This window comes from Dama dama, chromosome X (assembly GCF_033118175.1).
Source record: "Dama dama isolate Ldn47 chromosome X, ASM3311817v1, whole genome shotgun sequence".
Lineage (NCBI taxonomy): Eukaryota > Metazoa > Chordata > Mammalia > Artiodactyla > Cervidae > Dama > Dama dama.
This window is the reverse complement of record NC_083714.1, coordinates 162,185,665-162,257,753: the sequence shown is the minus strand read 5'-3', so window position 1 is coordinate 162,257,753 and position 72,089 is coordinate 162,185,665.

The following is a 72,089-nucleotide window of genomic DNA, read 5'->3' as shown; positions in this document are numbered from 1 at the left end:
TTGAGAAGTTCAGTCGCTCGGTCCTGTCTGACTCTTTGCAACCCCATGGAATGCAGCAAACCAGGCTTCCCTGTCCATCACCAATTCCCGGAGCTTGCTCAAACTCACGTCCATTGAGTCGGTGATGCCATCCAACCATCTCATCCTCTGTCGTCTCCTTCTCCTCCTGCCTTCAATCTTTCCCAGCATCAGAGTCTTTTCCAATGAGTCAGTTCTTCGCATCAGGAGGCCAAGTGTTGGAGTTTCGGCTTCAGCATCAGTCCTTCCAATGAACACCCAGGACCGATTTCCTTTAGGATGGACTGGTTGGATCTCCTTGCAGTCCAAGGGACTGTCGCGAGTCTTCTCCAACACCACAGTTCAAAAGCATCAATTCTTTGGTGCTCAGCTTTCTTTATGGTCCAGCTCTCACATCCATACATGACCACTGGAAACACCATAGCTTTGACTAGATGGACCTTTGCTGGCAAAGTCATGTCTCTGTTTTTCAATATGCTGTCTAGGTTGGTCATAACTTTTCTTCTAAGGAGCAGGTGTCTTTTTTAACTTTACGGCTGCAGTCGCCGTCTGCAGTGATTCTGGAGCCAAAGAAAATAAAGTCTATCAGTGTTTCCATTGTTTCCCCATCTATCTGTCATAAGGGGTTAAGACTCCACTTGCCAATTCAGGGTTTGATCTCTGGTCCAGGAAGATCCCATGTGTCTGGGGCGAGTAAGCCCGTATGTCACAACGGCTGAGCCTGTGGGCTCCAATTACTGCAGCTCGCTCGTCTAGAGCCCGTGCTTCGCCACACGAGGAATCCGTTCACTGCAACTAGAGAATCACCTTTGCTCGCCACGACTAGAGAAAGCCCATGTGCGGCAACAAAGACCCAGCGCCACCAGAAATAATTAATTAAAATAAAACTAAAAAAAAAATTTAAAACACATGATTTGGATTGCACACACTCCTGAATTTCTAGTACAATATACAGTCGATTTCCTGGTGGCCTGACGGTAAAGACTCTGCCTGCAATGCAAAACAGGAGGGTTTGATTCCTGGGTCAGGAAAAGGGAATGGCAACCGCCTGCAGTGTTCTTGCTGGAGAATCCCATGCACAGAGGAGTCTGGTGGGCTGCAGTCCATGGGCGTTGCAAAGAGTCAGACAGGATTGAGCAAGTAACACCCTTACTTCACTTTAATAGACCCATATCCTGGCTTACTAGGCAGAGAAGGAAACTATTTTCTATCTACTTTGCATCACATAGACTTTAATTGTGGACAAAATCCAGCAAAACCTAAGATTCAAAAGCAGCCTCCACAGACTATATTGACCCTTGTGATCAATGTTTTTATGGGAAAACAGTCTGAATGATTCATAGCATATAGTCGTAAACAGATTAAAGGAAATAATTATGACATATATAAATGCACATTATAGACTCCCAAGGAGGATAAACTAAACGTATTCTGTTTATTCAAAGAGAAAAATGGAAAGGGAAAGTTGCACATTTGTGGCCGACTCTTTGCAACCCCATGGACTACACAGTCCGTGGAATTCTCCGGGCCAGAATACCAGAGTGGGTAGGCAATCCCTTCTCCAGGGGATCTTGCCAACCCAGGGATGGAACCCAGGTCTCCCACAATGCAGGTGGATTCTTTACCAGCTCAGCCACAAGAGAAGCCATTTATTCAAAGTATAAAATACATTTACAAGACTCTGAGTTGCCTTGTGATATGGAAGGGTTGACTCTATAAATCTATGGCTGATTCATATCAATGTATGACAAAACCCGCTGAAATGTTGTGAAGTAATTAGCCTCCAACTAATAAAAAAAAAAAAAAGTGGATGGAAACTAAAGTTTAGTAAACACCAAAAAAAAAAAAAAAAAAAGAAAGAAAATAATGCCCTTCCTTTTGAGGAACTGTGATCCCACTATAACATTTTTTTCAGTGACGTTTTCGCAAAGAATTCTCTTAGGTGAAGTGATGTTTTTTGGTGTGGAGAAACCACAGTTGTCTGACATAAAACAGGTATGATTTTGACAAGCCCGGTTCATTTTAAAACACTTTTGGAAATGTTTAAAAAAAAATGCAGAGTTACTTCTATGTTTTTTTCTTTTTTTAATTTATTTATCTTAATTGGAGGCTAATGACTTTACAATATTGTGGTGTTTTTTGCCATACACTGACATGAATCAGCCACAGGTGTACATGTGTTCCTCATCCCGAACCCACCTCCCACCTCCCTCCCCATCCCATCGCTCAGAATTACTTTTAAAGTAGATGCAGAACGTATAATACGGGACTTCCCATGTGGCTCAGCAGTATTCTCTCAATGCAGCCAATGTAGGAGAACAGGGCAGGAGACTGGGGTTCAACCCTTGGGTCAAGAAGATCCCCTGGAGGAGCAAAGGACAGCCCAGTCCAGTATTCTTTCCTGGAGAATCCCAGGGACAGAGGAGCCCGGCGGGCTGCAGTCCGTGGACTCTCAAGGGTCAGACACGACTTGGCGGCAAAACCATCACCACCAACACTTTCCTTCTACCCAGTCCATCACACTGATAAAATAATCTCCCCTTCTAACACAATAATCTCTCTTTCTATAACGTCTCCACCAGAAAGAGACCTCCATAAATGCTGTCTCAACATTTTAAATTCATCTTTATATTCTCAAAACATCCCTGGCCCACCGAGGGCATCCCTGAATACCCTCCGTCCTGAATCCAGAGAGATGTTTAATCTTTCTAATGAGAGAGGTTTAAAAATAAATTTATGTCATTTGAATATATAAATATTTAGAGAATTAGATGAAATGATCAAATCCCTAATGACGTTGCATGCATTTTAATTTAATAGGAAATAATACCTTAATTTAGAAACACGACTTTATCTCCTCCTCAGTTCGTGACATAGTTTTAGGCACTTTTCCATACACTTTTGAAACTGTCTTCTTCAAAGCAACCACGACCAAGTGCAACTGTTCATAAACCTCAAATTCATCTCCAACTAATGAACACTTGAAGTCAATCAGGTTTTGCACTCCGTGCTGCCGCCGCTGAAAATTTTCTCATAAGGCACGGGTGCTGATTTTTATACCTTCATGAGTTTATTTTTCCATTCTGTTTTCATCTGCAGAATTCTTCAGTCTACAAGCAAACCTTTTACTCTATGGCTTTTTAAATGGGTCTAACACAATTAAAAGTCTCTTGGATATTCCCATGCTTTCAGCAAAAAAACATTAATGTTAAAGTAGTTATTAACATGCAATATACATGTATACTAATATATTCCTATATACTGTATAGTGTTTATATACCTGTATAATTATATTTTACTATATATTAGTAGTAGGTATATATTAATTATTAGTAATGACATAAGTTCTTGCTCTTTAGTTGTTCAATCTTGTCTGACTCTTTTGCGACTCCACGGGCTGTAGCCCACCAGGCTCCTCTGTCCATGGGATTCTCCAGGCAAGAATCCTGGAGTGGGTTGCCATTCCCTTGTCCAGGGGAATCTTCCCGACCCAGGGATTGAACCCAGGTCTCCCACATTGCAGGCAGATTCTTGATCATCTGAGCTACAAGGGAAGCCCAAGAATACTCGAGTGGGTAGCCTATCCCTTCTCCAGCGGATCTTCCCGACCCAGGAATCGAACCGGAGTCTGCTGCATGGCAGGCAGATTCTTTACCGACTGAGGTATCAGGGAAGCCACTTGTCCCATAGTAGATATGTACACAGCATCTAAACCTCTGGATTGACCCTCTCACAGGACAATGCATTATTCCTAGTGCCCGAGAGTGGTTAACAGCAGTGTCTCTGTCTCTCTCTTTTGAATAAGCCACTGAAATGTAGGAAAGGAGAGATATTATCAGATCTTCAGCTTCAGCGCATGGAGGACTCAGTGCAATGGATACGAGGCTTACTCTTGTGGAGTCTGCTGCGTCCAGACAACTGGAGATCGTCTCCTGGGGGGCTTGCTGCTCTGCGTCTGGAAAAAAAAAAAAACTGGGTCAATCATGCTGGGTTTTCTCTTCTCAAGGCCTCTGTCAGATCTAATCCTTTTTTTATGCACGTCATCACATAACCTCTCGGTGGATTAAGGGGAAGAAGATGTGAACCCTGTGTGTGTTAATATTAATACACAGTTTACCCATTTGGAAGATGCCAAAAGTGCCTTTGGATGGATGAAAGCAGAATGTGACCCAGTGTGGACTGTTCTGATTATCTACCCTCTTCACCGCACACCGAGTTGGTTTCAGACACATTTTGATAAACTGTGCCTTGCGTTTCTGTTCAAGCCATCTTACGGCACTAATGATAAAACCAGGAAAGGTCTCCCATGTGTCCTGGCTCGGTTAATCATCTGTTTATGACTGGATGGCTTGCTGACGATAAAGGTTACATCACTCGTGTCTAAAGGATTATTCACCACCATACACATATTTGTTTGTTGCTGTTTAGTAGCTCAGTCGTGTCCGATTCTTCGTGACCTCAGGGACTGCAGCACGCCAGGCTTCCCTGTCCTTCACCATCTCCTGGAGCTTGCTCAAACTCATGACCAGTGAGTCGGTGATGTTATCCAACCACCTCATCCTCTGTGGCCCCCTTCTCCTTTTGCCCTCAATCTTTCCCAACATCACAGGCTTTACCATACATACATATTTTTTGTTCTTCAGTAAATGTCTACATGCTATCAGCTCCCTCGATCAATCATCTATTCAGGCAACTTACTTTTCTCTGTGGCTGGAGTACTGCCTTTCATTCTATCCAACTTTTTTGTTTTTTAATATTTATTTATTCGGCTGATGTGGGTCTTCGCTGTCACACGTGGGATCTTAGTTCCTTGATCAGGGATCGTAACCAGGCCCCTCGAACTGGGAGCCTGGAGTCTTAGCCACTGGACTCTCCAGTTCTTTTCTTTTTAACTTTTTAACATTGTTTTTAACTTTTAATTTGCAAACATTTAAAACTCATAAGGTCACGTGTCCCAAACAGGTTTTAACTGAGGAAAAGAGTCAGGATTTTGTGTGGACAAGAGGAAGGCTTCCCTGGTGGCTGAGATGGTTGAAACAACAACAACAACAAAAAAAAAAAAACAACAATTCCTGCTGATGCAGGAGATCTGGGTTCAATCTCTGTGTCGAGAAGATCCCCTGGAAGAGGAAATGTCAACCCACTCCAGTATTCTTGCCCGGAGAATCCCCATGGACAAAGGAGCTTGGCGGGCTACGGTCCACGGGGTCGCAAAGAGTCAGACATGACTGAGCGACTAAATAGCAACAACAATAATTAGATTAGGAAATCCAATTAGGTTGCTCCTATCAGAACTGCCAGCCTGGAAGAAAATTTTTAACTCAACGGTCCAGGTTCTTCTTTGCCTGCATTGTGTCGGATATAACTTCAAACCCCGTATCTGACATCACATTAGTTGCCCATGTAGACTGGGCAAATAATGCTTGTTAATTAAAAAGGAAATGTATAAATTTGAAGTTACTGGAAAAGACCCTGATGCTGAGAGAGACTGAGGGCAGGAGGAGAAGGGGACGACAGAGGATGAGATGGTTGGATGGCATCACCGACTCGATGGACATGAGTTTGAGTGAACTCCGGGAGATGGGGATGGAAAGGGAAGCCTGGTGTGCTGCGGTCCATCGGGGTCGCAAAGAGTCGGACACGACTGAGTGACTAAACAACAGAAGCACGCTAATAACCTGTTTTAATTAATTTTCAATAGGAAGCAGCAAAAGCTTATTCCCGGGTAAATTCTATGTCTAGTCAATGTCAAAAGTATTTTCATTGCAAAGGCTTTCCCCTCCTTTGCGTGACAGACAAAAACCCATCCGTGATGAAAAGAAATGACAAACTGCCCAAAAAGAGCAATGTTTTGCCAAAGATACAATATCCGTCTTAGGACAGATGCGGGGACGCCTTATGTAACACGATCACACAGTTGCTCCTCTCTGTCCTAAATCTGCAACATTCTAAAAATACATGACAAAGTAGGCTGTCCTGTTGGACCCAGATTTTTTTGTTTCCTTTGAGACTGAATATTCTCCTTGGCTCCCTGCCACCCAGGAAAGGAGCCTGTGCTCACAGAACACGGGAAGATTCCACACAATTATGACAAAAATGCCTTTCAATAACCGATTGCTTTATTTGCCCCTTAAAATTTATATTTAAGTAGCAAAATTAATCACAGTACTTACACAAACGGCTTCCCCACTGGCTCAGCCGTACAGAACGTGCCTGCCCACGGCAGGAGATACAACAGATGCAGGGTTGATCCCTGGGTCAGGAAGATCCCTTGGAGGAGGAAATGGCAACGAATTCCAGTATTCCTGCCTGGAGAATCCCACGGACAGAGGAGCCTGGTGGTCTATAGTCCATGGGGGTCACAAAGACTCAGACATGACTGAGCATGCATACAATATATAAATATGTAATGATTTAGACTTGAAAGACCCGTTACACAACCGAGTTCTTATCTTCATGATGCTAGTGTAGACGCAAAGATAAAAGGTACAGACTGCAGAAGACGAGAAGTTAAACTGATCACAATAATTTTTTTTTTTTCCCATGTCATAATGCCATGAAAGCGCCCATGTATATAGCTCAGGGAAATCTACTCAGCGCTCTGTGATGACCTAAATGGGGAAAAAGTCCAAAAGAGAGGGGATATATGTATGCACACATAGATGATTTCTATATGCAGGAGGAGGAGGTGACAGAGGATGAGGGCGTTGGATGGCATCACCGGCTCAGTGCACACGAGCTTGGGCAAGCTCCGGGAGTCGGTGATGGGACAGGGAGGCCTGGCGTGCTGCCGTCCATGGGGACATAAAGAGTCGGACATGAGTTAGCAACTAAACAAGAGCAACATGACTGATGAACTCTGCTATGCAGCAGAAATTAACGCAACCCTGTAAAATGGTTAGAACTATAAAAATAAAAATGAATTTAAATTGATTAAAAAAATTAAAAAATAAAATGCTCCTATAAAAATGAATTAAAAAAAAAGAGGATGGGATTAATTGAGAGAGTAAGGCTGACATATATACATGACCATGTGTAAAGCAGACAGCGAGTGGGAAGCTGCTATTGTATAGCTCAGGGGGCCCAGGTCCGTGCTCTGTGATGGCCCAGAGGGCTGGATGGGGCTGGGAGGGGGCCTCAAGAGGGAGGCGGTGTATGTATATTTATAGCTGACTCACTTTGCTATCCGGCAGAAACGAACACAACATCGTAAAGCAAGTATATTCCAATAGAAATTACTTTTTTTTAAACGACCTTTTTTTTAATATCTGTAGGGACCGCATGTAGCCAATGGTACCTACTGATTTCACACAACCTCTGATGGGGACCGAGCCCGTGACAACTGCATCCACGAATTTAACAACTTAGCGATTCAACAACAACAGACACATGACAAAAAATTGCATCCACACGTTACCTACTAATAAAAAAAAAAAGAGCCTCTCTATTTTGTTGAACTGTATTTTTAAAAGCTGATGCATCCCTTGGATAATAATTCAATGTCCAGAAGACAAAACTTTTTATCTGTGTCACTTTTTTAAATAACCAGTATGAGTAGAAACTTATAACTCCTTTTCTTATAACCAATATGAGTTCAGTTCAGTTCAGTCCAGTCGTCCATTCATGTCTGACTCTTCATGACCCCGTGAACCATAAAGTCCATGGATTCTCCAGGCCAGAACACTGGAGTGGGAAGCCTATCCCTTCTCCAGGGAATCTTCCCCACTCAGGGATCGAACCAGGTTCTCCTGCATTGCAGGCGGATTCCTTACCAGCTGAGCCACCAGGGAAATCCAAGAATACTGGAGGGGGTAGCCTATTCCTTCTCCTAATCTTCCTGACCAAGTGCGATGGTCTAAGGGGCTGGGGGATATTGGAAGGAGACTGGGCCATGAGAGTGGAAAGTGAAAGTCGCTCAGTCGTGTCTGACTCTTTGTGACCCCAGGGACTATACAGTCCATGGAATTCTCCAGCCAGGATACTGGAGTGGGTAGCCTTTCCCTTCTCCAGGGCATCTTCCCGACCCAGGGATTGAACCCAGGTCTCCTGCATTGCAGGCAGAATCTTTACCAGCTGAGTCACCGGGGAAGCCCCTCCACAAAACCTATGATGAAATATCTACCCTGGTGATTGCTGCGTTTTTTATAAACGGTTTCACTCACAGAAGGACCTTTAACTTAAATTATTTGACAAACAACTTTTTTGGTTTCAACTCACTGAAACCAGAGGTTGTATGTCAATTGTCATGCCCTTGGTTTCGAGTCAGGTCTTATAGTTTTGCTGATCTCTTTTTCTCTAATTACTATGCCTTTAAGTTTCGTAATATTCCTATGAGGGATTTTTAAATTAATGAATTAATTAATGAATGAATTAATTTAAAAAGTATAGTTGATTTGTAATGCTTTATTAGTTTCTGCTGTGTAGTAAAGTGATTTGTGTATGTAGGCATAAACACACACACACATATATATATGCAAATATATGGATATACTCTTTTTCAGATTCGTTTCCATTATAGGTTATTACAAGATATTAAGTAGAGTTCCCTATGCTATATATTAAATCCTATTTTACATACAGTAGTGTGTACATGTTAATCCCAGTCTCCCAATTTATCCCTTCCCACTTTGCCAAACATACGTTCACTTCCTATCTGTCAGTTTATGTTTTGTGAATAAGTGTGATGTGTGTCCTAAAGGATGTGTAATGTTTGTTCTAAAGTATGTCCTAAAGTATGTTCTAAAGTATGTCCAGTAGAATCTAAGATATATGAAAGACCTACCTATCTCATGTGACTCAAAGACTGCTTTTTACATCATCTCTAGAAAAGCTGTGAAAACCACAACTGCAAAATCTCTCTTGGCCATTTATCCTTCCCACCATTAAAATCTGGATATCTGTTTCTGCACATCTATGCACACGGGCACTTGCTGGCAGAGAAGGGAGACATCTTTGCAAGTCCCTATTGTTCAGTCGCTAACTTGTTTCTGACTCTCTGTGACTCCATGGACTGCAGCATGCCAGGCTTCTCTGACTTTCACCATCTCCCGGAGCTTGCTCAAACTCATGTCCATCGAGTCGGTGATGCCATCCAACCATCCCATCTTCTGTCGCCCCCTTCTCCACCTGCCCTCAACCTTTCCAAGCATCAGGGTCTTTTCCACTGAGTCAGCTCTTTGCACCAAGTGGCCAAAGTATTGGAGCTTCAGCTTCATCATCAGCCCTCCCAGTGAATATTCAGGGTTGATGAATATTGACTGGGAGGGCTTTAACGATTGACTGGTTGGATCTCCTTGCTGTCCATGGGACTCTCAAGAGCCTTCTCCAACACCACAGTTCAAGAGCATCAATTCTTTGGTGCTCTACTCCTTAAACAAGCCTCACGACAACGTATCTGGAGGAAGAAGGGCCTTTGCTGATAACAGCATTGCCTACCGGGGAAATCTGGGCCAGTCGATCTTCTCAGGGGAAAAAAAAAAATCTTTCCCACATGCAACCATGGTTCATTATTCCTTGTTGTCAAAACACACCTAAAATATCTCACACGTTGTCAGCCCGCCACTGCAGAGAAGTGACACGTTTTGACAACCACCTATTTGTTGATTTTGGAATTTACATTGTGTGTGACAAGTACCCAGAAAGACAGAGAGGTCTTCCTGCTCCTTCTTTTTCCACGTGATTTAGTTTTCTGGTTCAGCTCCTGATGCCACCTACTGGCTTAGCTCTCATGAGAAGTCTTTGGTCACATACAGAAAGTCACCAAGGGACATCAGGCAAGGGGTGGGGTTTCTACCCACGTTTCTAAGTGGAAAACCACATCCCAGTTGCAGAGAAGAAATGTGTAGATGTGGAGTCCACGGACATCATGCATTTTGCTCCTAATCATTCTTTGGCGGTGGTGGTGGTTTAGTCGCTAAGTCATGTCCGACTCTTGCGACCCCTGGACTGCAGCCCGCCAGGCTCCTCTGTCCATGGGATTCTCCAGGCAAGAATACTGGAGTGGGTTGCCATTTCCTTCTCCAGGGGATCTTCCTGACCCAGGAATCGAACCCGGGTCTCCTGCATTGCAGGCAGATTATTTACCGACCGAGCTACGAGGGAAGCCCGAAGCATTCTCTAGAATTTATTTAAATAAAACAAGGATAAGTGTCGACCATCCTGGTTGCCATAGAGTTAGAAAATTTCTCTGAAGGAGAAAAGCAAAGATGGCATAATAATTCATATATGTGGGATCTAGAATCATGCTACCGATAAACCTATTTGCAGGGCGGAACAGAGTTGCAGACATAGAGAACGGATGTGTAGACACAGTGGGGGAAGGGACTGGTGGGACAAAGAAGAGAATGGCATGGACATATATACACGACCCTGTGTAAAATAGACAGCTAGTGGGAATCTGCTATACAACACAGGGAACTCAGCTCGATTCTCTGTGATGACCTAGCGGGGTGGGATGGGGGAGGGAGGCAGGCTCAAGAAGGAGGGGGCATGTGTATAGTTATGGCCAACTCACATCATTGTTATAGCAAAAACTAACACAACATCATAAAGGAATGATATGGCAATAAAAAAAAAAAAGCCCCATTACATTCTCTAATAGCTTCATCAAAAATAAAGCTGATGTCCTGATGTGAAATAAAAAGAAAATCTCTCTCTCCCAATCCTTATACAAGGTTCTCACTTTTCTTAAAATATGCAGTACCATTAAATTATATGTGTAACATTTCTTCGGGGTCGTCGAAAAACCAAATTGCTCAAGCATTGGATTTAAATGTAACCCAACAGGACATATTTGGGCTTCCCTTGTGGCTCAGCTGGTAAAGAATCTGCCTGCAACGCAGGAGACCCCAGTTCTATTCCTGGGTCGGGAAGATCCCCTGGAGAAGGGATAGGCTACCCACTCCAGTATTCTTGGGCTTCCCCGGTGGCTCAGCTGGTAAAGAGTCTGCCTGCAATGTTGGGAGACCTGGGTTCGATCCCTGGGTTGGGAAGATCCCCTGGAGACGGGAAAGGCTACCCACTCCAGTATTCTGGCCTGGAGAATTCCAGGGACTGTATAGCCACGGGGTCGCAAAGAGTCAGACACGACTGAGCAACTTTCACTTCACTTTCAACAGGATAAACTTGCAATTATAAGATAGATAAGCTCGGGGGATATAAGGTTACAGCATTGTGAGTGCAGTTAATATTGCTGTGTTATATATTTTTGTTAAGAGAATAGTAAGTCTTAAAAGTTCCTATCACAAGGGAAAAATACGGTAGCTGTAGGTGGTGATGTATGTTAACTAGACTTACTGTGGTGATCATTTCACAACATGTACAAATAGGGAATCATCATGTTGTATACTTGAAATTATATCCCTGCCAGGTGGCTCAGTGGTTAAAGAATTCCCCTGCCAATGCGGAAAGTGTGGGTTCAGTCCCTAGTTTGGGAAGATCCCCTGGAGAAGGAAATGGCAACCCACTCCAGTATTCTTGCCTGGAGAATCCCATGGACGGAGGAGCCTGGTGGGCTACGGTCCATGGGGTCACAGAGTCAGACACGAATGAGCGTGCATGGGTACACACATATACCTGAAATTAATACAAGGTTACATGTCAACTTTATGTCAATAAAAATACATAAAATTTTTAAAAACCCAACTTATATATCTCTATTCATCTAGTTCATTATTAATTTGAAATGACATTACAAGATTAATGAGGCATGGTTACTTAGCTGATCAAAAATTCATCAAAGGGTTAAGGACTTAGGTTTTAGAAATTTTAATACAGGAGGTAAATATGGCAAAATAAAATTCAAATTCAAGGGGAAATATATGACTTAGGAATATGAAATCACTGTAAACAATATAAGCAATCAACATTGTTAATTAACAATGAACACTTCTTAACCAATACTTGGTTTGAAAGTGGATGTAAGGATGTGAAAAAGAGTGGAAATGAAAAGCAGTAAATTTAATTTTTTGAATGAAATGCCTTTTGAAGGAAGATTGGAGATGTCTCCTTGATTTCCTTGCTTTATAAAAAGTTTCACTCTTTCATTTGTGATAATTAATCACCAATGTTTATTACCTCTGATCCCCACTCCACTTTCCGCCGCCTTTTTCAAGTTTTTCTCACATTTGCAAATGAATCCTTCTTGTTAGGACTTGTAATGAAGATCAGTAGTTTAGACACTTCTTATACAGTCTTTGAAAACGGAAAGACCAAAGTTCTACTAGTAACAGTTCAAAAATTTCATCATGTTCTCTCTTAAGCCAACATTCCAATCATATTTCTTGCTTTTATGTCAACATCTAAGTATTACAAAGGAACTCATAATGAAACACAACAAAGGTTCAACATATTTTATTCAGTGAAAGCAAGGCTGAAACGGTTCAATGAAAAGCTCATTAAAAGTTCATGTGAACTCTTAGTTGTGGCATGGGGGATCAAACTAGTTCCCTGACTAGGGATCAAACTTGGGCCCCCTGCATTGGGAGCCTGGAGACTTAGCCACTGGACCACCAACTATGAAAGTGAAAACACCAACTATCCATCATTAAGGAAGACCTGGTCTGAATAATAAAGACTCAAGTTTAGAATAAGGGATCTAATTGGTTCGATAGGTTTCAAAGAATCCTAGACCAATACCGTCAAAGAATCATCAGTTCTAAAAGATCCACTTATGGCAAAACAATAAAAAAACTCTCCAGAGAGTGGGCATAATGGGAACCGATCTCAGTAATCAGTGTGACACACCACCTCAACAAATTACAGAGTTAAAAAAAGAAAAAACACAGGACCATCTCAGTAGATGCAGAAAAACTTTTGACAAAATTCAGTGCCCAGTAATGACAAAAACTCTCCAGAAAGTAGGCACTGAGGTGATATACTTTAACATAATAAAGGTTGCATATGACAAACCCACAGCTAACATCATATTCAAGGGTAAAAATGTGGCAGCATTTCCTCTAAGATCAGAAACAAGCCAAGGATGCCCACGGTCACCACTTTTATTCAACATCGTTTTGGAAGTCCTAGACACAACAGTGGCTTAAACAAAAAGGACCCAAATTTGAAAGGAAGAAGTAAAACTGCCCGTGTTTGAGATGACATGATACCCTACATGGAAAATACTGAGGATGCTACCATAAAATTATTTAAGTGTGAAAGTGGCTCAGTCATGTCCGACTCTTTGCAGCCCCATGGACTGAAGTCCATGGAATTCTCCAGACCAGAATACTGGAGTGGGTAGCCTTTCCCTTCTCCAGGGGATCTTCCCAACCCGGGGATCAAACCCAGGTCTCCCACATCACAGGCGGATTCTTTACCAGCTAGCCACCAGGGAAGCCCATCAATGAATCTGGTAAAGTTGCAGTTTACAAAATTAATATGCAGAGAAATCTATTGCATTTTCTACACAGTAATAACAAACAGAAAGAGAAGTTATGGGAACAATCCCACTTGCCATTCCATCAAGAAGAATAAAATACCTCGGAATAAACTTTCCTGAGGAGGTAACGAGAGACGTGTACTCAGAAAACTATAAAAACTCTGCAGAAAGAAATCCAAGACGACACAAACATTTCAGTCATACTTGTTCGCGTCGTTGAGCATTCGATCATGGCTGCCGGAAGGTAGCTTCTTTTTCTCATTTCAAGTGAGTTAGAATCATAGGCTTTTCAACTGGGACCTAAACAAGAGAGTGTGGGACGAATTGATAAAGTATCACTGACATACACACGAAGGAAAGTGAAATTGCTCAGTCGTGTCCGACTCTGTGCGACCCCATGGACTGTAGCCTACCAGGCTTCTCCGGCCACGGAATTTTCCAGGCAAGAGTACTGGAGTGGGTTGCCATTTCTTTCTCCAGGACATACACACCATCACGTGTAGAATAGATAGCTACTGGGAAGCTGCGGTATAGCCCAGGAAGATCAGCTCGGGGCTCTGTGATGACCTAGAGGGGTGGGAGGGAGATTCAAGAATGAGGGGTTATATGTATACACATGGGGCTTCCATCATGGTTCAGAAGATAAAGAATCTGCCTGCAACGCAGGAGACCCAGGCTCGAGCCCTGGGTCGGGAAGATCCCCTGGAGGAGGACATGGCAACCCACCCCAGCATTCCTGCCTGGAGAATCCCAGGGACAGGGGAGCCTGGTAGGGCGACAGTCCATGGGGTCGCAGAGTCGGACGCGGCTGAGCAAGCCAACACTTTTAACACAGTTGATTCCCTTTGTTGTACGGCAGAAAGTAACACAACATTGTAAAGCAATTATCCTCCAATAAAAATTAGTAAAAAAAAAAAAAAAAAAAAATCCAAACAGTTAAGCCAGAATGATGGATTAAGAGCGTGCCTCACTTCCCCTCACGTGAATAATGCTTTTTTTTTGGTTACAACTAGAAAACATATTCTAGGTCACTGGGACCTTTCTTTGGAATAAAAATGGTGGGTCTAACAATCGAGAAACGCCAGGCCAGCCCCAGTAGCATGATGGGGCTGCCTTTGCGTCCTCGTGCGTGTGAGGCAGAAGCCACTCAGCAGCCTCAGAGCTTCCACAGACAAATGTTTGCTTTAAAAAAAAAAAAAAATGAGTCCCCGCTGAGCGTGCGACATCTCCTCAAATCGTCTGGACTTGATTTTGCAGGTAATGCAACATGACAAGGCAAGGAACTGCCAGAACGAATCAAGTCAACTCAAAACTTGAAAGACAAGTGGTTTATAAGCTGGTCTAGGGGCGGGAGGGAGACAAATATCTCTTTAGGAACTTGTGGCATTCACTATTCATGGCCCTGTGATAGATCTGAAATGAAAAATTAAAATTACAAATATATCCAAGCAGTTTAGCAATAAATACTAAATCTCTGTTGTTAATACATGTTATATATCACTAACTCTCCCCAAGTAATCTCTCTCCCTATTACCTCTATATAAATAAACCTCTATATATTTCTATATATTACTCTCTCTCTCTCCTTAGTTGCTAAGTTTTGTCCGACACTTGCAACCCCATGGACTGTAGCCCACCAGGCTCCTCTGTTCACGGGATTCTCCAGGCAAGAATACTGGATGGGGTTATATTGGCCTTCCTTGATGGCTGAGTGATAAAGAATCCGCCTGCCAAGCAGGAGACACAGGTTCGATCCCTGGGTCGGGAAGATCCCCTGGAGGAGGAAATGCAACCCACTCCAGTATTCGTGCCTGGAGAATCCCATGGACAGAGGAGCCTGGTGGGCTACAGTTCACGGGGTCGGAAACAGTCAGACACGACTGAGCAAATAAAAAACAACAATAATATTATTACTCTTACTAAGTTAGTAAGATATGCTAAATTAGTAATATAAATTGATATATTTGGGCTTCCCTGATAGCTTCAGTTGGTAAAGAATCTCCCTGCAGTGCAGGAGACCCCGGTTTGATTCCTGGGTTGGGAAGATCCTCTGGAGAAGGGAAAGGCTACTCACCCCAGTATTCTGTCCTGGAGAATCCCATGGACTGTATACTCCATGAGGTCACTAAGGGTCGGCCACAACCCAGCAACTTTCACTTTCACTGATATAGTTGAGAAGGCATTTCTAAACTGCACAAACATTATATATGCGTGAGTATATGTATTTTTATATATGATTATATATAGATGAGTATATATATACATGTTTACATGTCCATATATACAACAGTAGACACATAAGATACCTATATTGTATATGAGATATATATATACAAGTACACAGACACCTATATTATATTGCATTATTAGGGTCCCTAGTGGTAAGCCACAAGAGTTTACTGCTTCCAGGACAGAAAGATAAAGGCAAGGAAGAAAGTAAGAACATATACATTATGGATGGAGGCTAAACATCACCATTACTGAAGATAAAAACCAGGCTGTACCATTCTCACTAAGAATACACACATAACACTGTACATATATGTGTGTATGTGATATGTATATATTTGTAATAAATGTGCAGAACAGAATTAAGGGTACAAATACACACCTATGTTAGAATACATAACACTGTATCAAAGTAGAATTGGAAGATGTGATTTTTCCCTGTTGTTAAAGCACAGGATTAAAAGGCAGCTCCTTGAATGTGTTGCAAGTTGTTACAGGAATGGTCAAGAATGCAGCAAAAATCTTGCTTCTGGACAGGGAAACACAGAATCTGTGCAAAAGAGCACTTAATGCTCCCCCAAACCCCAGATATATTGCAAGCACCTTTAGCATAAAAACTCTACAAAGGAAACTCTTAGAATAAACAGTGCAATCAATCCATCCCACCTTCCTCTTCTTCCTTGGTGTCTGCACATTTGTGGTCTACATCTCTGTCTCTGCTTCTGCTTTGCAAATAGGTTCATCTGTGTAGCTCAGAGAACTCACTGTTCTGTGGTGATCAAAAGGGGAAGGAAACCCAAAAAAAGAGGGGACCTATGTCCACATATACTGATTCACTTCTGTGTACAGCAGAAGCTCTCGCAACATTGTCAACCAACTTGTTTCTTTTTTAAATTTATGTTTCCAGAGACACTAACATAAACAATAAACATGTGAAAATAAATTAAAAAAGATAAAGAGTGTACCCTTGAAGGATGTCAGAAGTGACAACGGGCCCTCGAGACGGAATGACGCAGTGTTCCCACAGAGTCGAGGTGAATCCTAAAGGCATGAATGGATACACCACGCGTTAAAATGGGAAGTCTGGATCATGTGATTAAAAAAGCAATCATCCAGCGGTGTCCTATTTCTTCAGCGTTCTCATCCACCTTCTTCAGGCGCTTCAAATAACTGCCCACTTTGTCTCCGTACCAGGCAAAACGATGCAAAACGTATCAAGGACAGCGAGAAAGTACATTTAGGGTCTCCACATGAGTGGAGAGAGACAAATGCTGAAATTTTTCCCAGGGACTTCCCACCAGCTAAAGATTTTAGATCTCAAGGTCTTAAATCTAAGACAAGACCCTTTCTTGTCTTCACTCACAAGAAATTTATGAGTTATTGCAATGGGCTGCAGATCACAATGGTTAGGGGTGGCTTTTAAATTGTATGTTTGCTACAAACTCATATATTTAACATGGATTTTAAACGGTCCTTATTTAACCAACAAGGACCTGCTGGACAGCACAGGGAAGTCTGCTCAATACTCTGTAATAACCTGATGGTCACCAGGGGGAAGGATGGGGGAAGGGATAGTCAGGGAGTCTGGGATGGACATGGACACACGGCCGTATTTAACATGGAGAACCAGCAAGGACCTGCTGGACAGCACAGGGAAGTCTGCTCAATGTCACGTGGCAGCCGGGATGGGAGGGGAGCTTGGGGGAGAAGGGATACATGTACATGTGTGGCTGAGTGCCTCCACTGTCCACCTGAAACTAAGACAACATTGTTAACTGGCTGTAGATCAATGCACAATAAAAAGTTTTAGGAAAATACAGAACAGCTATCCTGACATATACCCAGGGTCAGGTATGCAGAGGTGTGTGTGTACATGCATGCATACTAAGTTGATTCAGTCATGTCAGAATGAATGGGTATCTTTTACCAAGATGGATGTGAATCTTTAGCATAGCACTTCAAAAGCATACTAAACAACAACAACAAAAATGTATTGACTTGCAAAATAGTAAATAGCTCAAAAGCATATGATTGTGTGTAGGGTCAGTCACTAAGTCACGTCCTACTCTTTGCAACCTCATGGACTGTAGCCCACCAGGCTCCTCTGTCCGTGGGATTCTCCAGGCAAGAATCCTGGAGTGGGTTGCCATGCCCTCCTCCAGGGGATCTTCCCGACCCAGGGATCGAACCTGTGTCCCCTGCATTGCAGGTGGATTCCTTACCCCTAAGTCACCAGGGAAGCCCAAAGCATGTGATAAAAGCACCTTATTTATACACAAAATGTAACAGTCTCAGAACCATGCTGTTTTCCTGAATTGTTTTTAAGCCATGGAAGCCACAGAATATTCTGAGGATGTGGTGATGGTTTAGTTCCTAAGTCACATCTGACTCTCTGTGACCCTATCTAGGTAGCCCGCCAGGCTCCTCTGTCCATGGGATTCTCCAGGCAGGAATACTGGAGTGGGTTATCAAGTCCTTCTCCAGGGGATTTTACCCACCCAGGGATTGAACTCGCATCTCTCATATCTCCTGCATTGACAAGTGGGTTCTTTACTACTAGCGCCACCTGGGAACCATATTGGCCCGTATGTGTATATATATATTAGCTCAGTCATGTTGGACTCTTTGCCGCCCCGCAGACTGTAGCCCACCAGGCCCCTCTGTCCATAGGATTTGCCTGGCAAGAATACTGGAGTGGGGTGCCATTCCCTTCTCCAGGGGATCTTCCCGACCCAGGGATTGAACCCAGATATACTGCCTTGCAGGCGGATTCTTCAACAACTGAACTACCAGGGAATGCCCAATTCTGATGATAACGTGGCCTCATAAGGGAAGCTGGGTTTTGCATGGGCTGGTTTCTGTGAGACCTAAACCTGTTAAGATTTAGGAACTGATCTTACAAGTAGAGAACATTATGCATTAATAGCCTTCTGCAGGCTTTTCATCTCAGCTCTGTCAGTTGAAAACAGCTGGTGTAGCAGGTGGCTGACTAGGACACATGAGACACTGGAAAACATCAACTCAAATTTTTCTGAAATAAAATAAATAGTTGTAGATGTGATAGATCCTCGCTACTGAGGTATTAGAGAAACCACTTGAAATTATTAACTAGGTGTGCTATATTGTGGGCTTCCCAGGTGGCGCTAGGGATAAAGAACCTGCCTGCCAATGCAGGGGATGTAAGAGACATGGGTTTGATCCCTGGATCGGGAAGATTCCCTCGAGGAGGGCATGTTAATCCACTCCAGTATTCTTGCCTGGAGAATCCCCACGGACAGAGGAGCCTGGCGGGCTACAGTCCAAGGGACCGCAAAGAATCGAACACGACCCAAGCAACTTAGTACACATAGTGTGATTCCTTGGCTTTATAAAGCTGACTTGGTCTTGCCACTATCGGTTTCAAAATTCATCAGTCGGTTTTTTTTCCCCATGCACCCAAGTAAACGAAACAACACTCAAGCAGAAATATATGTGGAAAGCATGATGTTAAGTTGCACGTGTGGTGGAAAACCTGGTCTCTGGATGCTTTTTTTTTTTTTTTTCCTCATCTAGTGCACTATTACTATCAACGGAGACAAAAAAGTGAGTGTATCGAGGGTGAATGATTAAATAGAATAACATTTAGGCAATAATAAATAATGAATAAATAAAATACCTAGACAATGGTGTGATTTTCAACTAAAGCAAGGACTTCATCCATTTCTAGAAAACTTGTCTAGTTGGTGAGTTTGGGCTTCCACTGTGGCTCAAAGGGTAAAGAATCTGCCTGCAATGCAGGACACCCGGGTTCAATCCCTGGGTCAGGAAGACCTTCTGGAGTCGAAATGGGTACCCACCCTAGCATTCTTAGCTGGAGAATTTCAGGGGCAGAGTAGCTGGGTGATGATACAGTCTGGGATCACAGACTCACAGAGGACTGAGTGACTAACACTTCCACTCTGAGAGGTAATTATTTCTGGTCCTCGCATTAAAAAAATATATATATCCATGAAGTCAACACACACACACACACACACACACAAGAAGAAAGCTCCAAATTGAGTATTTCGGTCCCAGGTATTAATAGCGTTGTCAATGATTATGCATCATTTTGACCAAGAGATGGTTAACAAAGCAAAGCAGGTCAGAAAGAGGAAAACAAATATGTATATGAACACATTAGTGGAATCTGAAAAAAACTGGTGTAGACCAACTTATTTGCAAAGCAGAAAGAGAGACACAGTTGGAGAGGAAAACCATTTGCATACCAAGGGACCAAGGGCGTTTGGGATCAATTAGAAGATGGGGATTGACATATATACACTTTTTTTTTTAAAAAAAAAGAACTTTTCATTTTGTACTGGAGGATAGCCGATTAACAGTGTTGTGATAGTTCTGGGTGGACAGCAAAGGGATTCGGTGGTCATGCATATACATGCATCCATTCTCCCCCAAATTCCCTGCCCATACATACATTACTGACACTCTGCATAAAATACATAACTGATGAGAACCTACTGGATAGCACATGGAACGCAGTGCCACGATCACCTAAATGGGAAGGAAATCCATAAAAGAGGGGATATATGTTGCTGCTGTTTAGTCACCAAATTGTGTCCGACCCTTTGCGACCCCATGGACTGTAGCCCACCAGGCTCTTCTGTCCACAGGAGTTTTCCAGGCAAGAACACTGGAGAGGGTTGCCATTTACATACAGCTAATGCACCCTGCAGGACAGCAGAAACCAACCCAATATTGTCAGGCAACCATACTCCAATAAAAATGTAAAAAGAGGGAGAGACGGTCAAAGAGTTATCTTCTGCCTACTTTATTTGCCGAAACTTGCCTTCCAGATGTTGAAATAAGGATGTTGGGGGAGACGTACATCCTTGGTGGTCCAGCGGTCAAGAATCCGCCTGCGGATGTAGGGGACATGCGTTCCGTCCGTGGTCCAGGAAGATCCCACATGTATCACGGCAACTAAGCCCAGGAGCCACAACTACCATTTTCTGGGATGGTAACATTGATGTGATCCTCTAGGCGTATTCTTTCGCAAGACCGTAGTCCAGAAGAAGAGACGCCCTCACGTCACCTCTAGAGAGGAGACCCCGCTAGCTGCAAGTAGAGGAAACCCCCAACAGCAATGAAGACCCATCGCAGCCGAAATTAAATTAAAAAAAAGATGGTCAGGAGACTGCAAACCCAATTTGTGGATAATTTAAAGATACAGCAAAATGTAAGCGAAATTAAACTTTCTAATAACTACTGCTGCTGCTGCTGCTAAGTTGCTTCAGTCGCGTCTGACTCTGTGCCATCCCATAGACGGCAGCCCACCAGACTCCGCCGCCCCTGGGATTCTCAGGGCAAGAACACTGGAGTGGGTTGCCATTTCCTTCTCCAACGCATGAAAGTGAAAAGTGAAAGTGAAGTCGCTCAGTCGTGTCCGACTCTTAGTGACCCCATGGACTGCAGCCTACCAGGCTCCTCCATCCAAGGGATTTTCAGGCAAGAGTACTGGAGTGGGGTGCCATTGCCTTCTCCGCTAATAACTACTAATGACTCTCAAAGAATGGAGGAACAAACATCTTCTGCGTTTCCATCACTGAGCTCACGGTGACTTCAGGGACCACAGAGCTGGTCTGTTCTTGGATGGCCCGTGGCTGTAAGGATATCCACGTCATGTTTGCTGTACTATCACCGCATCACTTGTATGCTTGCTACCCACATATTTACCTTCCAGAGCCAATCAGAGAGCCAACCACGCTTTTTGTCCACTAGAAAAAGACACTCAACTACCAATGGTGATGGTGAGGTTGGTCTTGGTCCATCATCATGGTAACAACAACTCCATATCCTTTTATGTCTAAGCATTCCCACATACCTCTTTCACTTTCCTTCCATAATCCTCTAATGCCCATTTGGCATTCCTTTGTCACTGTAGGTTCTATTTTGGGACGGTGACATTTGTGTAATTTTCTCTGTCCATGGAATTCTCCAGGAAACAATATTGGAGCAAGCTGCCATTCCCTTCTCCAGGAGATCTTCCCAACTCAGGGATCGAATCCGCATGTCTGGCGTCTCCTGCATTGGCAGGTAGATTCTTTACCCCTGAGCCATCTGTGAAGCCCCCCATTTATTTATGTATTTATTTTTTAATGGAGGACGATTGGTTTACAATATCGTGTTGGTTTCTGCCACCCATCAGCATGAATCAGCTATTGGGGTACATGTGTCCCCTCCCTCTTGTATCCCCCTCCCACCTTCCACCCCATCCCACCCCTCTAGGTTGTCACAGAGCCCCAGGCTGACCTTCTGAGCCATACAGCATGTTCCCACTGGCTATTTTCAACTTTATATAATAAAGTATGTTTCCAAGCTCCTCTCCATCCGTCCCACCCTCTCCTTCCCCTTCTCTGACCACAGCTCTGTTCTCTATGACGGTGTCTCCACTGCAGCCCTGCCAATCGGTTCCTCAATACCAGGGGGATGCTAACATTTATTTTACTCTCTAGGCCTTTTTTTGATGTTGTTTGCAAGCTCGACCTACATCTCAATTGAAGGATTCTCCCAAATCATTAGGACTGGCCTGCTTTTCCTGAATTTCGGAACAATTAAGTAACAGCGCAGACAAAGTCTCTGTGCTGAAGGAACAGCTCATTCTTATCCAAATGCTTCTGAAATCGAAGGAGACGGGATGGTCTAGAAGTGACCTCCTTTCTTCTCCAGATTCATTTCAGAGACTGTCTAAACCACACTCGGAGGGAACACCTGCAGTGAAACCATCCAGGCAGCCTGGATATCCCCCTCTCACAGTGCTCTGGAGTCCTGCCCAACCCTGGGCTGTGAATTCCCCCAGCTCCGGCTAGGACAGCTGCGACCCAGAAATGAGAGCTCATCTCAATCAAAACGGGCTTTGAAGCCCGCCTGCGGATAAACACTCTTCATTTATTAACGACTTAATCCTTTGATAAAACTCACTTTGTTAAGTGGCTTGGGCTTTGAGAAAACAGCCTGCACGGATATTTGCATGAGCCTTGAAAAGACTATCAGACAACACGAGAAGGCTGAAAATTTTGCCCCAGGCTTCTGGTAAACCTAAGCCATCTATCCCAACCAGGCGTTGGGAGAAGGTGACTCGTCTTTGGGAGAAGGTGACTCGTCTTTGGGAGAAGGTGACCCTAAATTAGCTTGGGTTGAAATTGAATTCTTCCTTTTGGATCTATTGAAATATCGTTGTTCGGTTTTTTGTGGTCTCTGTCACTGTTATCTTTGTGTTTTTAATTTATACCTTAATGGGAGAATAATTATTTTACTACGTTGTGTGGTTTCTGCCACACAATAACACAGATCAGCCATAATGATATACGTTTCTCCTCCCCCTTGAGCCTCGCCCCCAAACCCACCCCTCTAGGTCATCACTGGGCTCCGAGCTGAGCTCCCTGTCTATTCAGCAGCGTCCCACTAGCCATTTTACACACAGTAGTGTATATGTGTCGATGCTATGAATGTTTGATGTATGCTGCTGTTTAGTCGCTAACTTGTGTCTGACTCTGCAATCCCATGGACTGTGTAGCCCGCCAGGCTCCTCTGTCCATGGGATTCTCCAGGCAGGAACACTGGAGTGAGTTTCCAATTCCTCACCTAGGGAATCTTTGCGACCCAAGGATTGAGCCCATGTCTCCTGCACGGCAGAGAGACTTTAGTGACTGTCATGATAGAGTTAGGATTCCAAAGAATACAAGGTGGTGTTGTTGCTGCTTAGCCGCTCAGTTGCACTATGAATATTTTCTCCATTTGTCCCACTCTCTCCTTCCCCCGCTGTGCCCCCGAGTCTGTTCCCCACGCTATGTGCTGTGTGCTTACTTGCTCCGCTGTGTCTGACTCTTTGCGACTTCACCACCGTAGCCCGCCAGGCTCCTCTGTCCACGGAATTCTCCAAGCCAGAATACTGGAGCGGGTAGCCTATCCCTTCTCCAGGGGAATCTTCCTGACCCAGGAATCGAACCGGGGTCTCCCGTATTGCAGGCGGATCCTTTCCCATCTGAGCCACCAGGAAAGCCCAAGAATACTGAAGTGGATAGCCTATCCCTTCTCCAGGGGATCTTCCCGACCAAGGAATCGAACCGGGGTCTCCTGCATGACAGGCAGATTCTGTATCAGCTGAGCCATCAGGGAAGCCCCCCGTTCTCTCTATCTGCTCTCTCTTTTTGCCGGGCAAATAGGGAATGGTTCCTGCACAATGCTGCGTTGGTTTACTGCTGTGCAATGCGATGAACCCCCTCCCTCTTGAGCCTCAAGCCCTCCCAAGCCCACCCAGCCCAGACGAACCTCACTGCAGGGCCGGAGTAGAGATGGAGACGAATAGAGAGACGTGTGGACACGGGGATGTGAGCAAAGAAGGGTGGGCGGGATGACCGGGGAGATGAGGACCAACACAGCTACACCGCCACGCTGACCGTCTTCTTTGCTTTTTAAATAACTCATCCGCACGGAGGCTCTTGTTTAAATTCTGCGCCGAAACCAGGAGACTAGCAAGAATACGTAGCCGGAAAGGGCAGCGACGACAGACATCTGGTAAACCGAACTGCATCATTGAAACACCGCGTCACGGGAAATTCCGGCTTCTTCTCCGTTCCACCAGGGTGGTGAATATAAAACACAGCAGAAATGCGGAGAGGGGGGAAAAAAAATCCCATCGGCACTGCAGTAACACTGCCTGTGAAATGCACTCTGCTTACAGAGCCTGCGGGTCTTTTAAGCCAAACTGATGGAACCAATAGCATCGCTGTGTTGATGTGTCCGCGAAGTACAGGTATTGTGTCAGATGGGAAAGGTGTGGCTTATTGTATGTCTGCGGAGAGCAAGCTAGAGGGAGGGAGGGAGGCAGAGAACAAAGTTATGAAGCGACTCAGTGATTTTCATGGTAAAAGAGAATTCGTATCTGATGACCGAGTTCATTCTTTGCTTTGGGAAACCCCAGGAGACAAGCAGTAACGTACGCATTAAAATGCAATCAGACCCAAAGGAAAACACGAACATTAACAAGAGAAAAAAAAAAAAAAAAAACCTAAGAGAAACGATACAACTATTAAGTTAACAAAAAAAGTGCAAATGCCCATATCTGTAAATCTGATGTAGCAACAATGAGGAGACGGAAAGGCACATTCAAAATGCCAATATGAGCATTTAAAAAAAAAAATCCTTATAGAATAGATCTGTGCTTGCCAACAAGGCCAGGAGTTGGGGAGGGATGGGGTGGGAGTCTGGGATTGAAAGGGAAGGGAAAGTCGCTCAGTCCTGTCCGACTCTTTGCGACCCCATGGACTATACAGTCCATGGAATTCTCCAGGCCAGAACACTGGACTGTGTAGTCTTTCCCTTCTCCAGGGGGTCTTCCCAACCCAGGAATCGAATCAGGGTTGGCTGCATTGCAGGTGGATTCCTTACCAGCTGGGCCAGCAGGGAAGCCCATGAAAACTGGAGTAGATAGCCTATCCCTTCTCCAGGAGATCTTCCTCACTCAGGAATCAAACCAGGGTCTCCTGCATTGCAGGACCAACTGAGCTATCAGGGAAGCCTGGAGTTTTGGATTAGCAGATGTCAATTAGTACGCATAGGATGCCTGAAAAAAGGTCCTACTGTACAGCACAGGGAACGATATTCAACATCTTGTCACAACCTTTAAGGGAAAACAATCTGAAGAAGAACACGCACATACACACATATAAAGTGAAACACTTTGCTGTACCGCCGAACCTAACACAATGTTGTCAATTAACCACACTTCAATTTTTCAAAAATGGGGAACTGAAAGAAAAATTCAAAAAAGAAATACACGTAAAATGAGTATCTGCTGAACTTATTTTCAAATTTTCTATTACAAGGTTAAACTATTTGTTTAATCACTGAAATGGACATATATGAGCAAACATCTTCAAAAACCACTGGATGTGAAAATAAACAAATACAATTGAAATCCCCAAGTGTGTCTTACAGAGGCAAACTGAGCTTAAAAGAGACACGGAATTGTGAGAAAATGGATCCCAGTGAACAGTATTGAAATTTCCCCGGAGAAATACAGATCTTTTTTGAGAAATGACAACCAGCGTGTTTTCCTTGATTGCTTCAGCAAACGAGCTTCAGCTACACCTGTTCTGAAAGGAAATATTCAGGTGTGGAAAATTATTCCCATGGCTGATTCTGTGCCTGTATGTGTTTGTTAGGCAGGTACTAATTTCTGTTAATATATTGGGGCTTCCTTGACGCCTCAGTGGTATAGAATCCACCTGCCATCTAGGAGACTCGGGTTCAGTCCCTTGGTCGGGACCATCCCCTGGTGAAGAGAATGGCAACCCACTCCACTATTCTTGCCTGAGAAATCCCATGGACAGAGGAGCCTGGTGGGCTACAGTCCGTAGGGTCCCAAAGAGTTGGACAGGACTGAAATGACTAAGCATGCACTTTTAAATAAATGTGCACAATAAAAGGGCATAATGTCAAATTTTCGATGACTTTATGAGGTTTTGAAAAATGACCTAGTTAGTGCTAGTTTGAGGAATATGGGCTTCCCAGGTAGTTTCACTAGTGAAAATTCACCTGCAATGCAGGAGATCCTGGTTTGATTTCTGGGTCAGAAAGTTCCCCTGGAGAAGGGATAGGCTACCCACTCCAGTATTCTTGGGATTCCCTGGTGGCTTAGATGGTAAAGAATCTGCCTGCAGTTGGGAGACCCAGGTTCGATCCCTGGGTTGGGAAGATCCCCTGGAGGAGGGCATGGCAACCCATTCCAGTATTCTTGGATGGGAAATCCCATGGACAGAGAAGCTTGGCGGGTCAAAGGAGTCGGACATGAGTTATCGACTAAACAACAACAACAATTTCCACATTTCACTGATAAGAAAGGACAGAGGGAGGCAAAGAGAAAGAAAGAAGAGAGAGACAAAGAGAAAGACAGAAGAAAAGAGAAAGGGAGAAAGAAAGAAAAAAAGAAAGACAATAATTTGGGTTTTCCTATTTTGAGGCTGCAAGTTCTCAACTTTAAATTGCATGGGCCTTGGAAGCAAAAGCTGGTCAATGGACAGATAAGACAGTGTCTGTGGATGTGTGTGTGTGTGTGTCTGTGTGCGGGAGAGAGGAGGTGTAGATGAAACCCCAAAGTGATTAGGAAAGATGACAGTGGAAATTCTTTATCTGAGTCGGAAGCAGGATCCCCAGATGCCATTTTCCAAGAGCAAACCTCCTCCCTTGTTCTTCTTTTGGTCCCTGGTGTCTTCGCCCTGGGAGGCGGTCCTCATCAGAGGACAGAAAGATCCCAGTGGCTCAGGTCTTGTCCTCAGACTGGCCCCAGGCCACCCACACCAACAGATGGATCAGAACAGGGTCATGGACTAGCAGAAAAGCACAGTCCATCACTGAGACACCGTGCCAACTCTCTGCCCGCTCCCTGGGGGCCAGCGTCTAGGTCAACAGCTCTCGTGTTCATTTCCGCTGCAGATTACTTGCTTGTCACAGAAACACGTTCACAAACCTACGATCCGTCTCACACATCTGCCACGATTTGAGCTTGAGCTTCGTGGCATGCCCAGACAGGGTTGGAAGAGCAGTGTGGACTGTGAGCCGTGTAGACCATGTGGCTCGGGAATCACACTGCTTTCCTAGCCTCACAGAACCTGGTGATGACGGCTCTTAAAACTCCTGTTTTTCACCAGTCCAGCTCCCTCAACGTTTCTGCCAATAGCTCATTGTCGCTGTGGATGCTCTCTGAATTTATAACATGTTCCATCATCTTGGAGTTATCCAGAGTAGTCCCTGTTTCGGAGACCTACGTGGGGACTTCCTGGTGGTCCAGTGGTTAAGAATCTGCCTGCCACTGCAGGGGATGCAGGTTCAATCCCCAGTCAGGGAACAAAGATCCAACATGCCTTGGACAAACTAAGGCTGCCACAACTAGAGAATCCATGCACTGCAACGAAACATCCCACATAACACAAGGAAGAAGCAGAGTGAGTCAGCTAAGACCCAACGCAGCCAAATAAACATTATATATAAGGAGACCTGCATGATTCACTGTCATTACTTCAAACTCTTGCCATCACCCAGGTCATGCTAGGTCTGTACTTGTCAATGTGTCTGTTAGTCACTAAGTCGTGTCTGACTATTTGGGACCCCATGCACTGTAGCCCACCAGGCTCCTCCATCCATGGAATTCTCCAGGTAAGAAGACTGGAGTGCGTTGCCATGCCCTCCTCCAGGGGATCTTCCTGACCCAGGGATCACACCCGGGTCTCCCGCATTGCAGGCAGATTCTTTACCATCTAAGCCACCAGGTTTGTGCTTCCCTGGATGAAATTCATCCACATTTGTAATGACAGACACGCCCTTCTCCACAACCCTCCTCAAATATTCTCTCCACCCCAAGTGCCTTTATCGGTTAGCTTTCTTCACATATGGACGTGTAACATGTGGGCATTTGGAGCTTTCTCTTGGGTCTGATGGCCAAGTAAACCCACAGTCTAAGTGTGGTGTTCCAGGAAGGGGTAAAAAAACATTGGTATCATGGCATGGAGGTAAAATTCCTTCCTGGGTGGGGAAGATCTCCTGGGGAAGGGAATGGCAACCCACTCCAGTATTCTTGCCTGGAGAATCCCATGGACAGAGGAGCCTGGTGGGCTACAGTCCATGGCATCACAATAATAATGCATCGACTGTTAGTGGCTCATTACTTGTGACCAATGTGTCATGCCAATAGACAGAGGTAATAATAAGAAAAAGTGGGCTTGAAGTCTATGAGAACTTGCTGAACAATCTTCATGATAATTCTGTTAAGTCTAATACTGTTTCAAAATAAAAGTATATTTAACAAGAAAACAAAACCCACAATATATACTATCAGAAGGAACTAACCCTTTTCATGCATTATATGATCGGAGAAAGTTACACTAAAGATATGCATTGCTTCCTTACATTTAAGCTGAAACCAGTCTTAGAAATTATGAGACTAAATCAATAAATGCTTTTTATTAGATGCCATCTTAAGTAATTAATTTAGAGAGGTAATGGCATTGACGTAATTAGGATCCTGAGCTGAAATATACCCTTATCCCTCAGAGGGCAGACAGAATGAAAACCACAGTCATAGAAAACTAAGCAAACTGATCACACGGACCACACCCTGTCTAACTCAAGGAGACTATGAGCCATGCCGTGTAGGGTCACCCAAGATGCACAGGTCGTGGTGAAGAGTTCTGACAATAAGTGGTCCACTGGAGAAGGCAATGGCAAACCACTTCAGTATTCTTGCCTTGAGAAGCCCATGAGCAGTATGAAAAGGCAAAAAGATATCACGCTGAAAGATGAACTCCCCAGGTCGGTAGGTGCCCAATATGCTATGAGATGGTTGGGTGGCATCACTAACTCAATGGACATGAGTTTGCGCAAGCTCTGGGAGTTGGTGACGGACAGGGAGGCCTGGCGCGCTGCAGTCCAGGGGGTCACAAAGAGTCAGACACGACTGAGCCACTGAACTGAACTGAGCTAAATTATACTCTGTGTGACACCAGCTATCGACTCACAACCAAGGATTCAAAGGATACAAATTTGCACGCATGCTTAGTTGCCCAGCCATGTCCGACTCTTTGAGATCCCATGGACCATAGCCCGCCAGGTTCCTCTGTCCATGGGATTCTCCTGGAAAGAATACTGGAGTGGGTTGTCAACTCCTCCTCTAACGGACCTTCCTGACCCAGGGATTGAACCCACATCTCCTGTGTCTCTTGCCTTGCAAGTGGATTTTTTACCCTCTGAGCCATCGGGGAAGCCCCACTTTACACATACACAAAGTAGTAAGCTTTAAACCATGGGACTAAAATTAGATGGCTAGCTGCATCAGACCCTGACAAAATGTTAAGAGAGATAAAGGAGATAGTACTGACTTAAAGTAAAAAATAAAAAAAAATTAGCCAAGTGCTGTCTCTCGGAGATAAGAACTCAGGAGACCACCGATGTGAGCAAGAAGAAAACATAGAAGGAAATTTACCTGGTGAATGACTGGTTTCCATTTATTCCATGAGAGAGTGGATCTTGGATTTCAGTGTAGCAAATTCCTTCTACTAAGTTTCTTCAAAATGTAGTTTCGAAAGTCATCATTTTCAGCAAACGTTCTCAGGAACATGAGCAGGTCTCATGGATCGTGGACAGTATCTTTCAAGACTATTCATGTAAAAGAGAAGGAAAGAGTGAGGGAGAACATGATAGATTGATACAGATTTATATTTTAATTTATTAATTTTAGTAACTATCTTTTATTGTATATTTTAAAAAAATATTTTAGTTTATAAAATAACTTTGCTCAGTCATGTCCAACTCTTTGCAACCCCATGGAGTGTAGCCCACCAGGTCCCCCTGTCCCTGGGATTCTCCAGGCAAGAACACTGGAGTGGGTTGCCATTTCCTTCTCCAAAGCATGAAAGTGAAAAGTGAAAGGGAAGTTGCTCAGTCGTCTCCGACTGTTAGCGACCCCATGGACTGCAGCCTACCAGGCTCCTCCATCCGTGGGATTTCCCAGGCAAGAGAATAAGTTACATAGTTTGATACAAATGTTTTAAAAACATTTCTTGAAAATAGTCTTCATTTTAAGTAATATTATAATAATTGGTAGTATTGGGAGTAACAAGAGGTTCTTTCTATAATCAACTCAGTGATTTAACTGGAAGGCAATTCTTAGATAAACATTGATATCCTCTCTTAGAGTATGTTTTGTTTGTTTGTTTGTTTTTATATTCTTGTTTTTTTTTTTCCCCATTAGCTTAACTTATTACTTCTTTATTGGCCATGACACACAGCTTGTGAGATCTTAGTTCCCTGACTAGGGACTGAACCTTTGCAGTGGAAGTGTGGAGTCTTAACCACTGGACTACCAGGGAAGTTTCATTTCTCAGAACATTTTTTAATCATTGCTTTTTTTCCCCTAATTTTTGTCTCTTTCCTTATTCCCAAGGAGACAGATTTTTGCATAACGGAAAGGTAGTTAAAGTCCATCTAAAAGACTCGACCAGATGAATAAGTGAAGACTATGTTTCTAGGAAAAATAAATGAGTAGGCAGTGAGGAAATTTCTACAGAACTGAATTTTCATTCCATTTCCTTCTCAAGTAACGCTGATGACCCTCCAGGAAGACGCCCATGAGTCTACTGAGTCTATACCCAGTCTTTGCTCCTGAGGCGGTTTGTTGATTTTTAGAAGACAAACACTTATTTGAGATGCATGAAAATGGCCATTGATTTCTGATAGTTGTTTCCACTTCTGTGTGTGTGAAAAGTGGTACTGTCCCTTGAAAACCCAGTCCAGGGAGCACACAAATTAAGTTAGTTCTGAAATATGAAGTTAGACCCTAGAAACCAATAACCAGGGTATCGACAGTCCTAGCGGTCTGCCTCATAGAGATTTAATGAATGCCTTCAAGGGTCCACTTAATAAGATTTTATTGAGTTTAAGGGGGAGAAAGAAAGATAGCCAGCATTTTTCACTCTGCATTGAGCTGACGGACACAGAAATAATAAAACATAAGGTATGATAATGAGAGGGTAATAGGCAGGAAGGCCAGGGGTCTCCAAATGGAAGAAATAGGCTGCAAGTGTCAGACATTTTTATCTCTCTTAAGGAAACAAACTAGTGATATTTTTTTCCTTCTCTATACAAATTTAAAAGGAGGTTTCTCTTAAAATACTGTGTTGCCATAATGACACCTGGTTTCACCTGAAGTTAACTATTCTCAAACCTTGAGTTAACCAATTCATTTTTCTTATGGAAATGTTTGTTTTAAGCTATGCTAATGTACCATGCATTTACCCCAGACTCTGTCTTCAAGTAGGTTCCGCCTAATGACTCAGAACCTACTTGACAAACCAGTATGTTATACTCATTGTTTCCCTAATCTATGTAAACAGAACTGTTTGTATGGTAATCTGCCCTTCTATAAGATTCAAGTCAATCGTTTTATGGCCCGGGATGAATCCTCTGGTGCCAAGATTATCCCAAAATACATCTTATGGATGAAGGGCCTGGTGTCATTCTGAGTTTTAAGACATTCCTTTCTTTCATTAACAGACTGCTAGTGACTCTATAACATCCAGCTGAAGATTAGCAAGGGGGTACTCTTTCTGCCCCCTTCTGATGCCTATGTCAGAAGCTTTCTCTATCGCCTTTATACTTTAATAAAACTTTATTACACAGAAGCTCTGAGCAGTCAAGCCTCGTCTCTGGCCCCAGATTGAATTCTTCTCCTCCGGAGGCCAGGAATCCCGACGTCTTTTCGTGGGTCAACAGCAACCTTTCAGTAATGCCAGCACATTTAAGTTAGCATGCACAAAAAGGTCATCTTTTGAACCTTTTTTTTTTTTTTTTTTTCTGGATTCAGATGAACTCTCTAGATACGGAAGATGCATATTTCCAAACTGACTGTGGAGGGGAAAGAAAAATCAAATGTATCCTCTCTCGGATAAAGGAAATCTCATTGCGATTTCAGTTGTGCTCACATGTGTTTTATAAATGGTCATAATTCTTAAAACATCGCTAGAAAGCGGAGTTTGAAAAATGCATTATAAAGTATATTCCCTTTAGAAAAGATGTCACAAAATTGAAAATTATAAGTGATTTGCCTTTTAGAAGCTTTTGGAAATCTGCTCTCCTTCTACATTTTAGAACTGTACTTTATAGTGGAACTGTCTCTTCAGTGATGAAAATATCCTATGTCTGAGCTGTACCCTATGCTAACCACTAGCCAGGGCTAGTTACAAGTGACAAACTTGCACATATTTAGAGACACTAGTTTCAAAGAATGAGTTCCATACATGAAATTCCACATATTTCATAACCAGGTGCAAATTCAACCCTTAAAAACATCCTTTAAAAGCCATCTCCATACATTTCAATGTACACTGCAAGAATTATATATACAGATTGGATTATTTCCAAAATTAGGTGAACCTATGGGAATTTTGCTTTCTTTGGTCATAATTCTAAGGGTTTTGTATCTGATTTCAAGTACAGAATGTTTAGACGAAATATGCTCTTTTTTAAAAAAGATTTTTTTTATGAAGACCATTTTAAAAGTCTTTCTTGAAACAGTTACAATACTGCTTTTGATTTATACTTTGTTTTTTTTTTTTTGACCTGGAGGCATGTGAGATCTTAGTTCCCTGACCTGGGATCGAATCCATACCCCCTGCAGTGGAAGACAAAGTCTTCACCACTGGACCGCCAGGGAAGTCCCCAGAATATGCTCTTTCCTTATAAAAGAGTGGAAGAAAGACTTTAAGGTCCCAGTGATAGAATGTCATTTCTTTTTGATGCCAGACGCAAAACCACAATGTTGTCTGAGACTAAAGAAACATTATTGCTATTACTGTCATTATTATGATGCTTGTGCTTTTTAAAATTTTCTTCTAAAGAAAAAAGTAAGTGCATGTAAAAATCAGTGTTTAGTCTCAATGCAGCTACTGCGTGTTCTCTCAGCACGTTTTTTTTTTCTGTTTTATTGAGAAATAAATGATATGTGTGTGTGTATATCCCTGTAAGTTTAAGGTATACACCATAATGGTGTGATGCAGAAATACTGTCAAACAATAACCACGGTAGGCTCCCTAACACAGCTAATGTAACAAGCACATCATTTTTAATATAGACACACACCCTGCTTGAAGCTAGGACAGGTGAGAAAACCATTTTTTAAAAGGTCAAAATAATAATTATTTTAGGCTTCGCAGACCTACAGGTTCTGTTGGAAGGACCCAGTTCTGCTCCTTTAGGTCTCATGCAGCCACAGAAGCGAATCGGGGTTATTTTCCAATAACGGTTATTTTATAAATTAGATGTCAGGCTTGACTTGGTTGACGGCCATGGTTCACCAACATCTGACAAAGAGTAACAAATCCAGGCAATTCAGGGCTTCTGTTTCGTTTTTTCACGGTCAATTTGGAATGCCGATCTCTTATTTTAAGGCTGGGTACATAAGCATGCCCTTTCTTTTTATGTTTTACATTTATTTATTCTGCTGCAAGGGGTCTTAGCTGTGGTGGGTGGGATTTCGTTCCCTGACCAGGGATTGAATTCAGGTCCCCTGCATTGGGAGCACAGAGTCTCAGCCACTGGACCGCCAGGAAGCTTCTCCTCTTTCTCAATAGTAACCATTTCCCCCCCAAACTCAAGCATGGAAGCAGTCAGCTGTCTTGCTGGTCTTGATGGACAAGCTGACCTTGCTTGCAACAAAGTCTTTAGATGTCAACCAAACTAGGAGACATCAAAGTCATTTTCAAACACTTCAGGGACAATTTTCCAATATTCAAGGATACTGTAATTTTTTTCTTAGTTGCTCAGTTGTGTCTGACTCTTTGTGACCCCATGGACTGTAGCCCGCCAGGCTCCTCTGTGCATGGGATTCTCCAGGCAGGAATGCTGGAGTGGGTTGCCATTTCCTCCTCCAGGGGGATCTTCCCCACCCAGGGATCGAACCCAGGTCTTCTGCATTGCAGGCAGACTCTTCACCAACTGAGCCACCAGGGAAGCCCATATTGCAATTAATGTAGTTACAGTTATCTGAGAATCTTTCAAGTGGATTTTGAATGGGAGTAACTGCCTTTAAGGGGCTTCCCAGGTAGCTCACTGGTAAAAAAAATCTGCCTGACAATGCAGATTCCTGGGTTGGGAAGATTCCCTGGAGAAGGACAGAATACTATATGCTTTGTACAACTATATATCTGTATATAATACTATATTTTTATATATTGGGATAATGGACTCTTTAAACCAAAATTTATATATATTGAATATATACGTATATTCAATACACATGTAAAAGGGACATTACATTATTTAATCAAAGAATTATATCTAAATAACACACAGGTACACATATACATGTATGTAGGCCTGGTGTATTATTTAAATCAGAGTTCATATATAGAACATATATACACACATATACATGTTCTTGGTTAGTCGATCTTCCCAACCCAGGGATCGAACTCATGTCTCCTGAGTTGGCAGGTGGGTTCTTTACCATCTGAGTCACCAGGGAAATCCTTATAATAGGGACTTATTTATTTAAATCAAAATTATTTTTTTTATTATCCTATTATTCAGAATGGGGAACACATGTAAATCCATGGCTGATTTATGTCAATGTATGGCAAAAACCACTACAATATTGTAAAGTAATTAGCCTCCAACTAATAAAAATAAATAGAAAAAAAAGCATCCTATTATTATTATTTTAATTATCTTAAATTATTTTATTAATAATCAATCATATTAATTAGTAAATAATTACCTATAGTAATTAATTGTATCAGTACTTATTTATAGTAATATTAATTAATAATTAATTTATCATTAATTATCATATTATTTAAAAGAATTTGTGTAACATAGATACATGTACATGCACATGCATACATATAGAAAAAATAGTTTATTATTTAAATCATAATTTCTATAAATAACATACATATATACATATGTGCCTACGTATATATATACACATATATATATTAAGAGTTAACAAATGTCAGACCTTCATTCAATAAATACTCTTGGAGAATCAGTTTGAAGTAGCCTCTGAATTTAATGATGATCCTTTGTATTTTTTTTTAAATACTCATTTATTTGGCTGCACCAGGTCTTAGGATGTAGGCATGCAGGATATAATTACCGGCCTAAGGATTGAGCCCAGGACGCCTGCATTGAAAGTGTGGGGTCATAGCCACTAGACCACTGCTGACGTTCCCCAGTCCTCTGTTCTTACACATCCATTAAAATTAGTGAGACTTCCTTCTTTTTCATCATAAAGCTTTTTCCTCCGCAATCACCGTATTTATGGCCACTAGATCCATCATTTTGAAATGAAATAAAAACAGATCATTTTGGAGAATATTCCAAAGAACTGAGACATGACCCTGTTAACCTCGGAGACTGTGCTGGAGGGGGGTTGGGTATGGAGGGTTTTGAGCGGCTGTGAAACCCAAGCTATGTGGACGATGGCTTTAATTCTCCAGAGGGGTTTGCGACGGCAGCCTCTGGCTACAGGAGGGTGGGCCAGGGATGACTGGCTTCTGGAGGGTGCAGCAGCAGAGAGTGATGGAGTCACAAAGCCAGCCACTGGTGAAATCTCATGCCCAAGGAGAGCTCACGGAGACATCAATGAGCTGCATTTTCAGAGGTAATTCCCATCGCGGTGTTTCCCTTATTTTGACCCTCCCATTTTCCCTCTGTGCATAAGCGTGCCTGTACCTTCCTACTCTCTTGTCCCAGACAAACCGAATTCCCTCAAAGTGAGCATCAGCCTTTTATAGGTTCTCCCTTATCAATGGGACCATCGAGCTTCTAACCTGGAGAGGCCTCTCAGTGGAGACCTGAAAAACAGTACATCTGAACAAGAATGGACATCATGAGTTTGAGTAAGCTCCGGGAGTTGGTGATGGACAGGGAGGCCTGGCGTGCTGCGGTCCCTGGGGTCTCAAAGAGTCGGACACGACTGAGCGACTGAACTGAACTGAACTGAAACAAGAATGGGGCTTTCCTGGCAGTCCTGTGGTTGAGACTTCACCCTCCAGGGCAGGGCACACGGGTTCCATCTCTGGTCCAGCAGGAACACACATGCCGAGGAGCAATTGAGCCCCCTCGACACAAGTACTGAAGCCTGCTCGCCCTAGAGTTCACGGTCCCCGACAAGAGAAGTCCCCGCAGTGAGACGCCCACAGGCCACTATTCAAGAGTAGCCTGGTTTGCTGCAGCTAGAAAAAGCCCACAGACACCAACAAAGACCCAGCACAGCCAGAAATGAATGAATAAATAAAATCCCTTGCAAACAACAACATGGAGACTTCCCTGGCAGTCCAGGGGTTGAAGACTTCTCCTTCAGCGCAGGAAGTACAGGTTTGATCTCTGGACGGGGAGCTAAGATTCCACATGTCTTGTGGCCCAAAACCCCAAGACATAAAACAAAAGCGATATTGTAACACACGCAATAAAGACTTTTAAAATGGTTCACATAAAAAAAAAAAAATCTTTACAAAAATCTTTACTAAAGAATAAACAATAATATTTAGAACACTTTTATTTCTGGTTATATTGATGCTATCACCATTCGCTATTTTTAATTATTAGTCCATTTTTTTGTATCTTACTGATTTTTTTTTTTTTTATTGCCATTGCTTCCGTATTTTCAACATGATTTGCCAATGAGATTAGCTTCTGGGTTTGACATAAAATGTCTGGAAAGTTACACAGGTTTGCATGAATTGGGAAGACAATGTGCCAGCTTATTTGAAATATGGACCAAATAAAGACTTTATGAAAAGGTCTATATCTCACTCTTAGCTCTATTGACTTGGAATATGATTCCGGTCTCATCAGGCTAGAGAAAATGACAAAAAATATAATTCTTCATAAATGCAGCTTATTGGGAGAACGTTATAATCTAAAATCAAGCTCAACATCTTTATCATTGAAGGTGGTGTCACTGGGCTTGGTGGCAAGTGTCCCCAGGGGACAGTCTCAGAGGCTGAGGGGGAAGACAATCTGTCCTAATTTGTGCAGTGCTATAATAAATTAATAGAAATCTCCTCTGAAATTTAAAGGGAAGAAGCTAAGTGAGACATCGCAGGTGTAGCAAAGACATGAAAATAATGTTACAGCATATCTGTGAATGGGTATTGAGCCATGGTGGAAAGATAATTAAGGATGTTTGCATATGCAACATTAAATTTTTACAGATAGACACAGTGATTCAGAAAAATATATACATTCAGCAAGTCACATGGCAAATATCAGCCTATGCGTCAGTTTCAAAAGTCCACGGAAACCTTGACTTTTATCCATTAGGACGTGTCTCCGCGGATGATCTATGGCATTTCCACGACAACCAAGCACAGAGAAAAGTTGTTGGGGATGAATGAGATTCTTGACAGTGTGCCCACGGAGGACTAAAGCCCACACATCTTGGGCCTTCCCTGGTGGTCCAGTGGTTAAGACATCACCTTCCAATGCGAAGGGTGTGGGTTGGACCCCTGGTCAGGGAGTTAAGATCCCTCACAGCTCGTGGCCAGAAACCCAAAATATAAAACAGAAGTAGTATTGTCACATTCAAGAAAGATTTTAAAAATGGTGCACATCAAACTTTAAATAGAACCCACAGAGCTCTGTAGCCCGGATCCAAGGAACGCCTCCCACTGTCCGTCTTGCCAGTGCAGGGGAAAAAAAAAAAAAAAACAGATACGGGAAAAGAAAAAAAAAAAAAAAAAAAAAACAGCTAGCCAGACACGAAATCAGGGAAGGGAGATGCAAGACAGAGGTTCGACCATGAAACCCAGAGATGAAAGAAGGAGAAGGGGACCACAGAGGATGAGACGGTTGGATGGCATCACTGACTCAATGGATGTGAGTGTGGGCAGGGGCTCACGTTCTGGGCTCTACTCCTGGTCGGGGAACTAGATCCCCTGTGTCTCAGGGCAGAGCCAAAATTTATTTTTTAAAAAGAGGTAAGCATTAAAAAAATAAAACCACTGTGTTGGATTCCTGTGGCTGCTGAAACAATCTGTCGCAAACAGTGTAGCTATCAACCACAGGCATCTATTCTCTCACGGTCCTGGAGCTGAAGTCTGAAATCTGGGTGTCCCTAGGGCTGTGTCCTGTCTCGGAATATCCAAGGAATCCCTCTGCCCCTGCCACCCAGCAGCCTCTGACATTCCTTGACTTGTCACTTCCTCACTCCCATCTATGCCTCCATCATCACATGAGTTTCCTCGAGTGTCTTTCTACCTGGAAGTCTCCTCTCTGGGCATGTGCTTAGTTGCTCAGTCGTGTCCGACTCTTGGCGACCCCATGGACTTTAGCCCCACCAGGCTCCTCTGTCCATAGCGTTTCTCCAGGTAAGGATACTGGAATGGGTTGCCATTTCCTTCTCCAGGGGATCTTTCAGACCCAGGGATCGAACCTGCATCCCCTGGATTAGCAGGCAGATTCTTTAATAGTACACCACCTGGAAAGGCTCCCTGTGCATGTATATTTCTATATTTCTTCTCTTCTTATAAAGAGAGCAGTCATATTCATGAGGAGCCCACTCTACGCCCACATGACATCTTAACTTACATCTGCAAGCACTGTTTCCAAAGAAGATCACAGTCATAGGAAAGAACTAAAAATAGAGCTACCATATGACCCAGCAATACTCCTCCTGAGCATATATCCGGCGAAAACCATAATTCGAAACAATACATGCATTCCAATGTTCACAGCAGTGTTAACAATAGCCAGGACATGGAAGCAATCAAATTGTCAATCAAGAGAGGAATGGTGAATAAAGAAGATGTGGTACGTATAGACAATGGAATATTATTCAGCCATGAAAAGGAACAAAATAATGCCACTTGCTGCAACATGGATGGACCTAGAAACTATCATACAAAGTGTAGTAAGTCAGAGAGAGATAAATATCATATGCTATCACTTATACATGGAATCTTAAAAAAGCAGGACAAAAAAAAAAGCCTTATATACGAAGTAGAAACAGAGTCACAGACACAGTAAACAAACATGGTTACGAGGTGGGAAAGCAAAGACAGTTCAGTCACTCAGTCACGTCCGCCTCTTCATGACCCCAAGGACTGCAGCACGCCAGGCTTCCCTGTCCTTCACCATCTCCCAGGGCTTGCTCAGACTCATGTCCACTGAGTCAGTGATGCTATCCAGCCATCTCACCCTCTGTCGGCCCCTTCTCCTCCCGCCTGCGATCTTTCCCACGGAGGAGATAAATGGAAAGGGTGGGGTTGACATGTAGACGTGACTACATGTAGACAATTAACAAGGACCTCCAAGGGACCTCTACCCAATACTCTGCAATGATCTAAAAAAAGAGTAGCTACATGTTTACTTATAACTGATTCACAGTATTATACATCACAAACTAACAATATTGTAAATCAACAAAAACCCCAGTAGACATTTCTCCAGGAGATAGTGGAAGACAGCGGAGCCTGGTGCGCTGTGGGTCACGGGGTCACAAAGAGTCGGAGTTGCCTTAGAGACTAAACAACAACCACCCAATCCAGAATTTGGAAATCAGCAATAAATTGTGCTACATGAGCTACTGGGAGATCTTAAGGAAGAGCTCAAAGCAATTTAGAAAACTGTTTCCTTTCAAACCTTCGCTACTGGGGGAAAAAAACGTCAAACTGAGATTTACACTGCAATGTTTGTTTCCTCTCGTCTAAATTTGACAGTCACATATTCCCTTGTAATTTGCCTATTTTCACAAGAGTATCAATCAAGTGGCAAACATTTGACGGTGTGTACATATCACTAAACAGACAGCATCAAAAAGGAGAGCAGTCACTCAACATTTCAAATTCAAAACATTGGGGGAAAAAAGAAGTCTTTAAATGTTTAACATTTTCTGGAAATCAGTATGTTTTTTCATAATTTCAATTTGTGGCGTGTAAGACGGGGGGAGGGAGCCTCAAAAGAACCACCACCGCATACAGATTCCGACGAGGATGCATGCTGTGTCCCTGCAACAGAAGTTTTTGAAAATGTTGCTCCTGTGAAAGACATTTTCAAAACATAGGAAATAGCACTTCCCTTCTGGTAGAGTGGGTGGGAGTCCATCTGACAATGCAGGAGACACAGGTTTGATCCCTGGTCCAGCAAGATCCCACGTGCCACAGAGCAACTAAGACCACTCGCCCAAACGACTGAAGTTGGAGTGCCTAGAGCCTGTAGTCCACAACAAAAGAAGCTATTGCGATGAGAAGTCTGCACATTACAACCAGAGAGTAGACCCTGCTCGCCGCCAACACAGAACGCACGGGCTTGTCCCAGTGAAGTCCAGTGAAGTCCCAGTGCAGCCAAAAATAGATAAATTATTCTTAAAAAATTAATTAAAAATGTTAATTAAAAAAATCTAAGTTCTTTAATATCTACTTAAAATAGTAAATAAAATGAAAAGGTCACTTCTCCATAAATGAATCATAACCAGCCGTATAGGTTTGGACACTTAATTTGATGCGGTCATCATGTTTTATGTACTGCAATTTCATACATTATGAGTCTTAAAGATAATAAGATATCAGGAGATATCTACATTTGTGGTAAATTCCTGGTGGCTCAACTGATGAAGAACCTGCCTGCAGATGCAGGAGATGCAAGAGACTCGGGTTTGATCCCTGGGTTGGGAAGATCCCCTAGAGAAGGGCATGGCAACCCACTCTAGTATTCTTGCCTGGAGAATCCCACGGACAGAGGAGCCTGGCGGGGCTACCGTCCACGGGGTTGCAAAATAGAGATGACTGAGGGTCTGAGCTCTGAATGAATCCTCAATGGATGCATTTACTATTTTATTCTCACAAAGCTTAGAAGTTCAAATACAGGCGTGCTCACCTGTCTGCATGGTTAAGGCTGAAGTCTGCAAGAATGCGATGCTAGAACCGTGAGCACGATGGTTGGATAACTGTCAAAGTTCTATCGAATTGGTCCCTTTGCAGACTGCCTTCCACACAAAAGCCCATCTCACACATTTGTATTCAAGACAGAAATAGGGAATACTATAAGACACTTTCTCCATTTTCTTAAAAGATTTTTTTTTGACGTGGACCATTTTGAAAAGTCTTCAGTGAACTCTTTACAATATGTCTTCTGTTTTACATTCTGTTTTTGGTTTTTTTGTTTGTTTGTTTTTGGCCACTAGGTACGTAGACTCTTAGCTCGCAGACCAAGGATTAAACCCACACCTGCTGCTTTGGAAGGCAGTCTTAACCACGGGTCCACCAGGGCTATCCCCCATTTCTCATTAACAAAAAAGAAATCTGATGCTTTCTAGTATCAGAATTTATTTCAGGCAGAAGTAGAACTGCTCTTTATAGGAAGGACTCTTTTATTTGAGCTTTCAAGTGAAGTGTAAAAATATGACTGAGTAATCCTACCTTTCATCTTTATAAAGCTGTGGAATTTACATAGTGCTTTCCAAGCATTTTCTCTTTTTATTCTTGCAGTGGAAGAAAAAAAAAAAAAAAACTGAGAGGAGGATAAGCGTTATTAACTCAATTTTATGGAGAAGAAAATGTAGCCGCAAGTCATCACAGGAGTTGCACAACATCTACCATCTAGAAAGCAGGAAACAGCACTAGAACAAGTTCTCTTAAACATGTATTTTTTTCCTATTCATCTTTGGCTCCAAGAATGAAATCGATTCTTAGGTGTATCTCTCATGTTGCATCTTTTTTTTTTTTTTTTGGCTGCACCTGGAAGCATGTGATCTTTTTTTAAAAAAATTTATTTATTTGTTTTAATTGGAGGCTAATTGCTTCACAATATTGTAGTGGTTTTTGCCAAACATCGACATGAATCCGCCATGGGTGTACGTGTGTTCCCCATCCTAAACCCCTCTCCCACCTCCCTCCCCACCCCATCCCTCTGGGTTGTCCCATTTCCCAGCTTCATGCATCGAACTTGGGCTGGCGATCTATTTCACATATGGTAACGTACATGTTTCAATACCATTCTCCCACATCGTCCCACTCTTGCCTTCTCCCACTGAGTCCAAAAGTCTGTTCTTTACATCTGTGTCTCTTGCTGTCTTCCATATAGGGTCATCATTACCGTCTTTCTACATTCCATATATATGGATTAATACACTGTATTGGTGTTTATCTTTCTGACTTACTTCACCCTGTATAATAGGCTCCAGTTTCATCCACCTCCTTACAACTGACTCAAATGCGTTCCTTTTCATAGCTGAGTAATATTCCATTGGGTATATGTATCACGGCTTTCTTATCCATTCATCTGCTGGTGGACATCTAGGTTGCTTCCACGTCCTGGCTATTGTACACAGTGCTGCAATGGACACTGGGGTACATGTGTGATCTTTAACGGTTCCCTGACCAGGGACTGAAACTGTGCCCCCTGCATTTAGATGGCCAAATCTTAACTACTGGACCATCATCAAAGTCCCCTGTGTTGTGCTAACTTCTTGAGCAGAAGTGCTGGATTTAAACTCCCTAGATGTCACCTACTGCATAATGTTGGGGGAATGTTTCCACTGGTAAGAATTTCTACATTTCTGATGGTGCCCTGGAGCTGCTGGAATGGTACAGATGGACAAATTAGTTCTTGTTCAGTCATCCAGTCTTGTCCAACTCTTTGTGACCCCACGGAGGGCAGCACGCCAGGCCCCTGTCCCTCACCGTCTCCTGAAGTCCACCCAAGTTCATGTCCATTGCATCGGTGATGCCATCCAGCCATCTCATCCTCTGACGCCCTCTTCTCCTTCAGCCCTCAGTGGACTTTTCCAATGAGCCAACTGTTCGAATCAGCAGACTGGAGGGTCAGCAGCAGTCCTTCCAACAAGTTTTTAAGGTTGCTTTCCCTTAAGACTGACTGGTTGGACCTCTCTGCAGTCCAGCGGTCTCTTAGGAGTCTTCTCCAGCACGTCAGTTCCAAAGGCATCAATTCTTCGGACAAATCCGTACTGGTATATAAACATCGAATAAGCTTCACAGAATTAAACCGGGAGAGAGAAATATATCCTGGTTTAAGGCTTTTCTCCCTGAAGATCATTGCAATATATCGCATATGTATGACCATACACACACGTAGCATCTTCCCAGGGAGCAACACGGCAAATCTCAACCCCATATGAAGCACAGAGTGAAGAGCATGGTGGAAGATTGCATCCAGTGATACACTCGGGTTGGATAAGACCAAACGTACAACTGTGGTTGACTTTAGAAGGAAGAGCATTTCCTCTATTACTTCCTTTTCTTTCTTTTTCGTGCATCATTTTTTTTTAAAGATTCTTTTCAAAAATTATGGACCATTTTTAAGCTCCTTACTGAATTTGTTACAATATGGTTTCTCTCTCATGCTTTGGCTTTTCTGGCCCGCCAGGCACGTCCGCCAGGCATCTTAGCTCCACAAACAGGGACCAAACACTTACTCCCTCCAATGGAAGGAGGAGTCTTAACCGGTGGACCACCAGTGAAGTCCCCATGAGTCATGCTTATGACAATTACTAAACCAGCGCCACCATGTTTTCAGATAATTCTTGCGAAAGACCTATTTGCTGGTAATAAATACCGTATTCTTGACTATAAAACAGGGGGAGGGGGCAGCCTAAAATTCTAAATAATGATCTTTAATATTCAACCTACTTATTCTTTCTTTTCTTTCCTTCCTCTCTCTGATCAACCAGCAAGATCTATTCAAGTTGATTTGGGGTTTGTCATTAGGCACAATACAGGAATAGTTTCTAAAACACAAAGATGATAGAATAATAGTATCAACTGGGTTTCATTCCTTGTTTTAACATGCAGTCACATCACAGACAGATATCTTTGCCTATTGTTTTTTTTCTTTTTTTGACAGTCTCTTGACCATTTTCCTAGTTGCTAGCACTTCCATGAGAAGAAAGGAAGAGGAACTGAAGCTATAACTTGTCAATCTGAGACACCGAGTCTTGTATTAGGCCTATCTGCACCTGGAAATGTTTAGATGATTCCTGCTCCCCTAGGATCGCTCAAAGCCACCGGCCCCACACAACCTGCGTCCCTACAAAACAGCAGAGAATTTTGGCACGTGTGAGCCGTGTCATTATCTTCCTGTCTGACGGTTGCCATCACACACTTCACCCAAATATACGCTATGAGAGAGTTACATCAGGTGGGTTAGATCGCAGAATATTGGAAACTATGATGTGCTAATGGGAAAGTTACCTTAAGAATAATAAGACACCGGAGTGGGGGCGGAGTTCCCTGGTGGTGCAGTGATAAAGGATCTGTCTGCCGATGCAGGAGATACAGTTTGCATCCCTGATTCAGAAAGAACCCACATGCCTCAGGACAAGTAAGCCCAGATGCCACAACTGAAGCCCACGTACCCAAGTATCCTTGAGCCCGTGGTCTGCAAGAAGAGAAGACACCAAAATGAGGCGCCTGTGAATCACGAGAGACTACCCCCGCTCTACTTGAAAAAGCCTTCACAGGAAGGAAGACCCAGTACAGTCAAAAATAAATAAATAAGAATTTTTTAAAAAGAACATTAAGACACCAATTTACTTCTCATAGGCTTCCCCTGTGGTTCAGCTGGATAAGAATCTGCCTGCAACACGGGAGACCTGGGTTCTATCTATGGGTTGGGAAGATCCCCTGGAGAAAGGAAAGGCTACCCACTCCAGTATTCTTGGGTTTTCCTGGTGGGTCGGATGGTAAGGAATCTGCCTGCAATGCGGGAGACCTGGGTTTGATCCCTGGGTTGGGAAGATCCCCTGGAGAAGGGAAAGGCTACCCACTCCAGTATTCCGGCCTGGAGAATCCCATGGACTGAGTCCATGGGGTCGCAAAGAGTTGGACATGACTGAGCAACTTTCACTTTCATGTCACATGACTTTAAATCTGAATGTAAATAATCATGTGATCATTCACCTTTCTTTTAGCTAGCATGGACTGAACATTCCAAAGGAAACAATGAATATAAGCCAGGGTGAGTTGATTCTTGCCTTTGGATAACCTGTGTCAATTTGATAGCCATTTGATTCCCCAGAGTTAAATTACTAAAGAATCCCACACATGTCAAAATTTATGGTCTGCCTAGAATTATCACAGCTTAAAACAGACATGTAATATATATCAACTAACTGAACAGGGGCTTCCCTGGCGGCTCAGACGGTAAAGCTTCCACCTGCAATATTGAACAAGAGAGCCAAGAATACTCAATGGATAGTTTCTATGATAAATGGTGATGAAAAAAATAGATAACCATGGGAAAATAGTGAAACTGGACCTCTGTCTTATATCATCCACAAATATTAACTTGAAATAGATTAAAACGTAAAATGTACAGCCTGAAACCACAAAACTCCTAGAAGAAAACACGGTGTAAATACTCTTTTCTTAAAGGATTTTTTTGGTGTGAACCATTTTTGAAGTCTTTATTGTATTTCTTCCAATATTGCTTCTGTATTTTGTTTTTGGTTCTTTGGACATGAGGCATGTGGGATTTTAGTTCTCCCATCTTAGTTCTCCAACCAGGGACTGAACTCACACCCCCTGCAATGGAAGATGAATTCTCAACCACTGGACCACCAAGGAAGCCCCAGAAATACTTCTTGACACTGGTCTTGACAATGATTTTTCTGGATAAGACCTCAATGGCATAAGCAACAACAACAACAGAAACAAAAAAACCTACACAGGACTAAACCAAAGAAAAAACCTTCTGCACAGCAAGAGAAATGATCGACAAAATGAAAAGGCAACATAAAGAATGAAACAAAATATTTGCAAATCATATATGTGGTTCAGTTCAGTTCAGTCGCTCAGTCATGTCTGACTCTTTGCCACCCCATGGACTGCAGCACACCAGGCCTTCCTGTCCATCACCAAGTCCTGGAGCTTACTCAAACTCATGTCCATCCAGTGGGTGATGCCACCCAACCTTCTCATCCTCTGTCGTCCCCTTCTCCCACCTTCAATCCCTCCCAGCATCAGGGTCGTTTCCAGTGAGTCCATTCTTCTCATCAGGTGGTCAAAGGATTGGAGTTTCAGCTTCAGCCTCAGTCCTTTGAATGAATTTTCAGGACTGCTTTCCTTTAGCACGGACTGGTTGGATCTCCTTGCAGTCCAAGGGACTCTCAAGAGTCTTCTCCAACACCACAGCTCAAAAGCATCTACTCTTCGTTGCTCAGCTTTCTTTATAGTCCAACTCTCTCATCCATACATGACCACTGGAAAAAAACTATAGCCGTGACTAGATGGACCTTTGTTGGCAAGAGATTAATATTCAAAATATACAAGAAACTCATATAACTCAGTAGCAAAAGAACCTACAAATAATCTGGTTTGAAAACAGGCAAAGGACCCGCTGAGGCAGTTTTTGAAAGAAGATGTGCCAACAGCCAGCCGATCCATGAAGAGGTGCTGGAGATCTAGACGTCACTAACTATCAGTGAAATGCAAATGAAAACCACAGTGAGAAGGACTTCCCAGGTGGTCCAGGGGTGAAGACCCCACACTCCCAATTCAGGGAGCCAGGGTTTGATTTCCAATCAGTGAACAAGAGGCCAAATGCTGCAGCTAAAGGCCCTGCATGCCACAGCTAACACCCAGTACAGCCAAACATATAAATTTAATAAAAAAATACACAATAGATGTAAAGCTGCACAATGGGAAATCACTTCCCGCCTGTTAGAACGGCCACCATCAAAGAGACAAGCGATAACAAATAGGGACAAGGATGCAGAGAAACAGGGACCCTTGTGTGTTGTTGGTCAGAATCTAAACGGGTGCAACCAGTATGGAAAAGATTATGGAGTGTGCTCAAAAAACGAAAACTAGACTTACCACATAATACAGCAATATCAGTCCTGGGTACATAGCTAAAGGAAAAGAGGTGTGTGTGTAGATTTATACATGGCTTTCCTGCTGGCTCAGATGGTAAAGAATCCAATGCAGGAGACGCAGGTTGGATCCCTGGGTGGGGAAGATCCCCTGGAGAAGGAAACGGCAATCCACTCCAGTATTCTTGCCTAGACAATTCCATGGACAGAGGTTACAGTCCGTGGGGTCTCAAAGAGTCAGACACTGCTGAGTAACTAACACTTATACACACACACACACACACACACACACACACACAGAAATAGTTATGGGCTTCCCAGGTGGCACAGTGATAAAGAATCCGCCTGCCAATGTAGGACATGCTGGTTGGATCCTTGGGTTGGGAAGTCCCCCCAGAGAAGGAAATGGCAACCCACTTCAGTATTGTTGCTTGGGAAATCCCATGGACAGACAAGCCTGGCAGGCTACAGTTCACGGGGTCGCAAAGAGTTGGACAAGACTGACCACACATACAAATAATGACAATAAAGAGGAGTAACTATATGGATCAAGGCCACCTCTAAGAATCTTTGCTGTTAAGAGTTGATGTACCGGTTCTCTTTTCAGTCAGTTTATTTTGCAAGTTTTTGCTAAATAACCAAGTAAGATGGTGCGAAAATTCTGAAAAGCACATAATTTTCTGAGGATGCCACCTCAATGACCAGGGTTAGTTAGGTTTCAAGACACCTAGTGCACTTTTATTGAAAACGATCTGCTTGGAGACATTTTCCATTCATGCTGCTGTGAGTAATCACATTTCTTCAGGACAAAGTGTTTTATGCCAACACTGTGGAAGAGCTGAAGGTGTCTATCATACTAAAACCCCAACTTTGCTGTTGTTGCTTCCTTGCCAAGTCATGTCCGACTCTTTCGAGACCCAAAGGACTGTACCCTGCCAGGCTCCTCTGTCCACGGGATTCTCCAGGCGACAATCCTGGAGTGGGTTGCCGTTTCTTTCTTCAGGGGATATTCCTGACCCAGGGAGAAAACCGTGTCTCCTACACTAGCAGGAACATTCTTTACCCCGGAGCCAATTTTAAGTGGCCAAATTTACAACTGAATCAACAACAACAAAAAAGCTATGTGGCAAAAAGTTGGACTAAAATACATGTTTTGGGTTCATGGAATGAACCACTTTAACTTCCGATCTGACAGCGAAAAAGCTTTATTGGAAACACTCTGGTGTTCTTATCATTGTGCCTATGCTTGGAAATTCCTAAGTCAAATAGTGAGTGACTCAAACTCAGCAGGAGAAAGAGAGAAGAAATAACAAGAGTAGCACTTTTCACTAAATAGGCTTCAGTTGATGGGAAAATTTTAAAACTTAATGTTTTCCACTAAACATCACTGACTCCTTCCCATTTTTTTTTTTTTTTTGAAAACAATACCATGGCTAAACTCCCAAAGTATATTTTAAAGTCTTCTGGTGTGGCTGCTGGCAGAAATCCATGCTATTTTCTCATACTCATTTTGGATATATTTTGTGATACGGTCTATGCCTAGCGGGCATGAAATTTTAAATAGAAATATTTCCGAGCGCTGCAGCCAAGAGTGTTGGAATCATAAAGAATTACACTGAGTAACTGAGCTATATTATTCCAGAAACTAGTTCAGCCTGCTGAATGATACTGATGCTTAAGGGAAGTTTTGTAACCATTTTGCATTTTCCAAGCAAAAAGCAAAATGCAACCATAGCCAAAAATACGCAGATGCTGCAGGAATTAGAGGGAAATTAATAAAAATTAAAAGATTTTTAAAGGTACATGAGGTTAAAAGTTAATTAAAAAAGGCCTAGGATGGCTTCTATAGGGACTTCCCTGGTAGATCAGGTGGTAGAGTCTGCCTGCAATGTGGGAGACCTGGGTTTGATCTCTGTGTCAGGAAGATACCTTGGAGAATGGAATGGCAACCCACTCCAGTATCCCTGCCTGGAGAATCCCATGGACAGAGGAGCTTGGTGGGCTACAGTCCATGGGGTCACAAAGAGTGGGACACGACTGAGCAACTTACATTTTAACTTTGATGGGTTCTTTGGAAAAGAAAAAATAAGGTGGATAAATGGTTTTGTATAATAAATGTAATAAAGTGTGCAGAGTCCGTATGTATAAGAGATGATCGGAGAAAATCTTAGCTAAGAAGGATATTAAAGAATCAAAATCAACTTCTTTGGTCCAGTTGGCGCAAATGCATTGGAAAGCTTGAAAGAAAGGGATGATTTCCTGTGCCTTCCACCAAGAAGAAAGAGAAATTGGAAACTAGCTATATAATCCCAGAGAGCCCTAACTTCATTCCTGGCTTCACCCACTCACCTTCTCAAAGAAAGCCTTTCCACATGACTTCACTCACAATTTTCTTCTTTGAAATCACAGCTAGAGAAAAGCTTGCATGCCCAGCAATGAAAATGTGGCACCACCAAAAATAATATATAAGTATGAAAGAAAATAAGATTCACTTGCTAATATTTACCCTGTTTTAGAGCACAGAAAAAAGGAAATAGTTCCACATTTTATTATGAAGCTAGCAAAGCACTTAGCAAGACTCAATGAATATGAGACAAACAACAAATTGGTAATTTTTTTTTCTAATTTTGGCCACAAGACATGGCATTGCAGGATCTTAGCTCCCCAACCAGGGTGTGAACCTGTATCCCCAGCATTGGAAGCACCACATCTGAACCTGCTACGGAAGTCCTGGTAGAGCTGTTTTGAACTAGCAAACAGAATCCAGGTGATGTTTAAAGAAAAATTCACTGTGATGACTTGAGGGCAATTTTCAAGAACAAATGTAAATTCTTGTATCATTTGATTAAACCTACAACCATCACCACCATATATCTGAAATCGCTACAAGGACTGAAAGGTATTGAATAAAGGTCATTTTTTTTTAAGGAAAAACCCCAGCAGAAAACAGCTTCATTACATATAACGTCCATCTGTAGAGAATGTTAAGATATACTGGCCATAGAGTCTGTTGGGGTTTTTCTGTAAGAGGTTATGGAGAAATCCCAATGAACTTTCTGGCCAATCCACTGATTTCCTACTCATATGTGTATTATGCACGGATTATCTAAACAAGGGCTTCCCTGTTGTCTCAGCTGGTAAAGAATCTGCCTGCAATTGCGGGAGACCTGGGCTTGATCTCTGGGTTGGGAAGATCCCCTGGAGAAGGGAAAGCCTACCCATTCCAGTATTCTGGCCTGGAGAATTCCCCGAACTGCAGAGTCCATGGGGTCACAAAGAGTCGGACACGACTGAGCGACTTTCACTTTCACTTTATCTTGATTGAACGCAGGTCTCCTTCATTGCAAGCAAATATTTTACGGTCTGAGCCACCAGGGAAACCCGTTTATGGGACAGAAATTGGTCAAGTATACCTGCCTTACTAACCTCAGTTTTTCTGTAATGCACATACTTTGGTGTAGATACAGAGTGACACGAATATTTTTAAAAAGCTTTTTGAAATCCAATTTCAACATCAGTAAAAAGATGATGTTAAGGGCAAATTGCTGGGTTGTATGAATCGGAAAGAAGATGCATGTGTATAGTTCCAAGAACAGAGTAATATTGAGAAAATACATTGATGCCAAAGCTCCAATACTTTGGCCACCTGATGTGAAGAGCCGACTCACTGGAAAAGACCCTGATGCTGGGAGAGATGGAAGGGCAGGAGGAGAAGGGGGCGACAGAGGATGAGATGGTTGGATGGCATTGCCGACCCAGTGGACATGAGTTTGAGTAGATGCCGGGAGTTGGTGATGGACAGGGAGGCCTGGCGTGCTGTGGTCCACGGGGTCGCAAAGAGTCGGACACGACTGAGTGACTGAACTGAACTGAACTGCCACAACCATTGAGCTTGTCCTCCAGAGCCCAGGAGCGGCAATTGCTGAAGCCCAAGTGTTGCAACTACTGAAGCCTGGGCACCTAGAGTCTGTGCCCTGCAGCAAGAGAGGCCACCGCAGTGAGAAGCCCACCCACGAGAGATTAGCCCCTACTCGCCACCACTAGAAAAAAAAAGCCTTCACACAGCAACAAAGACCCAGCACGGCCGAAAATAAATAAATGAAATTGTAAAACGTGGTCCACATCAAAAAAGGCAATCTTTGAAAAAGGCAACAACCAAAGTTCTGAAGTTGAAACACAGGTATTTCTACAACTGTGCAAATGTAAAGAACGTCATCTGTATTTATGTGGGGAAAACAGACACCATATGTATGATGAATGTCTTCAACAGCACGTTCTTTTAAATATAAATAAATGTGTCCCCCTTTCTCCTGCGTATCCAGGAAGGTGGGTCATGGAGGCTGACTTTTCTTCTCTCCCTCTGGGATTCGTCACCTTGCGCCCTCGAAAGGCATCAAGGAAGAAATGGTTTAACCAATCCCACGGGGAAGTGCTCTCCCCTTGCTCAGTCATCTGTGCAGTTTTCGAGAAAGAATGTCTCTTAACACAGTTTCCAGTTAAGATGGAATTTTGTGACCCAAATAAATGAAATAGAAATTGGAAAGCCAATGCAAGTTTGATTTATGGTACTCACGGCTTAATACCATTGGCTTCTGTGAATAGACTGCCATTGGGGTGAAATGACCAGAACTGAATTTGCCGCAGAATAAAAAAAAGAGGAAAAAAATGTAGTTTACTTTTTGTAGGAGTGGAATTTATGACAAAAACACCAATAGAGACATTAGTGAGCAAGGGACAGATAGTAATTTCATCATTGCCCATGCATGCACACATGGTATGTTGCTTCCGTTGTGTCCGACTCTTTGGGACCCCATGGACTGTAGCCCGCCAGGCTCTTCTGTCCATGAGATTCTCCAGGCAAGAACACTGGAGTGGGTTGCCATGTCCTCCTCCAGGGGGTCTTCCTGAAAGGGATTGAAACTGCATCTCTTAAGTCTCCTGGAGTGGCAGGCAGGTTCTTTACCACTAGCAAACCCTGGGAATCCCATTATTGCCCATACTTACTTTTTTTTTTTTTTTTAAATAAAATATGATGTGTTGTCAGTTCTAAACTGGCAGATGCACATGAAATAATTCTAAAGACTGAATAATGCACATGGTTCAAATTGATCGATGCGCCATTTCTTAGAATTCCATTAAGGAATGATGAAGGGATTTTACCTGGCAAGGTAAAAACAAGAAATGATAACGTGAACAATTTCGGGGGGTGGGAAAAAACCAAACCTTCATGGAAAAACATGATTCGTAATGTAACAGGAAAGAAACATCCATTCAGACGTTTGCAAATAGCGTAAGTTGCAATGGGCTTCCCAGGTGGCTCAATGGTAAAGAATACGCCTCCCAATGCAGGAGACGCAGGAGACGTGGGTTAGACTCCTGGGTTGGGAAGCTCCCCTGGAAAAGGAAATGGCACCCCACTCCAGTATTCTTGCCTGGAGAATCCCACGGACAGAGGAGCCTGGTGGGCTATAGTCCCTGGGGCTGCAAAGAATTGGACAGGACTAAAGACTCACATACACAATTTGTGTAAACAGCTGAAGAACACAAGAACAACTTAAGCTTTTACTGAGAAAGGTTGAGGTGATATAACAGGAAAAACATTACGGTTCCCAAAAGTTCAGTTCAATGAGTCATTTTCCATAGTTTCACCGAAGTAATGAAAAACAAAATAGAAAGAAGGCAGTCTCTTGAGAACGTCCATTCTGCACAGCTATGCATTGAACGTGCAGATTTCTGATTTAAAAGTAAAACCAGGCAAAGCCGTGTCAGTTTAGCTACTTGCTGATTTCTGCCCGTGTTTTCAGAAGAAATACGGGCTGGGGCGGTGGGGTGGGGGAGACACGAGATACATTATTAATGGGATGAACTGCTTCAGGTGTATATATTTCTGATGAACTGAAGGTGTCTCAAGCTGACCTCATTTCGAGAGGAATAAAGAACGAAAATAAAATATGCTCTTTCTCCTTCCCTTTTTTTTTTTTTTTTTTTTTTGGAGTCTGACACATTTTGTATTCCCAGAAATGGATATGATAGGATTAACAAGAAAACAGTAGAGACAGCTGGCAATGCTGAGATGGGATTTTTTTTTTTTTTAAAGATGAATTGTAAAACCTACGCTGGAAAATAGAACAGAGTATATTTTGAAACCATTGTGCCTTACCTAGATATCTTACTATTCAGCAGATTTTCCCTCTCATCTGGGTGGTGGTGGTGTTCATTCACTCAGTTGTGTCCAACTCTTTGTGGCCCCATGAACTGCAGCCCGCCAGGCCCCTCTGTCCATGGGATTCTCTGGGCAAGGATACTGGAGTGGGTTGCCATGCCCTCCTCCAGGGGATCTTCCCGACCCAGGGATCAAACCCAAGTCTCCTGCATTGGCAGGCGGGTTCTTTACCACTGAGCCACCAGGCAAGACATCTTATTTGGCTACCCCTAGATATATTTCCATGTGTTGAACATACTTTTATTTTTTATTTCTTTAACGGGATTGTGGGCTCATGGGACATTTTGAACATTGTCTTCTGAGGTCTGCTGGAACCCTGTGAAAACATGTGACTGAAATGATAGCTTCATAAAACTGTTCTGAATTCACAAAAGGGTGATAAGATGGGATGAGATTGGTAGATTCTATACATTCAGTCAGAGGGAGCCTTGGCCTAATTCTAAGACATCTTCTTCAAAGAAGAGTTGGGCAGAACCAATAAAAGTGGACCTTAATACTTAGGTAAGACTCTACCATACAGATACAGTTATCTATATCCTCGGGGCTCTCTGCAACATAAATTCTAGAAATGACTCCACCAAGCATGAGACATGCAGCTTTGAGATTAAATGACTTCGTTTTTTAGGTAATGCATTAGCCTTTGTCTCTAGCCATTGCTTCTGATAAAAAATGGCTCAAGGTTTTCCGTGGTTCTGTTGTATTAGCAAATTCCTTGCTATAAAAAAATCCATCCTAAATTCACTTTTTTCCCTATCTCCTCCTTTCTCGTTTCTCCCCCCTCCCCCGGCCCGTACACCAACTACAAGACAACACCTTCCAACTCAAAGTATTTGATCGCCTGACTGCAGGATGGTCTGTTTGTTAGGTCAGGGTCCAGCTAACCATGGAAAGATCCTTCCCGTACGTCCTGGTTAAAACCAGACAAAGGGACCACAGAAAAAGTACAGTGTGGACCTAATTAAACTTAATAGCTTTTGCACAGCAAAGGAAACCCTAAACAAGATTAAAAAAAAAAAAAAAGACAACCCCCAGAACAAGCAAAGGAAACCCTAAACAAGATAAAAAAAGACAACCCCCAGAACAGTAGAAAATATTTGCAAATGAACCAACTGGCAAAGGATTAATCTCCAAAATACACAGACAGACATACAACTCAACAATGACAAAGAAACATAGAACTCAACAATGAAAAAAAAAGAAAAAAAAAAAAAAAAAAAGGACCCAACAGAAAAACTGGCAGAAAACCTCAATGCACATTTCTCCAAAGAAGACATATGGATGGGCAAGAAACACATGAAAAGACGCTCAACATCACTGATTACTAGAGAAATGCAAATCAAAACTACAATGAGGTATCACCTCACACCAGTCAAAACGGTCATCATCAAAGTCCACAGACAAAAAAGTTCTAGAGAGGGTGTAAAGAAAAGGGAACCCTCCTACACTGTTGGTGGGAACGGAAATTGCTGCAGCCACTATGGAGAACATTATGTAGGTTCCTTAAAAATTTAAAAATAGTAACTGCCATTTGATCCTGCGATCCCAATGCCTGGGCATAGATCCAGACAAAAGTATAATTTGAAAAGATATATGCATCCCAATATTCATTGCAGCTCTATTTACAATAGCCAAGCCATGGATGCAACCTAAATGGTTATTTCAAAAGAAGGGATAAAGAAGATGTGGTAAATATGTATAATGGAATATTACTCAGCCATACAAAAGGATGAAGTAATGTCATTTGCAGACACATGGATGCATCTAGAGATGATCACACTAAGCAAAGTCAGTTGGGTAACTACAGACAAAGATCATGTGCTAGCACTTATATATGGAATTTAAAAATACAAATGGACTCATAGAACAGAAACAGACTCACAGACATAGAAAATGGGCTTAGAATTATCAAAAGGGAAGGAAAGGAAAGATAAATTAGGAGATTGGAGTTAATAGGCACACACTAATATTACAAAATAGATAAACAATGATATCATGTAGAGCCCAAGGAGCTATACTCAAGACTATGTCATAACCCACTGAATATAACAGAAAAGATATACAGCTGAATCACTTTTCTGTACATCTGACAATATTGCACATCAGCTACACTTCAACAGAAAATTGAGGAAATTATTCCTTAAAGTGACAAAGGCAGCACAGAATATACTAACTCAAAGGTGTTCCTTTTCATAGCTGTATAATATTCCCCGGTATATATGTACCACTACTTTCTTATCCATTCATCTGTCAATGGACATCTAGGTTGCTTCCATGTCCTGAAAGTGAAAGCCGCTCCATCTTGTCCGACTCTTTGCAACCCCATGGACTACATACAGTCAGTTAGTTCAGTCGCTCAGTCGTGCCCGACTCTTTGCGACCCCATGAACCGCAGCACGCCAGGCCTCCCTGTCCATCACCAACTCCCGGAGTCCACCCCAACCCATGTCCATTGAGTCGGTTATGTCATCCAACCATCTCATCCTCTGTCGTCCCCTTCTCCTCCTGCCCTCAATCTCTCCCAGCATGAGGGTCTTTTCCAATGAGTCAGCTCTTCGCATCAGGTGGCAAAAGTATTGGACTTTCAGCTTCAACATGAGTCCTTCCAATGAATATTCAGGACTCATTTCCTTTAGGATGGGCTGCAGGGGACATGCATATACCTGTGGCTGATTCACGTTGATGTATGGCAAAAACCAACACAATATTATACTGTAAGGCAATTATCCTCCAGTTAAAAATAAAATTCTTTTAAAAATCCAAGAGAAATGAGTAGCAATGACTGCAATATACTGCACAGACCTAAAAGGTAAGAGGGGTGACATACATAAAAGCAAACAGGAAAAAAGAAAACCAAAATTTTCACCCATTTCGATTTACTTTCTGAATGATGGCTGCTGGTAGAATATTTTAAATTATACACCTGGCTCAGACTTTTGGCTCACTGTACATTTCTCTGTAAATAGGCTTGGAAGAGGCTATATACTTTAAGGCAATTGTAAACATTACAAGACAGACATGTCTAGGCTAGCATCTTATTATTTGTTTTCAGTTCGTCATACCTTTTATTCTTTGGACTGGGTCTATTTCAGTATTTCTTTGTAGCTGTATTATTGGCTTTCTGGGTCTGCTTATTGTATTAATTGCTATTCAGTGGTTTCCAATATTCTAACGTATCACCTGTTGAGAGTCAAATTTGCTGGGCTATGTAAATTAGAAAGAATATGCATGTGTATAGTTCCATGAATAGACTAGTAGCTAGAAAACACACTGATGCCAAAACTCCAATCCTTTGGCCACCTGATGGGAAGAACTGACTCACTGGAAAAGACCCTGATGCTGGGAAAGATTGAGGGCAGGAGGAGAAGGGGACGACAGAGGATGAGACAGTTGGATGGCATCACCGACTCGACGGACGTGAGTCTTAGCAAGCTCCAGGAGACGGTGATGGACAGGGAGGCCTGGCATGCTGCAGTCCATGGGGTCACAGAGAGTTGGACACGACTTGAGGACAACTCATCACCAGCAATTCTCAAACCGTCCAGGGCTTCAGTGATGGCTCAGCGCTAAAGAATCCGCCCGGCAGTGCAGGAGACGTGGGTTCGATCGCTGAACTGGGAAGATGCCATATGCCTCGGCGAAATTAAGCCGGTGCTCCACAGCTACGGAGCCTGATTTCTATAGCCTGGACCCACAATTACTGAAGCCCACGTGCCCTGGAGTCTGTGCCCCACAACAAGAGAAGCCCCTGGAATCAGAAGCCCTCACACTCCAACTAGAGGGTAGAGCCTACTCTCTGCAACTATAGAAAAGTCCCGAGCAATGATGAAGATCCAGCACAGCCATAGACACTTCAAATTCATCCATTTAAAATGTAGATTTCAGCAATTGTGATCATTTTTAATTACTTAAATCCAAAAAAATTAAAAAAATAAAACAAATCCCTTTTATAGTCATTATAAAGTTCTTTCAAAAGAAACTAAAATTTTTTCCATCATTGAGTCTTTATATAGCACAGGCTTCTTCAAAATATTGGACAAGAAAAGGCACAGTGCCGTAATACCCGTGTTACAGCATTTTGACCTCAGTGGGAAAAGGTAGTTAATTTTGGTGGAATGTTTGATTGTATCTTGTTGCAAAGACTCTTCTGTCATTTTCTGCTATGTTTTCACCTAATGAAAGATGGAGAGTGGAGTATACTTTAATAATATAAGTGCTCATTATAAGCTATTTGGATTAGGAACTATTGCAGAGGTGTAAAGTTGTTATCAAATTAATGCAAAACATGTAAACTATTTTTTTCTTTTTGCAAAACGCTTTATTTTTAAGCAATTTAAAATATATCTAGGGTGAGATAAAAGTCCCTGTGCATCTATATTAGATGGGACTTCACGGACTGTACATTCCATGGAATTCTCCAGGCCAGAATACTGGAGTGGGTTGCCGTTCCCGCCTCCAGGGGATCTTCCCAACCCAGGGATTGAGCCCAGGTCTCCTGCATTGCAGGTGGATTCTTTACCAGCTGAGCCTCCAGGGAAGCCCATTTTCACAGAGTCGCTGTGTATTTACAGTAATTGCTGAGAAGGCTTCTCTGTGTTTCTGGAAGCATTGACATGTACTCTTTGTGAAACCACAGTGCACAGAGGTCTTTGGACCGCCCTGAATCCCGTCTTATGTGGGCAGAGCCTGTTCCCCACGCCTTCCTCATGATACCACGTGTTTAAGACCTAGCCATTTGGTTTCAAGTTAAGATCATTCTGAATTTCACATAAGTGTCTTAAAAGTTGGGTGTCATGTTTTCAATGGAGGGCAGTTCTTGATACTGTTCTAATTCAGAAAGCCAATTTGTAGTGTGCTTCTTCGTAGGTCGATAATATAAAATACTTTTAAGCAAAAATGCCATCTTCTAATCCAGTTTCAAATTGCTAGGGTCTGATAGCATATCAACAAAAGTGTCTGCCAAGAACGCATTTACAAACAGGAAAAAAAATGTTGCACAAACGTTGTTGATACTCAACATAGATGAGCCAATTCAGTCATCTTAATGTGAAAAGAGGATCAGTATGGCAACTGGATATAGGGCTTCCCTGGCGGTCCAGGGTTTAAGAATTTGCCTTGCAATGGAGAAGATGTGGCTTCAAACCCTGGTTGGGGGACCAAGATCACACATAGTACTGGGGCAACTGAGCTTCGTGCACTGCCAACGACTGAGCCTGAACTCTGGAGCCCACAGAACAAAACTCTTGAGCTACAGAACAAAAGAGATACCTGAGCGCCACTGAACCCTAGCAGAAGAGATTTTTGCCTCCTGCAAGAAAGTTCCTATGAGCCACAGCTCAGATCTGACGCAGCCAAAACTCAAAGAGAAATATTTTAAACATTGGATAGATTTTTTCCCCCCCAGGGAGCAGATGAAAACATAAAATGAATACAGTGCAAGATAACCTGTGTGAGCAAGTATATCTTTGTCGGGGGGAGCAGGTCTCAGAAGATCAGAGAGGAACAAGGCTGTCTATACTCAATGTCCACTCTCTGGGAAAGAAAGGACAGAGAATTAGCAGAGGGCAAAAAGAGAAGCAGAGAGACATAGGAGAGGGAAAAGAACAAAGGGAAGGGAGAAAGCCAAGAACTGACTCACTGGAAAAGACCCTGATGCTGGGAAAGATTGAGGGAGAGAGGAGGAGGGGATGACAGAGGATGAGATGGCTGGATGGCATCACCGACTCCATGGACGTGAGTTTGAGGAAGATCCGGGAGTTGGTGACGGACAGGGAAGCCTGGCGTGCTGCGGTCCATGGGGTCGCAAAGAGTCGGACACGACTGAGAGACTGAATAGCCCCTAAAAGACAAAGCTGAGGGAGGAAGAGTTGCCTGAACTCGAGTCCTGACACCCTCGGAGAGACGAGTGCAGACTTAGCAAAAGCGGTGATGCTGAAAACAAGAGTCTCTGGAGGCTACTCCTCACCCAGGGACCAGGGAAGCTGTGTTTGATCTTCCCAGAGGTGCCTGGGTCCTCTCCCCAAGGGGGAGGCAAAAGACCCCCACAGGCATCCCACCTGGGGGACCACAAAGCCTGATGCTGCCCTTGGGTCTATTTACTCAACAGGAGTCCTACCAGTGAGACTAGCGTGTCATGCAAGGCATCGGTGGGAACCCGTGGGAACGATAACAAGTAGCTTGCTCAGCCCTGAGGTGGGCGGGTGGGATGCTTCCTTGAAGGGGGTGAGGCTGGTGTCCAATGGGTGTCTTGTGCAAGGTACATGCCTAGGACCTGCTTTTGCTCCCGGCACCTAAGAAGTAGCAGCTGGTTTGTAGCCCCTTTTGTGTCTTAATATTGTAAATGCACCCCACCTGTGCAAGCATGCAGTTAATTTCAGCCCCTTTTAGTCTCTTTGTATCCGTTGCCCCAGGAGACGTTTGTCCAGGTGTCAGCACTATAGCAAAGGGTCTCAGGTCTCAACCTGTCTACCCGACGCTCACTGCCCAACCGTAATCCTCAGAAGCAATCACCATATGGAGGAATTCTCCTGGCCCGCTCTCCACCCCAGAAATAAAAGCTCTGGAAACTCAGCTTCCACGATTAATAGACTCCTGCCTAAAAAGCTTAACACAGTGAGCCCCTTGCTAATTCCTCCAGCTTCATATAATTACACATTTGTGTACTGAGGACCCCCCAAAAAATAGATTTTTCAAACTGTTCTGCTTTCATATTCAGAATGCTGAATCACTGGCATTTTAAGATCCATAATGAACGCACTGTGTGCGATCAGTATTTCAGAATAACAGAAGCTTTCCTAAACTTGATGTTCCATTGACATAACGTAAAGGGATTACAATGCAACAGACTTAGAAATTGAAGGCTACATCTCCTTACCTGTGTGTTTTGCTTTCAAGAAATGTCACGTGTAAGGTCTGAACTTTAGCAAAAACAACTGTAATAATCGCTATCTCCCGCATTGTTTGTTTTCGTCTTTTACTTCTGCAGAATTACTTTCTGTGTATTTTTATTAATGCTTAAGGCAACTCTAACTGAGAAGAACAGGGAACCATATATGTTGTCATAGGTATTTGTCCACACAGTTAAGGGCTTCACATTGCTTTTAAATTGTTGTTGCTATTGTTTAGTCACTAAGTCCTGTCCTGCTGTTTGGTGACCCTGTGGACTGTAGCCCACCAGGCTCCTCTGTCCATGCGATTTCCCCGGCACGGATATTACCAGAGTGGGTTCCCATCTCCTTCCCCAGGGGCTGTCTTCTGAATTAAAGTCTGTTGTTTTACGGCAGGTACGCGAGGTGCTTTGAAAACATCCAAGTCAAATAAATGCAGGTGAAGGAATCCAAGAGATCAGTAAAGAGCCTATATTGCTGTTCTGCTTTGATTGACGTTAGGAAAAGGTGGGTGATGCTGGGTGCTGTGTTTCACAGATACCCAAAGGATCATCCACGTCCCAAAGTGCATGAAAATTATGCCGTGGAATGGACCTCACTGAGGTCACGACTGCGAAAGTCCACGGGGAGCCAGGTGGGAAGAAACACACCACAATGGAACCAGAGGATCCAGCCAAAGACCCTCAAAGTCTTGTCATCCCCCTTCAGTGCAAAGTGAAGTCGCTGATGGTACTTTTCAGATTGGGCCGCAGGTGCTGCTACTGGTAAAGAACCCACCTGCCAGTGCAGGAGACACAAGAGACTGGGATTCAATCCCTGGGGCAGGAAAATCCCCTGGCGGAGGGCATGGCGACCCACTCCAGTGTTCTTGCCTGGAGATTCCCATGGACAGAGGAGCCTGGTGGGCTGCAGTCAAAGGGGTCTCAAAGAGTCAGACGCGACTGAAGTGACTTAGCATGCATACAGTGCAGTGATGCCATCCAACCATCTCATTCTCTGCCGTTCCATTCTCCTCCCACCTTCCTTTCCCAGCATCAGGGTCTTTTCCAGGGAGACAGGTCTTTGCATCAGGTAGCCAGAGTATCGGAGCTTCAGCTTCATCATGAGTCCTCCCGGTAAATATTCAGGACTGATTTCCTTTAGCATGGACTGGTTGGATCTCCTTGCAGTCCAAGGGACTCTCAAGAGTCTTCTCTAGTTCCACAGTTCAAAAGCACCCATTCTTTGGCACTCAGCTTTCTTTATAGTCCAACCCTCACATCCATACATGACTACTGGAAAAACCATAGCCTTGACTAGACGGACCTTTGTTGGCAAAGTAATGTCTCTGCTTTTTAACATGCTCTCTAGGTTGGTCATAGTTTTTCTTCCAAGGAGCAAGCGTCTTTTCATTTTATGGCTGCATAGAGAACTCTTCTAAAGAAAATGGTAATAATCACTTTGGTTTCCTGGGTAAATAGGGTAGAAATAAGAGGGGAGAGGGACTTCCCAGGTGGTCCAGGGATGAAGAATCTGCCTGCCAATGCAGGGGGCACGGGTTCCACCCCTGGTCCAGGAAGATCCCATATTCTGCAGAGCAGCTAAGCCCCTGCACCACAATTACTGGGCCCACCTACTGCATCTACTGAAGTTCATGAGCTTGGAGCCAGTGCTCCGAAACAAGGGAAGCCCCGCTCTGCAGCTAGAGAACGTCCACACAGAAGTAAAGTCCCATCGCAGCCAAGAGTGAATCAAACAAATGAAAAAGAGGAGAGAGAGTGGACACATCACAGTCACAACTTCACAAACCGCGGATCAACACTTGTGTTGCTTGGTCAAAACAAGAGGCTACCCATTCTCAGTGTGGGACTGGCATCACTTACCGGGAAAACCTGGGTATCCTGGCAAGAAGCCGTGTCCTATTTTGTGACAGCCAGACACAAAGAAACAGGTGCAGACTCTCAGTTATTCCCAAGTGGCCCACCTCTCAGCTACCCACTTGTTCCACACATATGGAACACACCGCTCTGGACATGCACTTGAGAAAATTCTGCTGTGGTTTGTGAGATGAAGCTGCTTTGCTGGGTACACATACTGAAACTCAGATTTCTCAACTGCTTCATTAGGAGCCTGGTGGGCTACAGTCCAGGGGGTTGCAAAGAGTCAGACATGACTGAGTGACAGACAGGACTGAATGACTAACACTTTCACTTTCATTAGGAAGAACTCGTTTTCATTTCTACACTATAACATGTCTCATACATGCAACCTGCAATGTTTTTGTTGCTTCCTGTTCAGAAAAAGATCTAAACCCCAGGGGTCATTTCCTAGTGTTTAGATTCACTGCTTTGCTTGGGTCAAAAGAGCGATTCTATCTTCTGTAAATACAGTAGAATCTCATAGCTATAATATTCATGAGTATCTTTGATTCCTCTTGTTGCAAAAAAGACATACGCATAGAACATGTCACGTATGGATGTGAGAGTTGGACTATAAAGAAAGCTGAGCACGGAAGAATTGATGCTTTTGAACTGTGGTGTTGGAGAAGACTCTTGAGAGTCCCTTGGACTGCTAGGAGATCCAACCAGTCCATCCTGTAGGGAATCAGTCCTGACTATGCATTGGAAGGACTGAAGCTGAAGCTGAAGCTCCAATTCTTTGGCCACCTGATGTGAAGAACTGACTCATTCGAAAAGACCCTGATGCTTGAAAGATTGAAGACAGGAGGAGAAAGGGATGACAGAGAATGAGATGGTTGGATGGCACCACCGACTCGATGGACATGAGTTTGAGTAAACTCCGGGAGTTGGTGATGGACAGGGAGGCCCGGCGTTCTGCAGTCCACGGGGTCACAAAGACTCGGACAGGATTGAGCGACAGAACTGAACTGAACGATTAAAACGTCTCATTTTAATCAATGCAAGATTTTCATGATCATATTCATAAGAGGTGTGAATGTGGGTATCAAACATTCAAACATAACTGAAAGATATTCTGAGCATGGGAAGGTAGATTTTCACTGATATTTTTAAGATCATTATTTTTTTACACAAAGGATTTAAAAACATCTAGTTCTCACCATACTTCTATGTTCAGCGCACTAGAAATCATATGGTGACCTTCAAAGAAGCTATCTGTGGTCATACCCAAAGTGTGGCAGAGAGTACAAAATTTAAAAGGAAGTTGTGAAAATACAGAGCAATTTGTCTCCCAAGGTCCCTCACACTGAGGCATCAGGGTTCCTCACCCCAGTTCTATCTTACTGTCTTTATGTGAGCAAGTCTGCCCAGGAGGAAGGGGTGAATTTGCTAACACATAAAAAATTCATTCCTTCTCTCAGTTCACATTCAATGATTAATTGTCTCTCCTTCAGAGCATCCATTAGTTTCAGTTCAGTTCAGTTCAGTTCAGTCGCTAAGTCGTGTCCGACTCTTTGTGACCCCGTGGACTGCAGCCCGCCAGGCTTCCCCGTCCATCACCAACTCCCAGAGCTCACTCAAACCCATGTCCATGGAGTCGGTGATGACATCCAACCATCTCCTCCTGTGTCGTCCCCTTCTACTCCCGCCTTCAGTCTTTCCCAGCATCAGGGTCTTTCCCAGTAAGTCAGCTCTTCACATCAGGTGTCCAAAGGATTGGAGTTTCAGCTTCAGCATCAGTTTTTCCAATGTATATTGAGGACTGATTTCCTTTAGGGTGGACTGGTTGGATCTCCTTGCAGTCCAAGGGACTCTCAAGAGTCAACTCCAACACCACAGTTCGAATGTTTCAGAGGAGAGTAACGCAAAGGAAAATAGTGAAGATTCTCTTCTTACTAGATTCCAAATTGAGGTGTTTACCCAGGAAGGTCAGATACAGGTTCTTGGACAAAGTAGAGGGAAATAATAAACCTCGGGTCTAAGTGCTTCAGCCTCATAAGCTACCTCCTTCCAGGACTTCCCTGGTGATCCAGTGGTTAAGAATCCATATGCCAATGCAGGGGACACACAGGTTCGATCCCTGGTCTGGGAAGATCCCACATGCCTTGGGGGCAACTTAGCCTCTGCACCACAATTCCTGAGCCCCTGAGCCACAACTACTGAAGCCTGTGTGCCTAGAGCCCAAACACCACAAAAAGAGAAGCCACCACAATGAAAAGCCCGCACACCACAGCTAGAGACTTGCCCCCGCTCACCGCAACTAGAGAAATGCCGTGTATAGCTATGAAGACGCAGGGCCGCCAAGAATGCATGAAAAAAGAAAACTCAGTTTTAAAAAGACTCTGAAAGAGTAAGTCAGTTCTCTGAGTCTCTTCCATGTACATGTGTTATTAAACTTGGATTTTCCTTCTGTTCAAAAAAGAGCGTTAATGTTGAGGATGGTATCAACTGTTTTCAGGACTAGCATGTGAAGATAAAAAACATGGTAAGTGTGATGATTTGCTTTTATGCCTATGTGACAATACATAACATTACACTCACACACACACACACACACACACACACACACACACACACACTCTAGTGGCTAATGGGGACGGTGTAGTGACAAGAGACTCCTTAAAAGCCGTGGTATGTCCTTTGGGGATGATGAAAATGCTTTGGAAGTAGTTAGTTGTTAATAGTTGTAACACATTATGACTTTACCGAAGGCCATTGAATCGTATACTCTCAAATAGTGGTCAACTTTTATCTGAATTTTACGATACTAAAAAAGAAAAAAAAACCCTCTATTTTAGCAGTTAAAACACAGTCTCCTGTATCATTCTCTCTACCAGCACACTGTTAACCTGTCTGCATTTATTCCTTTCATCTTGTTTTGAGGGGTAGAACACAAGAGCTTCTTAAAATGGTCAAACTCACACACACAAACTCAACGCGCTGCATTAAAAGAAGGGTGTAATCAATATTTCATTTAAATTATGACCAACGCACTTCTCTCTCATCTCCCCTTAGTGACCCGCTGATGACATTGCCAAGCTCTGAGCACTCCTGCCAATTTTTTTATGAGGCAAACGACACATTGGAAGTGATGGGAGAAAAACGACCTTAAAAATCAGATTGTTCTCTCTACTTCAGGGTGTAAGGATCTCATAATAATAAACATGTTCTTTCCTACCTCAGTGACTAGCGGGTACAAATGGAAGCTTAAAAAACACTAATATGTTCAGTCCTATTTGGTTTTGCCCCCAACCAAAGTTGGGCTGTTGGAAGATGCAGGGAAAGATGGACAATGGAGATGAAGACCTGATATCATCACCAATCAAGTCTTCTTCTGATGAACAGAGAAGCTGACTGTAGCCTATGTGACACTTGCTTCTCTCTTTGGATTTCCTTTTTTTTCCAAATAAGCAATTTTTAAAATGGAAGGATAGTTGATTTTTTTGGCTTTCCATGAGGGCTCAGTGGGCAAAGAATCTGCTTGCAATGCAGACTTGACAGAGTCACGGGTTCGATTCCTGGGTCATGGCTATCTCCAGGAGAAGGAAATGGTGACCGAGTCCAGTATTCTTGCCTGGGAAATCCCATGGAGAGAGGAGCCTGGTGGGTTACAGGCCACGCGGCTGCGGTTGCAAAGAGTTGGACATGACTGAGAGACTCAGCTAAACTAAGGTCATAGCTGATTTTGAGCATTGTGTTAGTTTCGGGCGAACATCAAAGCTCTTTAGTTATACATAGATTTGCAACATGGATGGACCTAGTGATTATCAAACTAAGTGAGGTAAGATGGAGACACACCAAGCTCCTTACTTACAACTGGAATCTAAAACACAAAGGAACTTACACTCATGCAAAGGAACTTATACTCCGGTTTATCTTTTAGGTCATGGACAGGGAGGTGGCTGACATTCAAGGTAAGCTATGAACAGATGGGTATCCATTCCCAATGACACGAAGGTTGATGGAATATTAAGGTCAGAATCTTGTCCCACATGAAGGACGAGGATGCTTCTTGAGGGGTGTGGCCGGCACGTGATGCTGCAAAAATCATCTCCCTTTTTTTTTTTTTTTTTTTGGCTCCACTGGGTCTTCCATGGGCTTTCCTGGTGGCTCAGACGGCAAAGAATCTGTCTGCAGTGTGGGAGACCTGGGTTCGATCCCTGGGTTGGGCAGATCCCCTGGAGGAAGGCAATGATGACCCATTTCAGTATTCTCACCTGGAGACTCCCATGGACGGAGGAGGCTGGCGGGCTACAGTCCACGGGGTCACAAAGAGTCAGACACGCCTTAGTGAATGAGACAAGGTTTTCATTACTGTGCATAGGACTGCTTGCTAACTGCAATGCGTAGGTTTCTCACTGAGGTATCTTCTCTTGCTGTGGAGTACAGACTCAGGAGCTTATGGGCTGAGTTGCTCCATGGGATGTGGGCTCTTCCTGGACCAGGGATGGAACCCATGTCCCCTGCACTGGCAGGCAGATTCTTAGCCAACGGACCACCAGGGGAGTTCTGCTGAGAAATCGTCTAGTCACACTTGCACATGTGCTTGACACGGTCTCCCGTCTGCCTGCCCCAAAAGACTAAGCTGGATGGATTCCACCAGTGGGGTTCCTGCCTCTATGGTCTTGCTCAGATTTGGCCAATGGGGTGCCCCGCCAGGAGATCAGAGGGTCGGGTGAAGGGCACGTGGTTTGAGGGTATTTATTTTCTTGGCTTTCCCCCTGTGATACTTCATAGGATGGTGGGGTCTCTCAGACTAAGATAATCCTTATCACAATGCTCCTTCTCCATAGGACCATCTCCTTTAAGTTTTGATAACTTCTGTCTTCTTCTCTTGATGGGCTTCTGAGCAGTAAGATCTCCCCTGTTGCGATTACTTGCAGCTTCTTTGTGGTTCCCCTTAATCCAGCTACTCTCTTATATGCAGTCTCTGTGCATTTTAAGTGGCAACATGGACACCCCAAAATGAACCTTTCTAATCCCAGAACCTGAGAAGATGTTGGGCTCTCCTCATAGCTCAGTTGGTAAAGAATCTGCCTGCAAAGCAGGAGACCCCAGTTTGATTCCTGGGTCGGGAAGATCTGCCGGTGAATACATTATGTTCCATTGCAAAAATAAACTTTGGGGCGTCCTTGGTGGTCCACTGGTTGGGAATCCATGTTGCAGTGCAGGGGACATGGGTTCGATCTCTGGTCTGGGAAGATCCCATGTGCCATGGGGCAACTAAGCCCACACACCACAATTACTGAAGCCCAGGTGCCCTAGAGCCCATTCTGTGCAAGAAGAGAAGTCTTGGCAATGAGAAGACCTCACACCACAACTAGAGAGTAGCCCCAACCACTTACCACAACTAGAGAAATCCCACACACTGCCATGAAGACCCAGCATGGCCAAAAACAAATAAATAAAAATTGAAAAAAGAAAACTTTGATGATGCAACTAAACTTCTTGATCTTAAAAGCAGGAGGATTTTACCAAGTCGTGTCTGACTCTTTGCGACCCCATGGACTGTAGCCCGCCTGGCTTCTTGGTCCATGAGGATTCTCCAGGCAGGAATACTGGAGTGGGTTGCCATTCCCTTCTCCAGGGGACTTCCTGACCCAGGGATTGAACCAAAGTCTCCCACATTGCAGGGAGATTCATTCCTAACTGAGCTACAAGGGAAGTCCAAATGTTGCTCATTTTAATCACAAAAGTTCTTATAAGAGGGAGGCAGGAAGACCAGAGTCAGAGATGAGATGGAAAGAAGGAAGACGAAGTAGTGATGGGATTCCTGACTTTGAAGATGGATGAAGAGGCCACATGTCAGGAAAATGGGCACCTACAGAAGTGGGGAAAGGAAAGGAGATGGATTCTCCCCCAGGGCCTCCAGACAGAATGAAGCCCTGCCTAAAACTTGATGTTAACCCAGAAAATTCCCTGTGTGATTTCTGACCTCCAGAATGACCATTGCTGACCGTAAGATAGCATATATGCATGATTTCAAGCCACCAAGATTGTAGTCATTTGTCACATAACCAGAAGAAAGTAATGCACTATGTAAACTTTTCATTGAAATGCTCCTATTTGAACATCATGGCTCTGAGTTGGGACCCTGAAAAGATCAGTAAGTGATTGAGGAAACTGACTGAGATGGGTTAATACAGGATATCTGTTTTTCTCTTTCTGACTTACTCCGTTGTGTATGGCAGGCTAATGGCACCCCACTCCAGTACTCTTGCCTGGAAACTCCCATGAACAGAGGAGCCTCATAGGCTGCAGTCCATGGGGTCGCCAAGAGTCAGACATGACTGAGTGACTTCACTTTCCCTTTTCACTTTCACGCATTGGAGAAGGGAATGGCAACCCACTCCAGTGTCCTTGCCTGGAGAATCCCAGGGACGGGGGAGCCTGGTGGGCTGCCGTCTGTGGGGTCGCACAGAGTCGGACACGACTGAAGTGACTTAGCAGCAGGTCCATCCAAAGCTCTGCAAATGGCATTATTTCATTCTTTTTTATGGCCAACTAATATTCCATTGTAAATATAATACAACATCTTCTTTATCCATTCCTTTTTTTTTTTTGGTGGAAATTTAGGTTGCTTCTGTGTCTTGGCTATTGTGAATAGTGCTGCAATGAACATTAGGGTACATGTATCTTTTGGAACTGTGGTTTTCTTGGGAAGGAAATTAAAAAAAGAGAGGATATATGTATATATATAGCTGATTCCCTTTGGTGTTTAAAAGAAACTAACACAATATAAAGCAACTATTAAGTGAAGTGTTAATTGCTCAGTTGTGTCTGACTCTTTGTGACGCTGTGGACTGTAGCCTGCAAGGCTCCTCTGTCCATGGGATTCTCCAGGCAGGAATACTAGAGTGGGTTGCCATTTCCTCCTCCAGGGCATCTTCGAGACCCAGGGACCCAACCTGGGTCTCCTCCACTGGGGGCAGATTCTTCACCATCTAAACTACCAGGGAAGAAAAAATACTCCAATTAAAAACAAAAAAAAAAAAACCTACTCCAATAAATACTCCAATAAAAAGCATCTATACTCCAATAAAAACAATGGAAACTAACACAACAAACAACTACATGCCAATAAAAATAAAGGAAAAAAAATTGAACATATATACAAACTATTTTACAAACTATGTATACAAACATATATACAAACTCCAAAAAGATTAAGAAAAACTAAATTTGAACAAAGCTGCAAGGTAACCCTGAAAAAAATAGAAAGAAATGGATAGACGGGAATTAATTTTTTCCAGGGCTAGCATGCTACCGTCTGCAGAGTCCATAAATGATAAGAACCATCTCACTGAATGGTTGCTCCCTGCCCCCACATTCAGGATCCTGCGAGGTGATGACTGCCTTTGTGACAGGGTCATGACATCACCATTGTGGCATCCCGAGCTGTTACCATGGAGATGTGGAGATGCAGGCTGGGGAAGGTGTTTGGGGGGTTAAGGGTGAGGAAGCAAGACTTGGAAGGAGGACAAGGGAAATGGGAGATGGTGTAACAATGTGTCAGCCAATCCAGGTGAGCTGTGGGGTCCCTGAGACCCTGTGGAGAGGACTTGGGGAGCCGGGGCTGGGTGGTCAGTCTCTCAGGCCCCCTCCCAGGGAAGCAGCACATCTTGCTAAGGGGACTCTCAACAGCAGAGTCAACCGTGAACTTGCTGATGCTGCAGAGGGTTGACAGCTCAGAAACAACAGTACATAAAAAAAAAAAAAAAAAAAACAAAAAGGAAAAAGAAACAACAATACTTCCCTAAAGTGATAGTCACCCAGTCATGTCCAATTTTTTGTGACCCCATGGGCTGTAGTCCACCAGGCTTCTCCTCTGTCCATGGGATTCTCCAGGCAGGAATGCTGGAGAGGGTTGCCATTCCCTTCTCCACGGGATCTTCCTGACCTAGGGATTCAAACCTGTGTCTCCTGAGTCAGCATGTGGATTCTTTAACATTGCCACCTGGGAAGACCAAAACAACTATACACCAATGAAGCCTTTACCATCTGAGCCTCCAGGGCATCAAAATGTTATCCACACTCTCAAAAAATAAAGGACTGGGGAGACCTAAATAGACATTTCTCCAAAGACATACAGCTGACCAACAGACACATGAAAAGATGCTCAACAATGCTAATTATTAGAGAAATGCGAATCAAAACTACCATGACCTACCAACTCACACCCATCAGAATGGCCATGATCGAAATGTCTACAAATAACAAATGTTGTACAGGATGTAGAGAAAAGGGAGCCTTCTTGCAACTGTTGGTAGGAATGTGAATTGATGCAGCTGATATAGAGAACAGTATGGAAATTCCTTGAAAAACTAGGAATAAAACTACTCTATGACCCAGAAATCCCACTACTGAGCATATACCCTGAGAATACCATGATTCAAAAAGCCACATGTATATCAGTGTTCACTGTAGCACTATTTACAATAGCCAGGACATGAAATTAACCTAGATGTCTGTCAACACATGAATGCATAAAGAAGATTGTGGTATATAGATAGACAGTGGAATATTACCCAGCCATAAACAGGAGGTAGCTGAACTGAGGTGGATGAACTTTGAGCATCTTATACAGAGTGAAGTAAGTCAGGAAGAGAAAACCAAATACTGTACGTTAACGCATATATATGCAATCTAGAAAAAATGGCAGAGATGAATCTGTTTGTAGGGCAGGATAGAGGAACAGACATAGAAAATGGACTTGTGGACATGGCGGGGGAGGGGAAGAGGGAGGGTGAGATGGATTGAGAGAGTAGCGCTGATAATCAGACACTACTATGTGTGAAAGAGGTCGTGGAAAGTTGCTATGTAGCACAGGGAACTCAGCCTGGTGCTCTGTGATGACCTAGAGGGCTGGGATGGAGGTGGGCTGCGACCGAGACTCAAGAGGTCATATGTGTACTTCCAGACGATTCACCTTGTTGTACGGCAAAAACCAACACGACACTGCAAAGAGATTATACTTCAGTTAAAAAAAATAAAGGACTTCCCTCCTACTGCAACTGCAACCCTAACATCATAACGTTGATAACCAACAGGCAACTGCTAATAAACGTCTGACTATGTTGCGGTCATTGTCATACCTCTAAGAGGTGGGTGGAAACATAATTTTTAGAGATGAGGAAACAGAGGCCCATAGACATTGAACACCGTGTCCCAGGTCACAGAGTGAGTGAAAAACTCAGGAAAGCTGACTCTAGAGTCAATGAGCTTGCCCACCATGCTATTCTGTTTTGAGAATGGAGTTCCCCTTGCTCTGGTTGACAAAACCCACGGGAAGATGTCTTCCTGGCATCCCACTGGCCTTATCTCTTCCAAGTATGGTTTCAAAGGAGACCTGTCAAGATGATTATCTCTGGAGCCTGTCTTTGACCCTCCTTTCTCTTTCTTCCCCTCTAAGGTCTCTCCTGGGATAACTACACTCATGCATATGACTCCAAAGGGACCGATATCTGCTGATGCCCTCAACCTGTGTATCTAAGGACATGCACTCTCCAAGATACCAACACAATCTGTCAACATTTCCGATGGCCATCGTGTCTCTTCAAGTCAACTTACTGTTCCTCTGTATTTGGAATCTCTTGGTTCATCTCCACCCCTGCTGCTTTGACGCAGGTCCTCATTACCGCACCTTCCAGCTCTGGATGTTAAGTGTTGTTCAGTCGCTCAGTCGTGTCTGACTCTTTGCGACTCCGTGGACTGCAGCACGCCAGGCTTCCCCGTCCATCACCAACTCCCAGAGCTTGCTCCAACTCATGTCCATTGAGTCAGTGATGTCACCCAGCCGTCTCAACCAACCATCACATCTTTGGTGAGTGTTCCTGAATGTATCCTTTGGTCCAGTTTTTAATCCCATCAATTCTTCTGCAGGGCGGCTACACAAACTCTAAAGGCCACTCTGATCAAGGTACTCACAGGATGGCAAGTATCTTGGTGCCCTCCTCCCCTAAAAAAATCTTTAGCAAGAAGCTCTTTCAAGATTTACCCCTTCCTGGGACTTCCCTGGGGGCCCAGTGGCTAAGACTTTGCGCTCCCAATGCAGGGGGTCCCAGGTTCAATCCCGTGTCAAGGAACTAGACCCCATATG